The sequence below is a fragment of the Arachis hypogaea genome, chromosome 15, assembly GCF_003086295.3.
Source record: "Arachis hypogaea cultivar Tifrunner chromosome 15, arahy.Tifrunner.gnm2.J5K5, whole genome shotgun sequence".
NCBI classification, from domain to species: Eukaryota; Viridiplantae; Streptophyta; class Magnoliopsida; order Fabales; family Fabaceae; genus Arachis; species Arachis hypogaea.
Genome location: NC_092050.1, coordinates 10,001,033 through 10,073,121, shown reverse-complemented (window position 1 = coordinate 10,073,121; position 72,089 = coordinate 10,001,033). Strand labels below are relative to the sequence as shown.

At 36.0% G+C, this 72,089-nt stretch overlaps 4 protein-coding genes and 1 pseudogene across 11 annotated transcripts; 2 read left to right on the top strand and 3 right to left on the bottom strand.

Annotated features, from left to right (window-relative positions):
- Positions 1–13,360: 13,360 nt before the first annotated feature.
- On the top strand, positions 13,361–15,736 carry LOC112748957 (UPF0496 protein At2g18630). 3 transcript variants are annotated; one of them, XM_025797215.3, is made up of 3 exons: positions 13,361–13,585; positions 13,714–15,124; positions 15,336–15,736. In XM_025797215.3, exon 2 carries the CDS (start codon positions 13,974–13,976, stop codon positions 15,111–15,113), a length of 1,140 nt encoding a protein of 379 aa, XP_025653000.1. In that variant the 5' UTR covers positions 13,361–13,585; positions 13,714–13,973; the 3' UTR covers positions 15,114–15,124; positions 15,336–15,736. The 3 variants fall into 3 exon arrangements, with proteins under 3 accessions (XP_025653000.1, XP_025653001.1, XP_025652999.1); XM_025797216.3 differs by having other exon boundaries at positions 13,389–13,585; positions 13,687–15,124; XM_025797214.3 differs by having other exon boundaries at positions 13,390–13,585; positions 13,682–15,124.
- A 4,521-nt stretch (positions 15,737–20,257) lies between these two features.
- LOC112748956 (calcium uniporter protein 2, mitochondrial) lies at positions 20,258–22,826 on the top strand. Of its 3 annotated transcripts, XM_025797210.3 has the most exons (3): positions 20,310–21,087; positions 21,398–21,445; positions 21,932–22,826. In XM_025797210.3, exons 1-2 carry the CDS (start codon positions 20,515–20,517, stop codon positions 21,428–21,430), a joined length of 606 nt encoding a protein of 201 aa, XP_025652995.1. In that variant the 5' UTR covers positions 20,310–20,514; the 3' UTR covers positions 21,431–21,445; positions 21,932–22,826. The 3 variants fall into 3 exon arrangements, with proteins under 3 accessions (XP_072074663.1, XP_025652994.1, XP_025652995.1); XM_072218562.1 differs by having other exon boundaries at positions 20,258–21,087; positions 21,398–22,826; XM_025797209.3 differs by lacking the exon at positions 21,398–21,445 and having other exon boundaries at positions 20,260–21,087.
- A 20,182-nt stretch (positions 22,827–43,008) lies between these two features.
- On the bottom strand, positions 43,009–44,661 carry LOC112748952 (fatty acid elongase 3-like). Its single transcript, XM_025797204.3, has one exon. It carries the CDS (start codon positions 44,310–44,312, stop codon positions 43,197–43,199), a length of 1,116 nt encoding a protein of 371 aa, XP_025652989.1. The 5' UTR covers positions 44,313–44,661; the 3' UTR covers positions 43,009–43,196.
- An 11,333-nt stretch (positions 44,662–55,994) lies between these two features.
- LOC112748947 (uncharacterized) lies at positions 55,995–60,272 on the bottom strand. Of its 4 annotated transcripts, none has more exons than XM_072218560.1 (13): positions 59,610–60,272; positions 59,242–59,389; positions 59,057–59,132; positions 58,538–58,969; positions 58,258–58,434; positions 58,056–58,153; positions 57,821–57,905; positions 57,637–57,711; positions 57,126–57,218; positions 56,896–57,030; positions 56,680–56,801; positions 56,484–56,553; positions 55,995–56,378 (listed from the first exon to the last, which is right to left on the bottom strand). In XM_072218560.1, the coding sequence occupies exons 1-13, from the start codon at positions 59,845–59,847 to the stop codon at positions 56,259–56,261; spliced, it is 1,869 nt and encodes a 622-aa protein (XP_072074661.1). In that variant the 5' UTR covers positions 59,848–60,272; the 3' UTR covers positions 55,995–56,258. The 4 variants fall into 4 exon arrangements, 3 of the variants coding, with proteins under 3 accessions (XP_072074661.1, XP_025652984.1, XP_025652985.1); XM_025797199.3 differs by having other exon boundaries at positions 56,490–56,553; positions 59,610–60,271; XR_003813945.2 differs by having other exon boundaries at positions 56,360–56,378; positions 56,490–56,553; positions 56,655–56,801; positions 59,610–60,271.
- An 8,574-nt stretch (positions 60,273–68,846) lies between these two features.
- On the bottom strand, positions 68,847–69,614 carry LOC112747860 (B-type cell cycle switch protein ccs52B-like; annotated as a pseudogene).
- Between the last annotated feature and the right edge of the window lie 2,475 nt (positions 69,615–72,089).

The following is a 72,089-nucleotide window of genomic DNA, read 5'->3' as shown; positions in this document are numbered from 1 at the left end:
TTTTAACGAGGCATTATCCTAAATGGTCATCCAAGGGGGAGTGTTGTGATAAGGATACTTTATCATACCTTACGTGGATGCCCATTTTTCATGATATATAGTTTCTCAAGGATGACTTCATTTAATATGAAGTTGAAAAAGCTACCTCATGTATGTGTATAAATAGAGGCTTAAGCCTCTAACAATTACACACAAGCAATAAACAATTTTCTTTCTTTTTTATGTTGTAATACTTCTCTTTTTTTATATTTCTTTAAATTTGTTACCTCTTTTTTATTTATTTATTTATTTAGTTATTTTATAACATAATCGATAATTTTAATGTGTTTTAAAGACATGACTAAACTCATTTTCATTTCAGAAAAAGAAAAAATAAGTACGGATACAAATATAGCGTCCGAAAATATATAAATACTGATTTAATTTAATTTGTCTTTTATTCATATTAAATTAACCTATCTTTTCTTAACCAACTCTCACTAGACCTTCCAATTTTGAGTTTGGACACGATCAAGAATTACCAAAGTTAGTATAAGAAATAAATATATCCTTGAACTGAAGTCTTAGAAAGAATATACTCATATACATTTACATAAAAAAATGTGGAAGGAAGAGTTTAGCCGTCTAGTGATGATAATGATATACATGTTGGTTTATAGTAACAAAAAGAAAACAAATATGTATGATTTAAAACAATACATTAATTCTATATATAGGAATATTCGAAGCTCAGTTATACTTTGTAGACAAAATTTGACTTAATGTTGGATGGGGCATTCTGCATTGGTCCCAAATGGGGTTGGGATTACCTTTGGAGATTCCTTCAGCGATTATATCTGAGAAATTTGGCAGTTTCTGATCATCATTTGAAACATCTCTATTCCTGTCAACTTCTAATTTTTGTTAGCTTCTTTCTAGCAACTTGATCACTTGCTAACTAATAATAATAAACCAGCATCACTTAGAGAGACAAGATTGTACTTCATACTTTTGAATAATATTGTAATTATATATACGGTTAGCAAAATATTCTGTTGCATGACATGATTATGAAAAGAAGCTTAGTTTGTCCGTTCTAATAATATATATCAAATTGTAACTTGAACATTTATGTGTGATGCCGCTGACACCGAATTATAAATTAAATGTCCAGTTTAATTAATTAGTTGTTTTATATATTTGACAATAAAGCTAGGATGTTAAGTGTTTTTTTTGCGACGAAAATATTTGATAATAAAAAAAATTTAGCCAAAATTAGTCAGAACTTGATTATATTAAATAAGATAAATTATGACTATTTTTTTTGTCTCTTTAGCATTAACAATTTTTCAACAAATACAATCAAATTTTCTTGTTGTCTGCATACTTTTTTAATGATGTTGTCTACTTTTTCTTTGGAGTCGTCATCTTCTTCATCATTTTCTTTTATTCTTTTGTTTATTTTTTTCGTCATCATCTTTATTATTGTTATAGTCATAGTTGTAACCGGACCGGACCGGCCGGTTCGACCGAAAAACCGGCAAACCAGTCACTTAGTCGGTCTGGTTGAGTAAATTGATCGCATAAAGAATAAAACCGGATAGAACCGTTTGAACCGGTCGATTTTGGGTTAAAACCGACAAACCAGAGGTTTTGTGAAACTTGGCCGCATAAGAAAAAGCCCTAACCCTAAACGGCTACCCTAATTCCCAATACCCTTCCCCTGACCCTGGACCTAGGCTGGAGCTCTCCAAGCCTTTCTTCCTCACCTCATCACACCAACAATTTCGAGTCTCTTCTTCCCCTCATCACACCAACACTCTCTTCCTCGCAGTCCCTCTCAGTTTCGAAGACTCTCTTCCTCTGCTTCGTCTCCGTCGCGTCTCCTCCGTCGCTGCTGCGGTGCTGCCCTCCGTCGCTGCTGCGGTGCTGCCTCTCCGTCGCCAGATCTGCCTCATCCAAGTTGGTCTTCAAACTGTGAAATCTGTTCTCTGTTTTTTTGCATTATTTAGTTGGATTTTAATTTGATTACGGGAGTGAATAACTGATAGGTTAATGGCAGATTGTTGATTATGTATATATTGTTGAGTTATAACTTGTTATATTGTTGAACTAGTTAATGGCAGATTGTTTTTTTTTTTTTTCTAATTTGTAGTGGTTATGGTTGTTTTTGTTGATGTAACATTGCTGTGAATTTATATTGCTGGATATGGAAATATTGAATAGCTGAATAGATTTTCTGGTTATGTTGAATTTGTTGATTCTTGATTATGAATTTGTTGATTCTTGATTATGAAGTTACTGGATTTGTTGAATTTTTTTATTGTGCATCTGTTTAGTGTAGTGATTGCTGGATTTTTTATTAATTTTTGATTATGCCATTATGCCTGTTTGCTTTAGAAGAAGGATTGCTGGATTTTCTAGCACTTTTTATCGAAATTATTTGCTATTGAACTATTATGCCATTGTGCATTTGTTTAGTGTAGTGATTATGTGTCTTTTTGTCAAATTATTTGCTGTTGAACTACTATGGTGTTGCTTTTAAATGTGTGTTGAATTGAATAGTTATTTTCAAGTTGAATGCAACCATTTTACTTGAGTTAAGTGCTTGTTATCCATTCATCAATTTCTCATGGCTATTTGTCTTAGTTAGGTACCAATGTTGCTCATAGTTTAAATCATTCGGCAAATTGAGGCTTGAAAACATGTCGGCAAAACTGGTTTTATGTCCAAAACAAATTTTAGTGAATGCATATATGGTTGCTTTTGTCTTGCCTAACAGGAACCATTTGAATTGAACAGTTGGAAATAGGTTATGCTTCCAACATTGAACAATTGATGTGAATTTGTATTTTGTAATAGCTGTTGTTTTATATCTTTGCTATTACAGTTTTTATTTGCGTGAAACCAGTTTTATCGGTTCAATCAGTGATTTATCGATTGAACCAGTAAATCAATAAACCAGTAACCTGACCGGTTTGATCACCGGTTCAGTTCTTACAACTATGGTTATAGTTGTCGTGATTTTTTTCATCTTCTTCTTTTATATATATATATTCAAAAAACTAAAATATATAAATTTTGGTATATACAACATTAAAATTTTGATGCACAGCACAAAAAATTTGGAGGTCAACACAATTTTTTTAAGAATTATATATTTAAAACATTGATACCCAACTAATAAAATACACATTAGATTTAGTATATAATACATAGATTTTGGTGTACAATACAAAAATTTAAAATTTAAAATTTTAAAATAAATAAAATAATTTTAAAAAATAACAAAAAATAATAAAAAAAAGTGACTCTTAATATTTTTTTAAAATATTACATTTAGTTATTTTGTACTCTAAAAATATATTTTAAAAGGATAATAATAGAATTTTTTATGTTTTGATATATGCAATGTATTTAATAACTTTTAATAAAAAATTTTTTTGATATTTTTAAAATGTGTTTTTATTTCTTAGACGTTTGAACACATGGTATCAAAATCTTAAAATGTTTTATGTATAGCAATTAGCAAGTAATCCGTTTTCTCTTGGATATGCCAAAAGGGCGTTAGTTAAAGAGAGAATTAAATGTTTGTAGAAATTGTAGGGTAAGCAGTCAACAATCAACATTAATATCAGATGAAGCATTACCTCAAACTGAATGCATGGTCCTCTTCTCAGTTAAGAATATTAAGTCAGCATTGGAATTCAAAGTCTTTAACAACTATATGTGTGTACGTAGATATTTTATCCAGTGCATTTCTGCCATGTGTTTATTTGTTCTTTAATTTGTGTGCCTCTATTTACCCCAAGTTTTAGCCACAATTTGTATCACCGAGTCTAGTACAGGTAACTGAATCATGAAAGTATGAAACACGTTTGTTTACATGCATCACATGTAATCATGCATGTGTTCCACATATAATGTTCTGAAATTAATCAGGGGCTGCTTATATACTACTAGTATTTTGCAATGTGGAATATCTAGACTTAAATTCAATTCATGCAATAACTTGAATGCTTGCTGGATTAATATGAACAACAGGACGTCGATAACTTGATTGAGATGTTTTCATGTAGTTCTGATATAATGAACAGTTTGATTGTAGTTAATTAGTTATTCATGAAAGGTGAACTTTCATTCAAGAGGTGGCTGAATAAATAATGACAAAATGTTGCAAGACAAACTCAATGTCATGAAAAGGGTTTAGCTAGCAGCATATATATTTTTTTGATGACCCACTTCAACTCCAAAAGAAGCAAAAGACAAAGCCACGAATAGAAAAAAAAAAAAAAAAAAAGAAGTTCAGGATTCTTTTAATGGAAGGGATCCTTAAGAGAATCATTAGAATCGAATTAGATCAATTAGTATCAATTGTACTTATATAGCGTATTTGTATATTAATTGTAGGATTCTATATTTTTATTATTTTGATTCTACTAGCAGCTATATATACCTCTTGTACATTGTATTTTTCTGACCACCTGAATAATACACTATTTCAGATTACTCTCTTGTTTCAAACATGGTATCAAGAGCATAGGTTTTTTTTTCCAATGAAAATTCGGTCATAGCCCCTTGTTTTTTTCCTCTTCCGGCAGTGTTTTTTGGCCTCATTTTTCGATCCTTTCCCGACGCTTTGGTTTGTCACCGCCCCTACCACCGTCTTCTTCTCGTCGTTGCGAGTTCAACGAAACCAGCCTCGTCGTCGGAAACCACCGCACGCGCCGCCACGCGCCGTCTGAAGGTCGTCGTCCGTTTTGCTTCTTTTCCTTCTTCCAGACGCTTCCAGGACCGTCCGATCTCAACATCAACGCCCAGGATTGACCCACGTGTCGCGAAGCCACGCCCCCAGGATCAGCGCCCACCCAGCACCGTTCGATCTTTAGCCACGATCCACCGGTCTAGCGAGCGCCACGTGTCGCGAAGTCAGCGCCTCTAGCAACCCGCGCTCGCACCCGACCCGACCCGTCTCACGACCCGCGCACCACCCTCGCTGACTCAGCGCTGACGAGGCTTCTCTTCTCCACTCAGACGTCGCCACGTGTCACCTTCTTGCTGACGTGGCTGCTAACATGGAATCTGACGTGGCAGCTGACGTGTCATACAGTGGGGCCCTCCCTAAGGTTTTTTGGTGAGCTCTTTTCGATTTTGCCGTCTATTTTCTCGTTTTCTGCTCCAAAACTGTAATTTTCTCTCCTCTCTTTGATCTCTATGTCTACTATTATGGAAAAGTCAGATATCTTTGCTGCCACAGACAGAAAGGATAAATTCTGTTGAAATTGTAACCGCTATGGGCACCTCTTCTCTGATTGTCCTTCTGTTGAATGTCGCACATGCCACAAGAAAGGTCACATTAGTTACCATTGTTCACAGCTGTTTTGTCATTATTGCAAGCTCTCGGGACATTTGATTACTGTCTGTCCTACTCGCCCACCACGTCCTCATCATCTCACGCATGCTTGTCATCCCAACTTCTCCAAGAATGTGTCTGCTTCTACTATTGCTGCTACTACTGAATCTACCACCTCTGCTCCTCTCAACCCATCTCATGTCTCTCTCTGATATTACGTCTCTCCTTAAGCATATTCTCTCCCATTCTGGTAATACTCCTGTTGCTTTTTTGACACCTCTAGGTAATTCTACATGGTACTTTGATTCCGGTTGCTTTAATTACATGTCACCTTTGTGTCATCTCTTTTCGTCTTTGTCTACTACTGCCAATGCACCTTCTGTCAATACTGTTAACGGTTCCCTCTTGCACGCAACACACAAGGGTTCTATTTTCCAGTCAAGTCTTAATCTTCCTAATACTTATTATATTTCCAAGTTGAACTTTAACCTCATTTCTGTTGGTCAACTTGTTGATCTCGGTTTTGATGTCACTTTTTCTATTTCTGGTTATAATGTACAGGATCGTCAGACGGGATAAATCATCGGGACTGGACGTAAGGTTGGAAGGTTGTTTGAACTCGAGAATCTTCATATTCCTCCTGTGCAAAATCTCTGTGCTACTTCTTCTCCTTCTACTCTTCACTTATGGCATCAACGTCTTGCCCACACCTCCTTGGGAAAGATGCGTCCTCTTGTGTCTCAGGGTGTTTTGGGTCAGGTTAATCATGAGTTTTTTTATTGTATTTCTTGTCAAACTGCTAAACAACCCGCTTTACTTGATGATTATTCTCGTTTTACTTGGGTTTATTTGATGACCAATCGCCATGAGTTACCTCAAATTTATATTAACTTTGCCACTATGATTAAAACTCAATTTTCCAAGGTCATTAAGGTTTTTCGCCGCGATAATGCTATAGAATACTGTGATTCCAAACTCTTAACCTTTCTTGCAGAATAGGGTACCTTGTTTGAGTTTTCTTGCCCTGGTACGTCTCAACAAAATGGCCGAGCTTAACGCAAACACCATCAAATTCTTGACTCTGTTCGTGCAATGCTTCTTTCTTCTTCGTGTCCTGAGCGTACTTGGGGTGAAGCTGTTCTCATTGCTATCCATGTTATCAATAGACTCCCTTCTTCTGTTCTTGGTAATGTTACTCTGTTTGAGCGTCTTTATCATACCTCCCCAGATTATAGTTCTCTTCGAGTTTTTGGTTGTGTCTGTTTTGTTCTTCTTCAGCCTCATGAACATAGTAAACTTGAACCTCGGGATCGTATGTGTTGTTTCCTTGGTTATGGCACTGAACACAAGGGTTATCATTGTTGGGATCCTCTGTCTAACCGTATTCGTATATCTCGTTATGTTGTCTTCTGGGAGCATCACATGTTTTCTCGATTCTCCTCCTTTGAGTCCATTCCTCCTACTCAGTCACCTTTTTTCACTAACCTCAATGTTGATCTATTTTCTAGTGATGATTCTACATATTCTATCTCGAGTCACTCTCCACATCCTCATGTTCTTTTGCTTTCTCCATCTCCCGATGATTTCGGACCGGACAACGCTCCTGCTCCTACCGTCATGCCTCCTCCTCCCACTCGTTCTTCCAGGGTAAGAAATCCACCTCCTCATCTTCTTGATTATCATTGTTTTTCAACTATTCTTCATCAACATGAACCTAAGTCATTCAAAGAGACATCCACAAATCTAAATTGGCAACAAGCAATGCAGGAAAAAATACATGCGCTTGAAAAAGCACACACTTGGGATTTGGTTGATCCTCCTTTTAATCAGGAAGTTGTGGGAAGCATATGGGTATACAAGAGCACGACTCGCTCTGATGGTTCTATTGACCGTTATAAAGCACGATTGGTTGCTCAGGGTTGTACGCAAGAGTATGGTATTGACTATGAAGAGACTTTTACTCCTGTTGCTCGTCTCACATATGTTCGAGCTCTTCTTGCCATTGCTGCGGTCAAAAAATGGTCTCTCAGTCAGATGGATGTGAAGAATGCATTTCTTAATGGAGATTTGAAAAGATAGGTCTATATGAAACCCCTCCGGGTTATCCTTGTCCTTCTAGCAAAGTTTGTCTCCTTTGCAAGGCACTCTATGGACTTAAGCAAGCTCATCGTGAATGGTTTGACAAGTTCAGCACTACCATATGCAGTCTTGGTTTCACTTGCAGCCCTCATGAGAATTCTCTCTTTATTCGTAAAAGTGAACGTGGAGTTGTTCTTCTACTTCTGTATGTTGATGACATGATCATTACTGGAGATGATGTTGATGGTATCTCTGATCTCAAGGCATCCCTTCAGCGTACTTTTGAGATGAAAGATCTTGGTTCTCTCAGCTATTTTTTTGGTCTAGAAGTCATATCCACCGATGATGGCATCTATCTCTCTCAAGCTAAATATGCTTCAGATCTTCTTGCTCGAGTTAGAATTACAGATAGTCGCACTAAGTCTACCCCTTTTGAGCCTAATGTTCGATTTACTCCTATGGATGGCACTGTTTTGGATAATCCTACTCTTTATCGACAGCTAGTTGGAGGACTCGTCTACTTAATTGTCACCCGACCAGACATCGCCTATCCGGTTAATGTTCTTAGCCAGTTCTTGTCAGCTCCTCGTACTACGTACTATGCGGCAGTTCTTCGCATTCTTCGCTACATCAAAGGCACTCTATTCCATGGCCTTTACTTTTCTGCCCATTCCTCCTTGTCCCTTCAGGCATACTCCGATGCTGATTGGGCTAGTGATCCCACTGATCGTCGTTCTACTACTGGTTATTGTTTGTTTCTTGGCGACGCTCTCATTTCTTGGCGTGCTAAGAAGCAAACATTCACTGCTCATTCAAGCACAGAGGATGAGTACCGTGCTCTCGCTGACACCACTGCTGAGGTTGTCTCGATTCGTTGGCTTCTCGAAGATTTGGGTGCTCCTCAATCGTCCTCTACTGATGTTTTTTGTGACAACTGCAATGCTATTCAGATTGCCCATAATAATGTGTTCCATGAATGCACCAAACACATTGAGATTGATTGCCACTTTATTCGGCAACGTATCCTTATTGGTGTTGTTCGTCTCATCGCTGTTGAAATACTGGAACAGACTGCTGATATCTTCATGAAGGCTCATCATCCGACTCGTTTCCGGACTCTATTATCCAAACTCAGGATGGTATCCTTAGCTCCCGCTTGAGTTTGAGGGGGAATATTAAGAGAATCATTAGAATCGAATTAGATCATTAGTATCAATTCTACTTATATAGCGTATCTGTATATTAATTGTTGGATTCTATACTTTTATTAATTTGATTCTACTAGCAGCTATATATACCCCGTGTACATTGTACTTTTCTGACAACCTGAATAATACACTATTTCAGATTACTCTCTTGTTTCTAACACAATCAAAATCTAAAACTAAATTAATATTAAGAGGAGCAATATAAAAAATATGCATACCAAAAGATAGATCTTGTCTTCTTTTAACTAACACTAATGAACACTAATGTTTTCTACAAGGGGAGCACATGAGTAGTTAGCAAGGCACCCATTTTTCAAAAATTAGAGGGCACTGACAGAGTCAGATTCCCCAATAAGAGTTTATACTATTGAGCATTAGCAATTTATAAACTATGGACAATGCCTCACAATTCAGCATGAGTTATCAAGCAGCTTCCAAGATTGCAAGAGAAACTCAAGATAAACCTTCCCAAGTGATCTCTAAATAAACTACCACAAGAAATACTATTAAGATGGCCTAAAAAAGATCCATTCACATTAAGTTTCAACACATAATTCGGTGGCGGAAACCATCGAATGAGACACTGTGGTTTAACATTGACAGAACTCTTTCTTTGATATTTATCAATCTTTAGGATCTCGTTAGTTCGAACTCTAATTTGATGCACAACCATGGAAACAGGGATAACCTTTCCATCAAAAATAAATTTATTACAGCAAAACCAAAGAAAGGTAGTAGCAACACCAAAGAGGTAAGACCAGTGACTTAGGCACTCTAGGTTGCTCAACAACCAATGAACGACGTCCGTGTTGAAGAAGGAAGGTGCTTGGACAACAGAGATAAATGCATTTTATATATTCCTAGCAAAGTAACAGTCGCGTAAAACATGCTCCACCAATTCGTTCGACATTAGTTAGAATGACTTGAAGAGCAGCGAGCCAAAGAAAAAAACGAGTTCGTTCGGAACCCTTCCAGTTCCAAAACTAAATTAAAGAGCCAATTGGGGCTGTTAAGAGTATCTTGAATAGCTTGATAAGCTGACTTAAGGCTAAACGCTCCATCAGGTGAGGGTGGCCACGCAACATGATTAACTGGCTTTCAAGAAGAGGGGGGACATTGCCACAATTTTTTTTACCACATCCTCCAGCAGGATCTCAGCTCCTTGAGTCTCACAATGTCCCAGGATCCTGAAACGGTAAGAAAATCAGTCAGGTTCACAGAGTAACCAATATAATCACCTACTTGAGTTGTGTGATGTTCAAGCCTCCTTAATCGAGGGACCCAATTATGCTTTCAAAAATCTATTTTAGAACCATCTCGATGCGCCAGATATGGTTAGATTCCACTATATCCCAGTTAGTACAAATTCCTTTCCACGAGTTAGAGCTACTTTGTTTCTGCTCCACCTTCGAAATAATGTCATTTCCGCTTCCATACTTTGACCAAAGAACTCTAGCCCGCAAGGCATCTTTATTTTCAATAAGCCCCACCCCACTTTCATCATAAATGCATGGCGAATTCCAGGCCACCCGATTTTTTTTATTCGCAAACTTTTTTCCAGCTCACCAAATGAATTTTGCGAGTTTGATTGGTGTCTCCCTAAAAAAAATTTCTGCATTTTTTATTAACAGCGTTACAAGTAGTTTTAGGTAAAAAAGTAATTTGCATATTATAAGATGGAATAGAAGAAAGGACAAATTTTACTAGAGTATTTTTTCTATCAAAGACAACGAAAAGACTTTCTAAAAATTTAGTCTAACATTCAGCTTGTCAATAATATTATTGAAAGTGTTTTTTAAAACTCTAGAATGATGAAGAGGCGCACTCAAATATTTTTTTAAATCATCCGTTATAGAGAAATTAAAAAAAATAAACCGTTAATAGATCAATAAAAAATTTTATTATCAACTATTCCAAATGTACTTATTAAGATCTTTAATGTATGAAAGTTTTATTAAAAATGATATTTTTAGTTTTTAAGGTATTTATTGAAAAAAAAAGTTAAACTTTTTTACTATATAAATAACCATAATAAACGATTAATGCCACTTATTAACAAAATCCATACATAAAATAATAGTTTGGGATTATAGGTTATTTATTGCATTAGCAAAAATGATATTTGACTTAGAAAAATTATTAGAAGTCTTAACTCATCCTTTCAGTTATTCTCTTAATTTTTAAACAAATTTTTTTTTGAATATTTTACTCTTTTGATATTTAAAAAAAAAAATAAATTTTAGTCAACACTCATAAATAAAAAGGTTAGCTATATATTCTCTATAACTTATTTAATTATTACTAGTAAAGTTTAGTTTGTGTCATCACAGTTAATGTTAATCATGTCTCTAACCATAATTTTAAAAACTAAATTACTAAACTATGATAAAATCTATTTTACAAATTAGAATAATTTTAAAAAAAATCTAATTTTGCAATTTTACCGAATTTCTCATACCACAATTTTTTGAATATGTTACCACCACATAAAAAGAAACTCAAAAGCTGAAAAAAGATTTAAAAAAATTTAAAACAAAAACCAAAATAAAAAAAATAAGAAAACATAAATTAAAAAAAAAATTTGTATTTTTATTTTTTATTTTTATTTTTAATATTTTTTATATTTTGAATTTTGTAAAACAAAAAAAACAATAAAAATAATAAAATTGTGTTTCTTTTATAAAATTTTAAAAATAAAAATATTAAAAATAAAAACAACAAACAAAAATGCAAACTAAACTCAGCCTTAATTATTTTCTATGGGCTGCTTTGTTCAAACGGTGTATCTTTTGCGATCTCTCGATTTATAAAATTGTCCTCTCGCTAAATTCATTGATTCTGGATTTTTGTTTCGTTTTGTTTTGTTTTTTTAAGTAAAATTTTACCACAATTTCTAACAATTGTTCAAAATAACAACCCACCTCTTATTAATTGAAAAATGATATTATGGTCACAAACGATTGACTCCGTTAGACATTATACATTTCTATTAATGTCTCTGTCCAGGACTAACAGATTTTATTTACGTGTCACATTAGCTGATGGCATGTTAAAGAACCATTCCAAAAAATAAAACGGTCTTTGTCGTGTTAGCAATACACTGCAGTAAAATAGAACAATTAAACCATTGAAAAAATTTTAGGAGATACTTAAACTCCTAACTAATTTAAATACAAACACATAAATTCATAATAAACTATAAAGTAGAACAAATATTCTTAAATTTCAACAAACCATTTTATTTGTTGCACTGGTTACTGGTCTTGGTTGGTAGGCGGCCTCAATTTTTTGCTCTTCTTTCTCTTCCTTTTTCTCTGCAAAGTTCTGATATGAGCGTAGTAAAAGCTACCTCATCAAATTCAATCCCTTTCAACCATTCTCTTCTTCATTTTCAATACAAATTTCATGTCCCCATCTTTGCAATATCCATCTATTAGTTTTGTGAATGTGATCTTGTGAGATTTTAAACCTCTCTAACTCATCTCATTCACAAGTTTTCTAGATTCCTTCAAATCACAGATCTTACAAGGCCATTGATCAGCGCATTGTACGTGATCAAGTTTGGCCTAATGCCTTAATTGATCATTATCTAAAAATTCTTTCAGGCCAAATCAATTTTTCATATTTGCATTGTCCATCAAACAAAAGTAGTGAAAGTAACACCATTCGAGACCAATCCTTTCTTGCCCTGTCATCAAATAAAATCTCTACAACATAAGAAAAAGAATAAGAAGCAAGGAATTAAAGCTACTACCAACAATCAGTGCAATAGTAGGTACAATGACTTGAAATTTAGGAATATTTATCCTATTTCATGGTTCATTATATGTTTATATGTCTATGTTTAAATTAGTTAGGTGTTTAAGTGTTTTTTAAAAATTTTTCAAAGATTTAATTGTCCTATTTTATTGCAGCGTATTGCAAACACGGGAAGGAACGTTTTGTCCCTTGAAATAATTTCTTGACACGTTATCAGATAATGTGATATACAGGCAAAATTCATTAGTTTACATGGAATGTCTTATAGAATTAATCGTTAGAGTTTGAAAGAGTTTCACTTCCGTTTTTACGTACTGAAAGGCAGGCCCTTGTATCATGGTTAGTCTTTTTTCTATGATAAGGGGAAGGGGTAGAGGGGATCCGTATATGTTGTTCAGGTCGATCTGAAGGCGCAGAAATAGCTAGAACTGAATGCGGAAAGTATGGTCGCAGCTTCTTTGTCTTGCGATCGCATTAACATGGCGCTGTCTTCTGTTTGATCCTCTCGAGTCGAGCCCAAAAGATCTCATTCAGGATTGGACTGCTTTTTGAAAATGGAATTTCCTCTTCTGAGGTAGCAGAAAGGCGAGAAAGACTAATCTTCGAATTCCGCTTGAAAACTAGTTCCGTCCTTACTTTTCTAAGAAGTTACTATCCCCTCGGGCAAGCATAAGATAAGATTTGTATGAAAGAGATTTCGTTGCAATATTATTTTTTAATCGATGAGGAGGCGAAATGAAAGTTAGCACGGCCGAGTGTTTTTTTTTTTATTAATTGTCACTTACCAAGTTCCGTACACAAAGGGGAGGGAGCACAAAAAAGCTTCTAAAATCTAAACATAGAAACTGCTCAATCGATTTTTTTTTTTTTTTTGCCTTTTTATATACTCGGCACTGAATAAAAGGCCCATATTTATCTAAGAGAATCTATAGCAGAAAGAATGACTAATTTAATTGACCAAAATGGACCAATGTTTCCAAATCCGTTTACCTATTTAATACGAAAAAAAAAAAAAAAAGAACGAAGTATCTGCGAAGCTCGAAGGCGAGCTATCCCCTTCGCATGCTTTGACTTTCCGACATAATGCAGTTGGGGGTAGTTCCAATCCCTCACTCTTCTCTACTTAGTCACATTCGCATTCCGATGTGCTGTTTTTCCTTTTTGGGAAGAAATTCAACTTAATTTGGAGATTTCAGCTTCAACCCAGGTAAGCAAAACTCCTAGAATGGCCGAATTTTGCTTAAAATTCACAACTTTGATTTTGGGTGTTTAGTAATTTTGTAATTCATCCTGTATTATATAGTGTAGGGTTTGACTTCTTGTTTCTGGATCTAGACACAGTCACAGCATCTTTCTATAGTATTTATCAAAGCCAGCCACGGTTCTGAGTTGTGGTGGATCCAATTGAGCACAATTTGTGAAATTCTGAAGCTTTGCATTCGGTTAAGATTTAGGGTTCTCGATGATTAATTGATTTTGTGGAGGGAGAGGGACAAAACGCCAATCCAATCCAATTGCATTAAGCTTTCTAATTTTGGAGCTGGGTTTGACATTTTTGTGCTTGTGAGCTCTTTGTTGGGTCACGAAATTTGGTCATGATGGGAGCTCAGTCCAGCAGAATGGGTAGGGGTGATGTTCCAACACTGATTAAAATGGGTACTCATTCGGTATATGCTGATGATTTGAGCTCTTATGAAGCTGCATGTGTTGAAGATCCAAACTTGCAATCATTTGATGCCACCATTCAGGAGCGAACCAATAGGGTTATCAGCTCACTCGCTGAAGGGGTTGAGGTTCGTTCCATGTCAGTTGATTCGCTGAAAGAGATGACCGCAAGCCTGCTTGAGATGAACCAGGAAGTTGTCAAAGTCATTCTTGAGTGCAGGCAAGATATATGGAACAAGAAGGACCGGGAGTTGTTTTCCTTGGTCGGTGATTTCTTTGAGAACAGTCTCCACACATTGGACTTCTGTAATGCCCTTGATAAGTGCTTGAGACGGGCACGCGAAAGACAGATTATAATTAAGTCAGCTATTACCTATTTTGAGGAAGAGTCACAAAATGAGGTTGAAGGGTCAGTTTACCTGAAAACATTGCAAGAACTTAAAAATTTCAAGGAAGCAGGGGACCCCTTTACAGAGGAGTTTCATCAGTTGTTTCAATCAGTTTATTCTCAGCAAGCATCGATGTTGAAAAAATTGCTAAGTAGGAAGCACAAACTTGATAAGAAGTTGCAATCCCTCAAGACATTGAAGAGAGTCTCAAATGTCATTTTTGTGGCTGCCTTTGTTTCTGTTTTGATTTTCTCAGTGGTGGCAGCTGCGATCTCTGCACCACCTGTTGTAGCAGCGGTGGCTGGTGCATTGGCTGTTCCGATTGGCTCGGTAGGAAAATGGTGTAATTCACTTTTTAAGAAGTATGAGAATGCTATAAGGAGCCAACGAGAAGTAATAAGCTCAATGCAAGTTGGTACTCTTATTACATTGAAAGACTTGGACAACATTCGGTTATGTGTCGACAAACTGGAAGTGGAGATCGAATCCATGTTGCAGAATGCTGTTTTTGCTATTGGAAATGAGGATGCCGTAAAGCTTGCGATCGATGAGATTAAGAAGAGAATTGAACATTTTTCGGACATCATCGAGACTTTAAGTGAGCAAGCCGATAAATGTAGTAGGGAGATAAGGAGAGCAAGGACAGTGGTTATACAAAAGATAATTAAATATCCTGGTTGACAGCCCTTTTGGTATGTCTTATTGATTACTATTTCTAGTTGACAATGTCTTCTATTACTATTATAAGGTACTAATTATTAATTAAACACACAAGTTATATAACTGCAATAGGATACATCAATAAGAAATATATGAAGATTGAGCTTGTGTCTACGACTGCTAGACTTCCTTTATTTCTGCTTGATTTTATTTTATTTTATTTTATTTTCTCACTTTTGCTAGAGGCATTTGAACATCATCTGTGGATAAAATAATAATCATGAGAATCTCAAAGCTGGATGAAGCCTAGGACAATTGATGGTGAAAACATATATATTCACCCTGACTTCTCTTAAGTTGGCTCTCCACTTGTATGTAGTTTATTGCTTCTTGTTTGGTGCAGAGATGTAAAGTTATTTATGATACTCATTATTATGCATGCATTCTTGGCGACTTGATGTTTGAGGTATCTGTTGATGGCAATAGTTGCAGAGTCTAGGAACCTTCTGCCGCTGCATATGCATGATTCTGGAACTTGTAATTTTCTCTTTAGCAGTGATTTGTGGTTCCAGAATTCTAGTTATTTGCCCGGAATCAAGTAAGGAAATGAATATAAAACCTGGCAGGTACCTGTGTTCAATTCAGTAGTGTGTGTTTCTTATGGAATAAATATTAACCAATATCCGCAGTTTCATGGTATTCTATTTCCAAGTAGAAACCCCTTGCTCGCAAGAGAGAGCAGAATACTTTGCCATAGTATTTAGTAAATGCATAATTCATCTATAGGCCTGAACCTTAGCTGATATAAGTCCATTTTCATCTGAGATGCAATTTTCTTTAGGTTTAAATTAAAGTATTGTGCTGAGATATATTGCTTCTTCAATCTATCACTATATTAAAAGTAGACAGTTATTAACTTTGTCTCACTTTCCACCACCAGGAATAAGTGCAAGCTGCCTGTTAGTAATCTTCAAACTTCACAAGTCATATATACATAATTTTCTATTAGGTGTCGTTTTCAGACTTTTCACCCTATCTCTTGTATATGATATATTTTATTGTTAATGGCCCCTTTATCTTTTTTAATCAACGTTAATTGCTTTCATACTCTTTGTTTAATTCAAATGTGCAGTTGTCCTTTAAGCTTTTGATTTGAACATATTACCCGAAATTCATTGTTTATATTTTGCAATATTCGCCTTCATAGTCAGATGGTAGCAGGGTGAGGTGAGATAGTCACTAGGCATATTTGAATGGTTAATAGTCAAATTAGTTTATGAAAGATGAGATGTTTTTTAAATTTGTCTTTAAAAGATTTTATTAATCAAATTAGTCCTTCAAAGATGACGAATTAATTATATTTGTTCTTTAGTTACTCCAACAACTTCTGTCGACTGGTGATGTGAAATATTAATTGATAATATACATGACACCTAACATGTCTAATTGGATGTTGACTAAATATGTTTATGAAAATTTATGAATTTAATCGCTAGGTCATGTTGGGGATAGGGTTTATGTAATTAGAAAAAAAAATTAAATTAATAGATTTATGTATGTTTTTAATTAATGCTTCACAATATCAATTTTTATGGAGCGATTGAAGGACAAATATGATTAATTTTTAATCTTTGATTGACCAATTTAATTGAGAAAATTTTACAGAGATGAATTTGAAAAATACTTTATCTTTCACAGATTAATTTGACTATTGATTCCATATTTGAAGCAATGTCTCTTTTTTGTTTTTGTCATATTAATTACATCACAACAACACAACCAAAACTGAAGGGTTCTTCTCTACCCAGGTGTGCATCCTATAAGATTCCACAATTGGCTGGGTAGTGCTAAATAGATTTTGGACCCCGTTTTATTACATGATATTTAGGAGATGTGTGGTTCAAGTATTACTTTGTTACTCAGATTCTATTTCTATGAGAATCAAATATACTCAGGGGGAAGGTAGGAATTGAAATGATGGTATTTTGATTTCCTGGAATCAAACTTGTTTAGGAATAGCTTTTCAAACTTTGAACCAAACATAGGAATATGATATTTTTATCTTAAAATTCCTAGGAATTTTTTATAATTCCCCCAATCACACACACTCTAGACTGGTTTTCATAAAACTCATCCAAACCTAGATAAATGGTCCGGATAAAAAGAAATGACGATCCAGTTTTTTTTTTTTTTTTTGGACTGGGGATCCAGTTTAAAGTATCAGCATGTAGAAAAAGAAAGCGTGCCGGTTCTCCACGAAGTAGTGTTATGATTATGGGCATGGACTCTAACCTTGGATCCAAACTGGCATAATGGATTGGATTTGGGATTTTGTGGCACATTTATTGCCCTGTAAAATGGTTCCAGATCTTTCACCAAAAAAAAAAAAGATAATATAAAATGGTTCCTGATCAATCTCTGAGAAAATAATATTTTAGTTATTTTTAATTCAAAAGTGGGATTTATACAATTTATAAATTATAGATTTAAAATTTATTGCTGATTAAATTTTCATATTCTCATTTTAAAATGAGATTTTAAAATAAGTGTATTTTCTTTTGGATCGAGATTGGCATTAGCCACATCCACACGTTCATTTATAATTAATAAATTTATTTTTAAATTTGTAATAATTAGTTAACCGACACATTTATTCGGTGAGGGAATATTCATCTTTTAAGAAAATAAATATATTTGGTGATAATTTCTCTTTATTACTGTTAGCGATAATTTATTATTTTTGATATTAAATAGTGGAACAATTTCCGTATCTGGATGATAATTCGGGAGAAATTAACATAGTCATTAACTCCTTCTATAAGAAATTAGGAGCAAGGCATCAAGTGGGGGAGGGGCTAGTCGAAAGAAGGGTTGGAACTTGGGGTGGAGGTCTTATCTACGAGCCCGTTCCTTCCCTTTCCTTGCGGGATGCGGAAAAACGTGAATGCTTCCTCTTTCACATTTTGATTTCATTTGATTTTTCAAAGACACTGCATCTAGCCGAACCCCATTTTACTCACTATTATTTAGGGTGTGTTTGGTAAACTATTATTTAGACGGTGTTTGGTGAACGTATTAAAAATACAAAAATTATGTTCAATCTTTTTTAATGTTATAATTTTTTGTTTGTTTGTTTTTTTTTATATAGGAATATGATTCTGACTTTGATTTCCTGATTACTATAAATAACAAATTGTAGTTTTTGCATTCAATTGATAAATTGAAAAATTAATTGAATTTTTTTTACTAATTTTATCATTTAGTGTCATTTACAATAAAAAATACAAAAAAATAATCATCAAAATTCTTAAATTTTTTTATAACTATGATTTACAAATAAATATTTTTTAATATTATTGTTAGTATTTTTTTATTAAATTTTAATTTTTTATCAATTTTTTTAATAGTATGAATATTTTTGTTTAGAACTTTTTATGGTAACTGGTGTATATTATTATATTTTTTTAATAGACTTTTTAATATTCATTGTTCATATAAATTTTTTAATCATTTTTATTAATTCATATTTTTTTTATAGAATCTTATTTTTTAATTTGACTTTGTATATTTTTTACTATGTTTTCTTAAATTAGTATATATTTTATTTACTGTTGTTAATTTTACAATATAAATTTTATTAGAAAGATATAATTAAATATAAAAAGAGTAATAAAGAAGAATACTACAAAATTATAACTAAAAGATTATTAAATTTCAACACATAAATTTAAATTATTTTCAAAAAAATTATAGTCAAAGAATGTTAAAATAATATAATTTTAAATGATATAAATTTATATTTTTTTAATAAAATTTATCCAAACATAATTTTAAATAATATAATTTAAACAATATTTATTTCATTATAATTTATTTTAATACAAAATTATCAAATATAAATCACATTAAGTGCATGTTTGGGGGTCATTATTTTGTTAAAAAAGATCTTTTTTTAATAAAAGAAAATCTTTTTTTATTTTTTAACGTGTTTGGCAAATTTCTAGTAGTAAAAGTAAAAGCACTAGTAAAATAAAAAAAAAAGATCTTTTTTGAAAAACTGTAATTTAAGTGCATGTTTGGGCGCCATTATTTTGTTAAAAAAATATCTTTTTTCAATGAAAAAAGATCTTTTTTTATTTTTTAACGTGTTTGGCAAATTTCTAGTAGTAAAAGTAAAAGTACTAGTAAAATAAAAAAAAAAAAGATCTTTTTTGAGAAGCTGTAATTTACATCTTTTTTTAAAAGATCTTTTTTCTTTAAAAAAAGATGTTTTTCATGTAATAAATAAACAAAAAGTACTTTTATATTGTTATACCCAAACATAATTGATTGATAAAAAGACCTTTTTACATGAGATATCCAAACATAAAATTACTTTTACTTTTCTATAAGATATTTTAAAAAAAGATAACTCGAAAAAAGATCTTTTCTTAGAAGCTCACCCAAACAAGCCTTTATATCTTTTTTTAAAAGATCTTTTTTCCTTAAAAAAAAGATGTTTTTCATGTAATAAATAAACAAAAAAGTACTTTTATATTGTTATACCCAAACATAATTGATTGATAAAAAGACCTTTTTATACAAGATATCTAAACATAAAATTACTTTTACTTTTCTATAAGATCTTTTAAAAAAAGATAATTCGAAAAAAATCTTTTCTTAAAAACTCACCCAAACAAACCCTAATACCAACTCACTTTTTATCAAAATTAAATTTATAAAATCAATTTTATATACGTTCTCATTTACAAATTTTAATCCAAAACACACTTGATCATTACAACACATTTTTCTTAATTAACTAATTCGTTACTTGCTTACAGTTATCCTCTACTAGCAGTAAATAAATATCCTCATATTGCGCCCAATCCCATGAGTATAATATAATAAGTCATGTGTAGCGACACCTTCGCGTGGACGCAATCACTTCTAGGAGTACCTTGCCAACTCCCAAATTTTCGCTCTTTTTTTCGGTAGAAAATAAATCTTAATTAAATAATTAATTAATTCACTAATAGGAATATAGGATAACGATGCTTCTCAAAGGGTGCATAGGCAGCTCCAGCCTTTCAGGGCAGGCCAGGCTCGAATCTAGTCAGCATATCAAACCTAGCGATCAGACGGTTACCAATCCATATATCTTATAATCTCATCCCACCACGTGTCTGGCCACATTCCCCTCTCTAGGATATATTCCCGTCTCTCAATTTATCGCCTACGCTACAATCAAATTCTCGCGTCTTTACTTCTGAGCAAACGTTTATCTCCGTTGTTCCGTTTTTATGGGGGCACCTATATATTAAGGTCCCCGAGGCCCATCCTTTTCTCCAAGCTTATTGTTTCTTATCTCTCTAGACCTTTCTGAACGTTCTGTATCTCTCCAATTTTAACATTATTGTTGTTATTATTGTTATCATTATACATGGCGTTCAAAAAAACCCTAGCTCAGCGCCTATTCAATTTTACCAAACTCTCATCGCAAACCCTCACCAATTGCCGGATTTCATCTGCCTCCGTTCACGCGAGGGTCGCTTCCGCCGCCTGCTCTGGAGATCGTGACATCGCTCCGGACCCAGGAGATAATGGCGTCTTCCGGAGGTTCCTTCATAAGCGACCTGGGTTCGAGCCGGAGCTTCGATCGCCGTCTGCCCACGGAAACATTATGGAGAGGTTGAGGGCAATGGACATTGCTAGAAACCGCATTCGATTGGAGGGGCTGAGGCCGCCGGCGATGGAGGAGAAGGAGGACGAGGAGGTGGAGGAGTTGGGAGTGACGGCGGAGGATGCTCGGAAGTTGCTGAAGGCGGCGCAGGTGGAGATGGTGAAATCGAAGCTTAAAGAGATCCGAAAGAGCTGCATAACGTTACACGAGTTCATTCGGATCTGCTCCGAGAATTGCTCCGATCAGGATCAAGCGGTTACGATTGCAAGGCTGCTCGATGATTCTGCGGCTGTGATTATTTTAGGAGATGTCGTTTTCGTCAGGCCAGAACAGGTTAATTTATTTCCCATGCCTCTCTCTTTTTCATCTTTTTCTTGTTAGATTAAATTTTTTCCAGTCTTCCAATAATTGATTGTTTTATTTTTAATTAATTGATCAATTTGTTTTTGGTTTTGTTGTGTTGTGCTGGGTTAAGTTTTTAATTTCTGGGTTATGACAGAAGGGTGATGGTGGAGATTCCAAGATAGGTTTTTGATTTTTAAAAGCAATCATGTTATAGCTGCTCATTTACCAATTTATTTGGTTAGAGACTACCGAAAACTGATAATGTCTTTTGGATTATTTCTTTTGTTTTTTTCCACAGGAAATTGAAACTTTGTTGTTTCCCAAGATCTAAAAAGTCCCGTTTGAGGTGGTATATTAGGGCTTTAAAGGACTGCATAAAGCCCTGCCAGCTTTCCCACTCACTATTATATTCATCAATCTAATCTAATTCAACTATTTTGGGGATTTACTAATTGGCAAATTTGGGCTTTCTATTTCAATATCTTTATTTAGATTGAAAAAAGATTGGGTCTATTGGTAGATGGGTTCATGCTAACCCTAAATTAATTTTAGATTAGGATTACAATCCTTTTCATATAATACCAATACGGATGGAAAGTTGGGGTTTTCTATTCTAGGTACTAGCAAACTATTTGCTCCCTTTTGAAGTGTTAGAGGGTGAAAAATAGAATTCATAGGTTTTGCTAAATTGTGTTCTACGTTCTGTGTGGGTTTAATTACAAAAATTAATTCATTCACTATAAGCTTGTGTGATTCATAAAGGGAAAACCAAATGTGTAGCTAAGCTTGAGGCAGGCTTCACCCAAATTGTGTAAAATTTGTTGTGATACAGGTAGCAAAAGCCATTCAAGATCTACTCCCTCTGCGAGGAGGAGCCAAGGTGCATGACTCTGTTAGGAGAGAATTCGAAGAAATGGAGAAACAGAAGTCAGCCATCGACGGCAGAGCCCACACCCTTGTTCGGCGGGAGCTCTGGGGCGGGCTGAGTTTCCTAGTGGTTCAGACGCTGACATGCATGAGGCTCACCTTTTGGGAGCTAACATGGGATGTGATGGAGCCAATATGCTTCTATCTGACATCTTTGTACTTCATGGCTGGGTATACATTCTTCCTTAGGACCTCAATAGAACCTTCCTTTGAAGGCTTCTATCAATCCCGCTTCAGCACCAAGCAGAAGCGCCTCATGAAGCTTAACAATTTTAACATTGAAAGGTTTAATGAGCTCAAAGCTGCATGCTCTCCTCCCTCCAGTTCCATACCTCCAAAGATTGATTCCTCCATTGCTCACCCATTTGACAAGACTCTCTAACAGCATTGATTGGAAGGAAAGATAAAGGTAATTTGAGGCCTTGGAAAAAAACTAAAACATGAAAGGCCTTGAGTATTTTTATTCCTATTCACTGACTGAGACTGTAGCAAATAAGTAGAAAAAAACTTGTGGGTTCAACGCCCTCTCAGCTGATTCCAGGACATGAAATTATCATCCTCCGAAAAAGACATGGGAAAAAAGATAATCAACAATATTTGCGTTTTCCCGTGAGTTAGAATTAGTGTGCGGCCCTATGTACAACGGATGCAGAGTGTTGTTTCCAAACTTTTTCATTGCTAAATTAAATGGCAAGGATTTAGTTATAGTAAAAGACCAGCCTATGAGCTCTTATCCAATAGGTACACTGTAGAGGCATTTCAGAGTTGCCAATGTTAATAGAAATCACATTATAAACAAAGATATAAGTCACATATCAAGATCTTCTAGGAAGATGAAAAAGTAAGAAACTAAAGTCTTAATTATTTTTAAATTAAGATAGTGAAATATACATCTGATAGAAATTAAGCCTTTGACAAAAATTATGATGGAAATCAAATTTGTGTCTCAAATGAAGAGTCAGTCCTAATTCGATTTTTTATTTCGTTAAAGGTTTTAACTAAATCATTATTCGAAATAAAAATATAATTATTACAGCAAAGCGTGATAAATATGTATTCCGGATACCACATTAACGGAAAGAAGTTTCTTTTCGATTTGGTAAGGTGTTTATATTATTGAGAGACGACAGTTAAAGAACAAATTGAACCAAAGGAACAAACAAAAAAGAGGTTGCTTTTCAGAAACAAACAAACTTGCTATGTTGAGAACTGATTCCCTGCACGCAGAACCAAAGGAAAAAAGTCTATGATCACGATGTGAGAAAATGATTTAGTTTTGATACTGAGTTATTGCTGAATAAATACTGTTTTTAGTTGGGTATTAAAAATTTGAAACTTTAAAAGATAAATGCACAGATTATTGTTTTATTATACAAGAAAAAGGGAATTGATAAAAAATGATATTATTTATTCTCTATTTTTTCAATCAAGACTTAAAAGTAAAAAGCAATTAAATTTTCCTTTGGCTATCAAAAATAAGAAGGAAGAAGAATTGTATTTTACTCTATTTTTTGGGGGAGTTGGTGGCGGTTTTCTCCTTAACTATGTCTGTATGAATGTATGGCTTTAACTTTTTTAAAAAATATTTATATTAACACTTCTACATTTCAAGTTGTGTGCATTTGAACCCTTAAATGATTAAATTACTCCCCTCCTCTCCTTCCCTCTTTTCTCTTTCTTCTCTTCTCACTTACTTCTAGTAGCAAGAGGATAATTTTGTTATTCAAGAGTATATATGCACAATACTAAAATATTAAGGAGCTCATTTATACAATTTTAATTATAAAGAATAAAATGCAAAATCGTAAACTTAGAGGATAAAAAAAATACAATTTTCCCAATAGATACCAATTAGAGAAAAAGCTAAGGCGAAGAACATGTTAAATCGAACTTTAATTTCATTCTAACTTGATTTTATAACAAAAAATAATTGGCATACGTTCGCCCTTGTGTCAATTCATATATTATGTGAATCTTATTCATATCCAATTGAACGGTGGAATGTGAATGTGAATGTGAATGTAAATGCAACATGAGTGAATACATTGTCTAACAAAGTAAATACAGCTAGCATATGTTATATGAGTCATTCATTACTTAAGGCAATTTGTGTTGTCCTTGTTTATATCTTATATATAGATTGTTGGATAACAGGTGTTTTCATTATCTGAAGGTTTACGTCAACTGGAAAGTCATAACTGGCGAAGGTTGCATTATTATTTAATTGGAGCATCATTGGACAATGAACACGGAACTGTTATTGGTTACTCTTCTCAGCCGGCAACCCATCCACTTTAAAATCCACCGTCCATTATTGGTCCAACAATCATCTGCATCTGCATATACTGTATAAACAAGAGTTTTCTTTTTTTCAATACCAAAAAAAAAAAAAAAAAAACACTAAAGTTTTTATAACATCTTTATGTAGTTAAATACCTTAGATACTGTGTCAAAAACATAGTGTTTCAAGTATATTTCCTCCTACTTATTTAGTTAATTGGGTTAGGATCCGTTTGGTTTAATGTTTGAAATATATAAAACAGGTTTAATCTTCTCCAACGTCATAATTTTTTATATGATTCTGTATTTTAACTTTTGTTTACTAGAAATAATAAATTATAACTTTACGTTTAATTGTTAGATTGGAGTTTTTTTTTTTTTTTTTTTTTTTTTTGCTAATTTTTTCCTTCAATCTCATCATAATTTTTGTATTTGTTTTTATCCATGGCATAGACTTTACAAATAAATATTTTTTTTTATACTATTATTTTTAGTACTCTTTTCTAAATTTTATTTTTTTTTAATCAATTTTTCATTTATTTTTTCTTGTGTCAAAGTAATGCATGTTTTTTTTTAGAGTTTTCTTTGTGTTCTCTTATGGATATTGTTATATTTTTTAATGGAATTTTTAATATTCATATAAAATTTTTAATCATTTTTTTATAGAACTTTATTTTTTTGTTTGGCTTTGTGTAATTTTCACTATGTATTGTTGAATTAATATGTACTTTATTCATTATTGTTATTTTTTATAATATAAATTATTAATTATATTAGAAATATCAAATTAAATACAAAAAGAGTACTAAAAAATTATGATAAAAATATTAAATTTCAACAAATAAATTTAATTCTTTTAAAAAAAAATTATAGCCAAAGAGTGTTAAAAAATGGTTTTGAATTATATAAATTTATGTCTCTTTTAGTCATTTTTATCTAAACCTAATTTTGAATAATGTAATTCAAATAATATTTATTTTACTATAATTCATTTTGATACAAAATTATCAAATATAAATCATGTTAATACTAACTTGTTTTTTTTTATCAAAATCAAATTTATAAAATTAATTTAATACAAATTTTCGTTTACAAATTTTAATTCAAACATACACTTAATTATTTTCTCTACATTTCTCTTACTTTTTAATTTCTTTTATATGGGTATCTATTATCACTTTCAAGTAATATGAAAATCTTTTAACTCATATAAATATCTATTTTGGAATCTATTTATTTTATAAGAAGAAAAAATATTTTGAATGAAATATTTGAATGGAATATTAAATTGGTGATCCAAAAATGATAAATTTTGGAATTTATTTTTTTCTTTTAATTGAAAAAAAGAATATGCATCTCTTTGGATTCCAAAATGAAATAGAAATAAAAAAGATTTGATAATAAATGAAAAACTACGAATTTTTTGTTCCATTTTCGAATTGAAGTGCGAACTATCTAGGTCGAATAGTGCTTATTTTTTAAAAAGAGAATAAACTACGAAAAACCATTCCCATTGTTGTTAAATATTAAAATAAAACAAAAACTCGAAAAAACGAGATAATAATTATTATTATTGAAATGTTTATATCTTTTGTTAAGCTCTTTCTATATATACGAATTTTTCTTATTCATTTGAATATATGAATATAAATATATATTCAAGTGAATAAATAATTTAATTTCTAATAATTTTTATAAAAAAAAACAAAGAAAAAAAAAGAAATAATTAGAATACAATTCTTTTGTTTCTTTAATATTTTTTAGGACAATTTACGTTATTAAATTATTTGAGTATCCAAATTACATAATTACAACAATTGAATTTTTGTTATAACAGTGACGGATCCAAAAATATTTAATTGTAGGGGCAAAATATAATAAAATTTAGGTATAGATATATATATTTTTGGCTTTCCACAATTCTCAACAAGCTAAGGACTAATGTATCGTGAATTTGAGTTTCATTTAAGAGGGTCAATGAGTTGCTATACATACGAGACGACGAAATTCGAATTCCCAATACTTACTTAAGCGGACAACTAAGTTAATCACTCGACCAACCTAAATTTGTTTAGATATATTTAAAATTTTAAGTTAGAACTATCTATATACATATTGATAAGAACTAAAAATATACGCACAATCACTTATTATAATATTTAAAATAATAAAAAGATAATTTTACCCACAGTATAATATTTAAAATAATAAAAAATAATTTATAATAACTTTCTTTTTATTTTAACATGACTAAATATTATTTTTCTATATATATTCTTAAATAATTATTTGACTTTTATTGTTTTATATTAATTATAAAATCTATTTATTATAGTCTTTATGATATAAATAATTTTTTTAACCAAAATAATTACTATAATCAATACCATTTTAATAATAAATACTAATAGAGTATATTAACATATAAATAATATGTTTTATTATCTTAAATATTTTTTAAAAAATCACTAATAATTTAAGTTGTATTTAATTAAAAAATTAAATTTCAATTTAATTATTAACTAATTAACTAATATAACAAAATTAATTATCACTATTTTTGAGTTTATTTATTTATTTATTTTTTATTTTTATACTAAATCAAATTTAACAATATAATTATTATTAAATGTTAAATTTAATAAAATATTTTTTTCATTATATTTTATTTTAGAATAAATATAATATATATATATATATATATTATTTTTTATATATATGTAGGTCCGTCTCTCATTATATATATGTATAATTTATTTTTTATATAAACCGCTGCAACACAAAATTTTAGGTAATTAATCCGTTTTAATGCGTCGCGAGTTACACACAAACACATATATTGTACAAGGGAGTCATTTAGATAAAGACGTCTAAAACATCTTATTTTAAATATATTTTTAATAATTAAAATTTAATACATATAATTAATTAAATTATGTTATTTTTGTTAAAATTAAATCGGACAAATTAATTTGACTAAAAAATCGATAAATCAAATCTTGAATCAATCTAAATTAATATTTTTTTTTATAAAAAATAGTTATAATACTCCTATTATAAAAATAACTAAAATATTCTTATTTTATAGATATTGAGAACCCTAAATCCTAACACTTCTCTTTATGTCATTGTAGGATTAAGATTTAGAATTTTTAAAATTAATTATAAGAATATTTTAGTCATTTTTTATAATAAAAATATTGTAATTATTTTTTATAAAAAATATTAATTTAGACCAATTTAAAATTTGATTTATCAATTTTTTTATCAAATCGATTTATACGATCTAATTTTAATAAAAATAATATAATTTAATTAATTATATATATTAATTTTTAATTATTAAAAAATATATTTTAAAAAAATATTTTAAATGTCATGTAAGTGACTCTTATATAATATAAACGGCTATTACTTGTAGCAGTTTACCATGACACAGAAAGAAGCACAAATGGCGACTATCAACAGCAATTTACAGTTGAAATAGAATAATTGTAATGGTAATGCGTGATCAGTGTTGATGCTAACGGTGGTGATGAAATTGGCGTTGCGAGGTGGGATCAAAGTTGAAACCATAGTTATTGTAATAAAATTGGATAAAAAATTGATTAATTAGTTATTAATTAAAAAATTGACTAATTAATGTTAAAATTAAAAAAATTATTTTATTTAATATTTTAATAAATATATTTGTCTCTATTAGTTAAAAAGTGTTGACATATTATGGTATTGTTATCGTAAACGATGTAATTCAAGTATTTTAAAATTTGAATAAAATATCGTTTTTATTTTTAATGGATAAATTTTAAAATTATCTCTAACATTTAAATAATTCTATTTAAATCTTTAACGTTCTAAAATTGACTTAATGTTGTTTTGCTGTTAGGAATCTGTTAATAAAATTAATGACGAGACAAAATTGAGACGATTTTGAAATGTTAGGGACTTAAATACTCTTAAAATTTTTATTAGAAGTTATGAAATGAATTTAAGGTGATATAAATGTATAATATTATAATTTAAGAATAAATTCTTCCCAATTAAAAAAATCTATTATAATTTAATAATCGAATTAAAATTGTACTGTATTATTTGGCTTTTATATAAAAATTTATGTTTATTTTATATAAAACTTTATGTTTATCAAGCATGTGAAAGAATTAAAATTTATTGAAATGGTAGGTATTGAAATAAAATTAAAAGAGGAAAAAGGATAGAAGATAAATACCGACTAAATTAAAAATTAATTGTTGACTCTTGATAAAAATCCAAAAGTTTGTGCTTAATAATTCTAAAATATTAACAATAAATAAAAATTAAATTCATTTAACAAACATGGGATTTTGTTTTATAAGTAGTCATTTTCCAACAACTTTATTAAGCAATAACTAAGGGCAACTTAACGCGCAGCCAACGCAGCAGCACTTAGCAAGTTAGCGGCATCAATAGCTTAATATTTCAAATTGTCAAAATATACGGAGGTTCATAAAAAATAATTGATATTTATTCCAAAATTCTATTAAAACAACTAAATCAATTTTTAGTATTAAAATTGTATATCTTAATGGAATATGTCCACCTGATAACTTCGTATAATATTGCTAACCATATCTATATATATCATCATCCAAATACAGATATACTAGAAAACAACCTCATTTGGATATGTACGTCCATGGAAAAATAAAATAATTAAATAAAAAATGAAAAAGAACCTCATTTGAATATGTATTAAACTTGCACAATATATATGTAGTCACTAGATAATAAAACCCAGTATGATTGAAGATTTGAAATTTCAAATGCAAACTTCTCACAATTAAATACTTTTCATTGTTATCCTAATCTTCATCCATACTCATTACTCACTAATCACTATCATGATTCATGAATAATAATGCATATTATTGTATCTTGATTAATTTTTCTTATATCAAATAATACACTCAATTGATTAATTGCTAAACAAAAATGCTATAAATATATTATATTAGAAGTTTTTGGCACGGATAATGAGATAGATTGGAGACTTACGAATTGAGGCGGTTACCGGATCGTCTTCTTGAAGCGGTGGAGAGTGGTACCTGCAAAGATACTCCAACGTCTAAGTCAAAATAGATCTGAGAGGTATAAGGTGTGTAGAATGTGTGACGTACCTGAGGGGATCTCTGATTCCCCTTTATATACCAGGTGCTAGTTATTTTATCTTATCTTATTTGGCTAAGATAAGGGAGGTATTTGGATTCGAATGTTGGTTAGAGATTATAGGGCCGGTTTGGGCCGTCATCATCTTATCTTATCTTATCTGGCTAAGATAATGGAGGTATTTGAATTCGAATGTTGGGTCAAGATATTAGAAGTTATTGATCCATTTTTGGGCCGTGAGGATAACCCAATCTTGGGATTGCCGGGTTTGGTGACCTTTCGATGAAGGATCCGGAGATCGGGTCCGAAACAGTTGCCCCCAGAGCATGAGAGCATGCTTGCTTGGTCTCAATGTTGAGTTGTTGGGGAGCCCAGTTCTCTGTAGTTCAGGAGATTGTGAGGGGTTTGGAAAGGACGTGACGTCATCCTGCGCCAATTGGCGGGATGTTGGCGAGTTCTGCTTTTCACGAGTTGGAAAGTCATTAGCTTAGGCGTTAACGCCGCTTTTGTTGATGAGTTTGGTTTTCTATTATCGGGATGCCGTAAGGGGTCTGGAAACGGTGTGACGTCATCATGTGCCGATTGGCGGGATGTTGATGAGTTCAGCTTTCTACGAGTTGGAGGACCGTCAACTCATGCTTGTTTTGTGTGCTCTTTTTGGGCTGTTATTGTGAACTTATTTTAGGCCTCTTGGTGGGGCGATTTCAATACTTTGCTTATTTAGCTTATTTGAATATCTGTTTTGTTGACCTCGGAGGTGATCGGTTTCTGGGGGTAGCCGTTTAACTTATTTAGATATCTGCTTTGTTGGTTTCGCAGGTGATTGATTCCCTGGTCACTATTTTTTGTTATTTGGATATCCGTTTTGTTGTTTGGATATCCGTTCTATTGGCCTCAGGGTGATCGATCCTCAGGCCACTGTTTTTTGTTACTTAGATATCCGATTTGTTATTTGGATATCCGTTCGGTTGGCCTCGGGGTGATCGATTCCTGGGTAGTCATTTACTTATTTGGATATCCGTTTTGTTATTTGGATATTCGTTTTGTTGGTCTCGGGGTGATCGATCCCTGGGTAGCCGTTTACTTATTTGGATATCCATTTTGTTTACTTATTTGGATATCCATTTTGTTGGTCTTGGGGTGATCGATCCCCGGGTAGCTGTTTACTTATTTGGATATTCATTTTGTTGGCCTTGGGGTGATCGATCCCTGGATCGCCGTTTTTTGTTATTTGGATATCTATTTTCTTGGCGTCGGGGTGATCGATTCTCGGATAGCTATTTACTTATTTGGATATCTGTCTTGTTGGCTTTGGGGTGATCGATCCCCGGGGGCATCCGCGTTTAGTTTGTGCCGTCAGACAGGACAATGCTTTTGAAAAAATGAATTTTATTTGAGGTTTAGGTTTCGTTAAAACCTCCCGATGTTGGTAGGAAAGAGTGTCTGATAAGAAAATATACGATTAAACAATTTAAACAATAAATTAAAGTAAAAAAAAGCAAAAAATACAGGGTAAAGAGATAGTCCTAAACGGCCTTGATCTTGTTTCTTTGGAAGGATATTTCTACGTATAGTAGCGTTGTAAGTTAATGGCATTCCAGGATCTCGGGAGCTCGGTTCCGTATAGTCTTTTGAGCTTGTAGTCTCCTTTTCCATTTACCGTCTTGATTCGGTAGGGACCCTCCCAGTTGGGCGTGAGCTTCCCTTCTCCGGGAGTGGGGAGACCGATGTCATTTTGTTGTAAGATGAGGTCTCCTGGTCCGAAGCCTCGTCGTACCGTGCTGTGATTGTACCTTAGGCTTATTCTCTATTTTAGGGTTAGATCCCATAGGTGTGCTATGCTCTTGACCTCGTCTGCGAGGTCCCGCTCTGCTTCTTCGTCGTTTCCTCCCACGGTTTTGCACGGACTGGGGTCTTGGTGTGCATCAAGGTCAGTGAGAAAGATGCCTGCCGTGTCTCGTGATCACTTGCGGAGGGCCAAGCTGGTGTTATGGCACTCTACCGTGACTTTCTGGTCTCCGTGTATCATTTCGATGGTGCCATTATCAGCCTGAAACTTCATGATTAGGATAGGTCGTTGGTCATCTTTCTTCCGATGATGTTGTTGTAGGCAGTGGAGTCCTTAAGAACCACGAACTCGGAGAGGATGGTCTTCCTCTGGTACCAGTTCCGATGGTTAGTGGTAACACTATGAAACTGTCCGATTTGAGGAAGTTGTCTCCGAGTTGGGTCACCCAGTTGCGGTGGGTTTATAGATTTTCGTTTCGGAGACCCAGCTTGTCGAAGATTCCTCTGAAGAGGATGTTGGAATCAGCTCCAGTGTCGACCAGTATTCTTTTCACAAGTTCGGTTCCGACCTTTGTCGAGATAACAAATGGGGCGTCTTCTGCCAAGGTGCCGTGTTGGCAGTCGTCGAGGGAAAATATGGTCGCCGCTGAAACCGAGGAGATTGGTACTTGGTTTCTTACAGCTAGGACTTTAAAATCCTTTTTTAGTGCTGGTTTTGACTTTTCCAACGTGTCCTTTCCAGTGATGACGTTTACGATTTTGGTGAAGTCAGTTTTCGGACTTTCTTAGGGTGCCTGTCGTATCGTCCTCAGGTTACGTCCTTCGCGTTTTGGTGATCTTTCTCTTTCAGTTCTCCTAGGCTCTCGGATGATTTTGGCGAATTCGGGGAGTTTGCCGTCATAGATGGCTTGTTCGAGGGCGTCTTTTAGCTCGAAGCAATCTTGGGTTTTATGTTCGTATCCTCGGTGGTAATCATAGTATAGACTCTTGTTGCCGCCTGTACGTTCCTTCAGTTGTCGCACCTTCAGAAGGATACCTCGTTTTGCTATTTGGTGGTAGATTTCTATGATGGGAGTGGGTAGGGAGGTGTTGTTCGTGACTTTCCTACCCTGGGTGGTCAGTTGGGGGCAACGGGTCTGGGGTGTTCCTTTAGGGTATCTTTCGGTGGTGGGTTACTACGAGGTGCTGTGTTATCGTGCTGTTATTTATTGGCGGCCATGACTTGACTTACCTCTTCGTTGTTTATGTATTCCCTTACGTTTTGGATTTCGTGCATGGTCCAGACTGGCTTGGTGGTAAGGTATTTTCGGAAGTCTTCATTCATGAGGCCATTGGTCAAACAAAGATTGGCGACCGAGTCCATGAGTCCGTCGACCGTTAGGCACTCATTGTTGAGGTATTTTCTCGGTGATTCGTCTTGTCTTTGGGTGATTTCGAGTAAGCTGATCGGGTGCTTTGCTTTGGTGATCCTGGTGGTGAACTGGGCCATAAACTTCTTGGAGACGTTGTTGAAACTGACTATGAAGCCGTTTGGAAGGGCGTTGAACCATTTGATCGTGGGGCCGGCCAAGGTTACCGGAGCATCGGACCGCATCGGCGGCTCCTTCCAAGTTCATCCTGGCCTCGAAGGCCGTTAGGTGTTCCTGGGGATCCTTGGTGCTATCATACTTTATGTCGGTGGGTTTGTCAAAACCTTTCAGGAGGTTGGCTTTCAGGATTTTCTCGGTGAATGGGGTAGCTCCCATTATCATCTGCTCACTTTGTGCTCGCTTGGCCTCCTGGCGGTGCCTTCGGTCGTCCTTGTAGTGTCGGCGCTCCGGATTGCTAGAAACATTGCGATCACGTCGTTTGTCGCGTCGTTGTTTAGGTGACTTGTTGTTCCTGGTTTTGCAATGCGATCGGGTCCTGGAGGTTGCTTGGCTCAAGTGTTCTGGGTGATATCGCTCTTTGGACGTTACTTGGCCTTCGAGGTTTTGCACTCTGAGGCACAGTTCTTAGATTATCTGGATTGCTTTTTCTCCTAGGCCATCGGATGCTCAGATTTTGTCGGGTTTACGATCGTTCTCTTTTGGTTTCCACCGATCCGGGGTTGGCATGCGGTGCATGGTGCTGGTTGTCCTCTCGTGGGTGGGAAAAAGGCTATCCGGAAAGTCGGGTGTTGGGCTTCGCGAGTTTGAGTTGTGGTGGTGGCTTGAGGATTTCTCCTCGAGGTTCGCTGTCATGCCGCCACGACTTGGCAGTATCCACAGACAGCGCTAATGTGCTAGAAGTCTCTGGTACGAGTAACGAGATGGATCGGGGACTTGTGAGTCGAGGCGATTGCCGGATCGTCTTCTTGGAACGGCGGGGTGATACCTGCAAAGACACTCCAATGCCCAAATCAGAATGAATCTGAGAGGTATAAGATGTGTGGAATGAGTGACGTACCTAAGAGCTCTCCTTTATTTAACTGGTGGTAGTTATCTCATCTTGTCTTATCTGACTAATATATGGGAGGTATTTGAATTCAAATGTTAGTTAGAGACTGTAGGGCCGGTTTAGGTCGTCATCATCTTATCTTATCTCATTAAGATAAGGGAGGTATTTGAATTCAAAAAGTTATTGATCTGTCTTTCGATCTTGTGGATGACCCAATTTTAAAATTGCCGAATTTGGTAACCGTTATGAGAAAGGACCAGAAAATCGGGTCCGAAACATGTACCAACATATATTAAATGTTTATCTATATATTTACACGTATTGTTTTAAACATGTTAAATATTTATTTTATATTATACTCTATATAAATAATTGACTAATGATTTTTTTTTATGTATATACATTATAGTTGATCTCTAAATATCGACTGCTCTGCTATGTGCAAGAATATTTGTACATTTTAATTATTTATAAATTTTGACACGAATACATAAAAATAGTAAGTTTAATCTTCGTTTGTGTGCAGGTTAAGTCCAAAGTTCATGCGTTATATATCGAGCAGTATTTTTGGTGACTGAAATAAACTAAAAAAAGAAAAACTAAATAAATGATCTTCTTAAATAGAGGGACAATCCTTTTTAAGACTACTCTGAAACTCCTCCCAAGGTGAAGGAAGCTCCACATGAGAAAGTTGTAACTTCATCGCCATCTTTGTCATAGTATCTGCCACTGTGTTTGCATCTCTCATAATCAAACGAAAGTAAACACGTCAATTCCAATGCATGATATCTCTTATTTTGAGTACCAATGGATTAATAAACCCAAAACCATCTTGGTGATTAGTAACAAGATTAAATGCTTCCACACAATCCGTCTCACAAATAACATCTCGTTGACCCACATCCCAAGCTAAGAGATATCCTCTCCAAATAGAAAATAATTTCCCTTGAAGAATACTATTATTCTCAATCATTCCCAAACACCCCATTTGTCAACTCCCATTACAATCTCTAATAACACAAGCAAAACCAACACTATCACCCGAACCAAGATAACTAGCATCACAATTAATCTTGAAAGTGCCAATGGATGGAGGATTCCAAAAACCATTTAGAGTAGAGGAAATGGACATACGTTATAATTCAAAAATATTCCTAAGCTCCTTTTCTGAAGTTAATACCAGACAAATCACTTTTTTCGGAGGCCAAGTTTCATGAGGATTAAAGATGTCATTATTCCTTGCTCGCCATATCCACCAAAGTCCCAAAAAGAACTTGAACAGATGCTCTCTGCTATGATACAAGAACCAGTTCTTCAAATCCAAACGATGACAGAAAATATCCAACCTGTGCCATACAAGCTGAGCTTTTGGGCAATCCCGAATACAATGTAAAACTGATTCCTGGTTAGAAAGACATCTTGGGCACCTATCCGATGACGACATCCCTCTTCTAAAGCGAAAACTTATAGTAGGAAGAGCCTCCTTAAGACACAACCAAGCCAAAAACTTATGCTTTTCCGGAACAAGCTGACGCCAAAGCCAAAGCTAATTCTCCCGCTCCTCCCAACCAAAAAGCTTCTTACACAACCACAAGTAACCACTGTGTGAGTCATAGACTTTTGCAGCAGACCCAAACCAATACCAACCCACTTCCGAACCTGCTTGCACATTTGGATTGTAAGAGAGAATATTACCTTTCAGATTTTGAGATAAAGGAGAATAAAGAGTATCCAAATGCCACCAACCAACCGACCAAATATCCTGTATCCAGATATTCGAATTAGAAATGTGAACATAATCCATGTCGTTAGATAACCGTTCTTCTCTCCTCTAGCTAGAAAACCAAAAATTCTGGTTCAAATCCCCAATACACCAAGCAAACCCATCCTTCAACACTTTCCAAGCCTTGAAGAGACTCCTTCAAATGGGAGAGCCCTTATTTTTAGGACAACTAAAACAATTATATAGAGATGATCGGTATTTGACATCCAACAATTGGACCTATAACTTGTTTGGCTGCTAGAAAAAAGTCTAAATTAGCTTCCCAAGAAAAGCAGTATTCACACAATAAGGATCTCTAATCCCCAACCCTCCATATTTTTTTGGAGTAACCAGTACCTTCCAACTAACAAGATTCAATCCTCTTCTATCAACTTGTCCTTTCCAAAGAAAATTCCTCATCATAGACTCTAATTTACTAATGATTCCTTTGGAAAAAATAGAGACCTGCATCTGGTACATGGGAATAGCGACTGCAACAGAATTAACCAAGCAGAGTCTACCAGCCCGATTGAGTAAACTCCTTTTCCAGCTTGCTAGTCTACTTCGAATCTTATCCAGGACACCATTGAAAGCTGAACGGGTCACCCTAGAATGGCTAAGGGTAACCCCAAGATACTTGCCCAAGTCCTAGACAAATTTGATAGAGACATTCTTGGAGCAAAGCGCTTTAGACTTCTCCACATTAATCTTCATCCCAGATGCTTTGCAAAAATTCTCTAAAACCAACATCACATTTTGCACTTGTCTCTTTGTATCTTTACAGAATAGAAGCAAGTCATCCACAAACATTAAGTAGGATATCCTTGGTCCCCCTCTAGAAACAGCAACCGGCTCCTACAAGCCCAAATCAACCTGATGACTAATAAAGCATGCCAATCGCTCCATACACAACACAAAAAGATAGGGAGACATAGGGTCTCCTTGTCTAAGAACCCGGCTAGAAGTAAAGCCATTCAGACGATTCCCATTCCAAAGAATAGATAAGGAGGAAGCAGTGACACAAATCATAATCAAATTAATTGTAGGAATAGGAAAACCAAAGCTCTTAAGGGTATGAGCTAAAAACCTCCAGTCAACTCTGTCATAAGCTTTCTCTAGATCAATCTTAAACGCCAGTGTGCCTTTCTATGATTTAGTCTTATTCATAAAGTTGAGGACTTCTTGAGCAATAATGATGTTGTCAGGAGTTCCTCGTCCCGGAATAAATCCTCCTTGAAGCGGGCCAACAATCTCTGCAAGATGAGGACGGAGCCTATTAACAAGGACCTTCGTGATGATCTTGTAAACTACATTACAAAGACTAATTGGCCTAAAATCTTTCATAGATACCGGTGATTCAATCTTTGGAATAAGAACCAATAAAGTCTCCATCATTCTCGGATCAAGAGTAACACCAGAGAATGCCTGCTTCACCATCTTCCAAACATCAAGACCAATGATCTCCCGATAATCTTTGAAGAAGAAAGCTTGAAACCCATCAGGACCCGGAGCTTTAAAGGAGTTCATGTGAAAAACAGCTGTTCTGACTTCCTCTATAGTAACTGGTGCCGTAAGATTATTGCAAGCTTCCTCATTCAGAGAAGGAAGAGGCACATCACCAAGGCAACCCAAATCAACATCATCTAAATGACAGAATAAGCTTTTATAGAAAGACTCTGCTTCTTGACTCAGAACCTCTGAATCAGTTTCCTACACTCCATCCTTGAGAAAAAGGCCATGAATTTTATTATGCTTCCTTCGCACAAGAGTTTGAATATGAAAGAATTTTGTATTCCTATCCCCGAACCTTACCCACTGCTCTCTGGACTTTTGGAACCATAGGAGCTCTTCTTGCACTAGAGTATTATTATAATCATCAAGCAATTGTTGCTCTTTTTGACGCAAATAAATGCTATCCACCACTTCCAAATGCTTTTGTAAATAATTAATCTGCTGCTCTAATTCACATTTCTTAACAAAAATGTTACCAAATACCTTCGAGTTAAATTCTAGTGAATTCTTCTGTACTTTCGAAAGCTTGCCATGAATCCCTCTATTACCAGACCACCATGACTGATTCACAATATCCCTATACCCTGGATGAGTAGCCCAAGCAGCAACAAAACGGAAAGGTCGATTCCCTTTAGGCTGAGGACGACCTTTACAACGCACCAGAATAGGGCAATGATCAGACTGAAGCCTATTTAAAACTTCTGCATTAAGCCTCTGGAAAGATAGATAACCAACTACTATCTATACAGACTCGGTCAAGCTTTTTTGCCACGTCAACATAATTTTTCACCCTCCTGTACCAAGAAAACTGTCTCCCAATAGTCTTCAGATCAAACAAACCACTATCTCCTAATGAAGTAGCAAACATGTCTGCTCTTTGATGAGAAAATTGACAGCCCTTAGATTCATGAGAAAATTTGACTTCATTAAAATCACCAAGAACAATCCAAGGTCCTTGAAATACCATGGATTGTGTAACAAGATAATCCCAAAGGAGAATCCTTTTATTAAATTGAGGACTACCATAAATACCACTACACCTCCAAACTAAATTATCAGATTGAACCTCAACAGTAACACCTTGATCAAAAGCATCAATGAACTTACAACAAATACCCTTCATAGAGGATAGAAACAAAATACCCCCCTTATGCCCCTCTGCTTCCACTATACCAACAGAGTGATACCCCAACCTTTCCCAAAACAATTTTAAATGCTGAAAATGGGAGTGAGTCCCAACCACAATAAAAAAACAGGTCTAAATTTTCTAAGAAGTTCTTTACAATGCACTCGAGCTAACTTATTAGAAGCTCCCCTAATATTCTAAACAATCATATTTAAACTATCCATAAATAATAGGGATAGAATAAATAAGAACATAAACTCTAAATAGAATCACCAACCTCAATAGGTGGTTTGTCCTGCGGTACTGACACACTCTGATCCTCAATAATTGCAACCTTCGAACCCCCTAATGCTGCACCTGCCATGCTTCCATCTACTAAGGTTTCCTCTGTTACGCCACCATTTTTATCAACTGGCGAGTTCTGCAGGGAGGAAGGCCGCAGACGCTTCTCTAGAGAAATTTCACGACGTGCAGGAGTTATACACGATGGAGATGGCGCAATTTCATGTTTTTCTCGCTTCCCCATCCTAATGCCAATTGATTTGCCTCCATCACCATGCAAATTGGGCCTTGGAACCCTTCTCGAACCATACTTGTGCTGCTTTTCATCTTGGTCCTTCAAACCTGATGGCCATTGTGAATTTTTCCTTACGCAGCACATGTTGCCAGCCGTCTCCATCATTTATGCATGCCTCATTAACATGACCATTAGGTACGTAAGGACCCAATAATTCCGTAACCGCATCCTTCTCTTTAACAACTCCTAATTTCTCACCTGAATTACGAGAATTCTCACCCAAATCGCCAGCTTCCAATTCAGCCTCTTTTTGAATCTCAAGATTGTTGTGTGGCACTAGTGTCGGGACTTCATTATTTTTTTCATCATCACCAAAAGAATCACCGTTTCCTTCAAGGGACTCCTTCTCCCTGCACAATGATTTATCATACCCATACCGTGCACAAGTAGAACAAATCAGCTGTAAACTCTCGTACTCCACTTCATGAGTCATACCCTCCACTATAATATGTTTGATTACAGGCAATCCAAGATTAATTTAAACACAATCTCGGGCATATTTTTCTCTTTCTGCAAGCTTAGTGGCCAAGTCTACTTTCACCAGAACCCCTATTGCAGAAGCAATTCGCAACATTGCTTGTTCCTGGTAACACCAAATTGGAAGTTCCGAGACTCGAATTCATACTAGCGTTGATCCGAAGGATTTTTTGCATGGCCTAAAATCCATGTCCCATGGCTTTACTGTAACATAGTGACCGTCTATCAACCACGGACCACCAAGAATGACTTTCTCACGGTCCGCAGCCATATCAAATTTAACCAAAAAATACCCAAACCCCACATCCAACAAATCAAACCCTTCTTTGATGCGCCATACTATCCGAAACTTATGCATAAGAGCCGTGTAACCATAATGCTTATCCAGCACCTTGATCACGATGACTTTCTTATAAGGTTCAGCTAGACAACTCTTTGCCTCCTTGGTAAAACTGACACTTAGTGGACGAGAATCACCCTGCTTACCTGTCACCGTCGCGATACCATCGCTAGATAAAGACCCTACTAATGCAAAAGTCTTAGACTTTTCTGCACCAATGACCTTATCTCTAAAAGAGACATTTGATGACTTTTCTAAACCCTCTCGAAAAAAATCCTCCTTTACATCGGATACACACCCTCCCACGCTCTCCCCCTTATCTCTTCCGATGGCATGGCCATCTTTCTCACCGTGTTTCACCCTCAATCCGCTCGCCCCCGCTCTCTCCTTCTCTCATTCTCTCTGAGTACATGAGATTGGGACTTTTATATGGAGCAGTATATTACATAAGGATCCATTCATATATAGAGAAATTCAAAAGACGAAATCATCTCTAAATTCCTTTAAATTTCTGTTTTAGGCAGAATGCAACAAGAAATAATCTCTAATAAAAAAATATTTATCTATCTTATATTATAAAAAAACATATTAAGTTTATAAATTAAAAAAAAATCATTTAAAATATAAAAAAATTAAATTTTTAATATATTTATTTTATATTTATTAAATAAAAATATTTAAAATTTTTTAATAATAATAAATTTATTATATATTTTTAAAACACATATTAACATCTTAAAAAAAAAAAATTTCTCTTTGACCATTAAAAGTGAAACTGTTTTCTTTTTGGAGATTGAAGCGCAGCAACAATGCCCCCCTCCCCCTCCCCCTTACATCAATCCACCCTTCCAAACCAAACTCCCGAATCAATGAACTTTTCCAAACCAAACTCCCGATCCAATGAATTTCAGCTCAAATTTCCGAATCAGAAATCTCCAGTTATGCTCAAATCGCTAAGGTGTTTTATTATTATTTTTTTGGTTAACTGATACGAATCCTATGGGACAAACTGAGAACTGTCATATGTCAATTGGTCCAATTACAAGAGCAACAATTAAGAGAATAAAAAAAAGTTTTGCAAACATGGCTAAATCATGTGTTCAGGAGATGCATCAAGAATTGAGCAAGACAATGATTAACGATTATCAAAAGCCACACGTCTTACTATTTTACAAGATGCATTGAAAACTCTCATTAGTCAAGATGAATTAAAAGAGACATCACTTTCTTAGAATTTATTCTATGTTTATTTTATTTTTGTTATTTATTTGTTTTAGGCCCAATTATGATTTGGCCCATATTTTATTCTAGTGAACTTATGAGTTAGGGATTTAAATTAAGAGGTATAGAAACCCTCTAAAACCTGGTAGCCATTTTTTTTCTTAATTGATGAATGAAATTTTCTTTGAGTTTCTTTGAGAAACTTGAGTGTGAACAGGTGAGGTAGAATGATTCCCTTAACTGTTGCATCAGGAAATCAAATTGAGATAAAGGAGTCCCTTTCTTTGATCTTCCATCTTATCCTGGGTTACGTTCCGTATCATTAACTATAGTATTTTTCTGTCCAACAAATAAGTACTAATTTATCGTAAATTAAAAATTTGTTGTCAATAAAAATTCAGTTAAAAACTTTCAAGCCCGGCGGATTGGGCTATTTTTTTTTGGTTTCAAATCCATTGATTTTAATTTTTTTTTAAATTTAAAATGCATAATTTGTGTGATAAATATAAAAAAAAAATAAAATAACAATTAAATCTCAAAAATTTTGATTTCGGACTAATACAAATATATATATATATATATATATATATAGAGGTGAATGTTATCCTACTTTCTCTAAAGTAACATGTAAATTATTCTTTTTGATGTGTCACATTCTAATTCGATATTTATTTTAATACATTTGTTATATATTTATTAAAATATTAATTTAACATTTTTTTATATTAATTAAATTCTAAACTAAAATATTGATGTGACAAATTAAAACTAGAAATACAAATTAGTGTCACTGTAAAAATTTTCAATTTAAAAAGTTTATCGTGTTAAGTAGATCTTTAAATTTGGAAATTTATTCTATGTAATTTGGTTTCGAATTATATGAAAAAAAAATGGAAACACTTTATATCTTGTTTTTTTAAAATTAACATAGCTAGTTTGCAATTATTTTTTATGAAGGTCTGAATTTTTATTTAATTTTTGTTAGAAATCAGAGATTTTGTGTGAAAAATAAAAGAATAATATATAACATTATTTTTTAAATATTTTGTTAAATTTTCAACAAATTTTAATGACCCAAAATCAATTTTTTATTTTTTATTTTATTAGATAAATTAGTCATTCAACAAATTTTATTAAAAATTTAAAATAAATAAACACCCATTAAAATATGACACATAAAAAAGTAGGGGTGTTTGCGGTGTGGTTTGGATCGGTTTTGAGTAAAAAACTTATCCGATCCGAACACTAATTTTACTTGCGGTGTGGTTTGGATTGGATGCTATTTTAAAAAAAAAATCCAATCTGATTGGATCCAATTTCAAGCGGTTTGGATTGGATTGGATTTGCAGTTTTATAAATTAAAAAAATTAAATATATATAACAAGTCTCAACATCAAATTTTAAATAATCAACAATGATATAACAAGCCTCAACAATATCTTAAAAGCCAACAATATCATAACAATACAAATAAAATTATAGATTAGTTAAAATAAATAAATAAATAATATTTGAATATAAAATATTTATTAAATAATAATAATACATGAATAATATAAAAATGTATAAAAAATTAAACATGTTATAAGTATAATTGTAAATATAATAATAAAATAATAATATTATAGTATATTGTGCGGTTTGGATTGGATTAGATTGGTTATGAAAATTATATCCGAATTCCGATCCGATTCAGCGGTTAGCAAAAAATAGAATCCAATCAAATCCGAATTAGTGCGGTTTTAATCGGTTTTCGGTTTGGATTGGATTGGATGAGCGGTTTAATTTAAATCAGTTTAGATTTGAACACCCCTATCAAAAAGAATAACTTACATGTTATTTTAGGGAGGATAGAGTAGCATTTACTGTATATATATATTACTATCAGAAGTTTTCAGAACATGTGGAGAAGAAGATAAGAGGGAAACAAATAACAATGATTGCACATTTTGCACGTATTACCTACGCTTTAGCTACACGTTTGTAACCTGCATTAAATAGAGGTACTATTTTATTATATAAAAATAAAAGTCGACTGGGAGACACAAGATGATATCGTGTCATAGGTGAGGAAATGAACTTTAATTTATTGCCTATCGCTGGGACTGTGATTTCCAGCAAATAAACTTACTTTATCAAATGAAAGAAGATTATTGCTACATGGATGGCCATACATTTAGATGCCGTGTGTTTCTTTTATACCAAAGAGAAAAATTAAAATACACGATGATATGATTTTTGTTTACTTGAAAAGTTTCCATACCAATAAGTACCTAGAGTGAAAACACCATTACAGTACACCAACCTATCTAACATGACCAGAATGCAAATTGTGGTTTGTTAATTAATTACAATAGCTTGCTCATTCATCATATAAATGAATCAGAATCATATAGTCTACAAAATCAAATGAACAAAAAAATAATTTAGCTATAGTTTTATTTTGTTTCCATATACATGCATGGTTTTTACATAGACAGGTGAAAAAAAAGGAACAAAAATGATGACTACATCTCTTAGTTTCTCAATTGAGCTTCAACTTGGATGTGTCTGATAATTCGTTGTTATTATTATTAGCGGCGGCACAAGATTTCTTCTTTTTCCCCTGAATGTACATCCTAATATAGAAGTTGAGGAATAAGAGCAAAACGACACCGTTCAGAAAAGAGTTGAAAACCCAGGCTCCCATCCCATTGCAGCCACCGTTGAAGAAATGCAGGAGGAGCACCCCAACGTGGCACACCAGATTGCACCCCAACAGCACCATCTTGCAATTCACCACGAATGGAAAACACGCGCTTCGCAACCCTATCGCCGTCCACACTCTGTAACCGTAAACCAGAGAGTCAACGAGAGTGGTGAACAGGATCGCCAGAACCTGAAACGATTGCGAGAATTCCAGCCACAGGAACGACATGAATGCGGAGATTGAGTGGTTGAACACCTGGAAGAACGCCAACTTGCGCCTTCGTAGCACCGACAAGGTTGTACGGAACATGTGGAGGAAGCGTGAGAGGTAGAACACGTAGGACCAGAAGAACACGCGGCCTGAGGGGCGCGTGCCGAGTGGGAAGCAGAGGAGCCATTGGAATGGGGTCTTGGAGCGCCGCCAGAACCAGCTGGTTTCTCGGATTTCGGCGACGGAGGAGAGGAGGAGGCCGGCGAAGATGGTGGCGGAGATGAGGGACATGAGGAGGCTGTGGAGGGCGGGGAGGGGGCCCAGGGGGACGGTGGTGCCGCGGGGGAGGAGGAGGGAGAGGAGGAGGTGGAGGAAGAGAGAGAGGAGGATGTAGATGGCGATGGAGTTGAAGAGGAACAGCCACGTGGAGCCCCAGCATTGGGTGTTGCTCCACCGAAACCCCACGATAGCGGGATGCTCCGAGAGGTAGAACTTGATTGTGTGGATCACCGCCATGAAGGACGAGGCGGCGGCGCCCGCCGCTGTGGTTGACATGGCCGATGATTCTGCTGCTGCTATGGATACCCTCTCTCTCTCTATTCCCTTTAATAAATCATATTCCCTCCGTTCATTGTAATTTAATTTCTTTCTTTTTTTTTCCTTTGCGTTGAGTCTGTTTATGATGCTTTTAGATTTTTCGTCGGCTGTTGTACAAAACGAGAGAGGACAACCAGCAACCATCCACGCTAAATTTGTTCCCAACAACCCGCTCTCCACCTGAGTCTACGTGGCCAACTTCAATCACACATATTGACTATTATTTGACTTTCTCTTCTTTTTTTTTTTTAAATTAGTACATTTAATTTGAGTCATTTTACATCACTACCTATTTGCCTTTTTCTTTTTTTTACTATTTAACTACTGTAAAAAACTAGCAAAATCAAAGTTCATCCAGAATAGTAAATTCTTATTTAAAAATTCTATCCAATTTTGAGTAACGTGTTTTCTAATGATCAGATTAAGAAAAAGGTTAATAAAGATATTTTGTTGGAAGTGATATTCCGTGATGACACCATTATGATTTATGATGAGAGTGACCAGCTGATAAAAGGTATTGTCGTTTAGAAATGAGAAGAACCCTTGCTCAATTGGAGCCTACCGAACCTTCAAAGTTGAAACCAATCAAACAATCTCTTTGTGCAAGTGTACGTGAAACATGCAAATTAGCTAATAGTACTAATATGGTTAGACACTTGTGGCTTCCTTCATATGAAAAGATCATTATAAAGCCATAATCGGTGAGATGGCTCAAATAAAGCCAAATACTACTTGAGCCCACACGTCCCTTTCTGTACCCTTTTCTTTCATATTTGCAATCACGGCATTGTGCTCCACTCTTTATCTTAGGGACTAAGAAAATGAAATGAGAATAACTTTGAAGCAAGTTGCATCCGAGAGAAAATTGATGAATTGCTTATTATTCCACTAAATAACTCATGGTTGGAAAGTAGTTTACTTGATTATGATAGTGAGTTACTAAGTTTAATTTATTGCAAAACTCAAATGGTCTTAAGAAGAGTAGTTTAAGTAAAAACCTTCTATTATTATTGATGTAGGCTACGATCATATATATTGGCAGTATGTAGTGAGGGTTTCATTTAACAATATGAGTAAGCACAAACACATAGTTAATCTATGAAAGACATTTTCAATATTAATTACAATTATTACAAAGTTCAATATCCCAACTTATATAATGGGTCTAAAATTGTATTTACTCCCAAATAAATGTTTTGGTTATAATCACATATTATTATTTTCTTCTATTTGCTCTTTTTCTCTTTTATTTTTTCTTTCCGGTCATGAACACTTATTTTAAACCAAATTAAATTTACAAAAAAGACACATTTAAAATTGAAAGTAGTAATACTCTTTTGAAAAATGCTCTATATAGTCCACAAACACTAAAAGTTAACCTTATTAAATAATTAGTAACCAGAATAATTAAATATACAATAGATAAATAATTCATCAAACTTGTTCAAAGTATTATAATAAAATTTTTTATAAAAGATCAAATACTTATTTCTATATGGCTATGCAGTCATTAATTAGTAAATAAGTTTTTGTGTAGATAACATGATTTTTCTTTTTTTTTTTTTTGAACAAATAGCATGATTGTTTATCAATTATCATAACTTTGTGGTAATTGGTATACAAGTCTTTCTTAAGCTTTTTTTGTCAGGGTTAGGGCTAGGACAATTCAGCCCAAACACAACAGAGAAGAAAGGAGGGGGAAATTTAAAAACTACAGACTCAACACTCACGAATAACTATAATACACAAAGATCTTACTAAATTTATTGGGCCTGGGATGTTCCGCAGGACTCTTACATGCCCAAAAGTGTTCAGAAATGAAAGACGGATTACTTTCCTTATTGCTGCGAAAAATGATTATCTTTGACAAGTAGCGTTGGTCTATCGTTCCGAGGATTTTGGGCTTTGAAATCTAATAGGAAATAGGAAACTGGATTGTTCCACGATTTTTCTCAAAAGTGAAGAACTTGTGACGACAGAATGGATCCTCTCCATTGTTAAAAAAAATTGAGAGTGTAAAATGTGATTTTTAACCTTTCATTGTTCTCTCTTTTATATTTATTTATCTTTTTCTCTTCTCTAATATTCTTTTAATATAATTTGTACCCTTAATTGCCACTTCATTAATTATTTAAAATATGTTGCGTTGGAATCTTCATTCGTCTTCACATGTTATCGTAGAGAGGGATCTAATGACAGAATGACGAGTGGTTTCGGAGAACCGAGTACAACTATTCGAACCATGAAGGTGGTTTCGAGTGCAACATATGCTTAGATATGGCAAACGAGACAGTCGTCACCTCTACTGTTGGCCATGTCTTTACCGACAGGGGCAAGACTCAAACCGATCCAAGGAATAAATGTTACCCTGGACTGGAGATCCTTCACCGTCCCCACCGTGCGCCACCGCATCCTTCGGAGGCCAATTATGGGTTTGGGAACTACTTCACGGTGTCCACTGCTTTTGGTCGGTTTGTACCGTCTCTGCTGAATATGCAGTTCCATGGTTTTCATGATGCAACTGTATATGGGACCACATTTTTCGCCACGGCGACAATGTTCTTTATCGATGTGCTTTTCCTTCTTACGATCATTTTTCTATGGTGATAATCAGTCATTCTTTTTTATCTTAGTTACTTATGTGTAAATATCTTGTGTCTGAATTCAAGACTCGAGAGGGAATTGTGCAGTGAACTTAAATGTTTGTTTCGTTATCATTAATATTTGCTGTTACAAGACATCGGTTCGGTAATGTTAGGGAGACAAAAAAACACAGCCAGAATTTACCTTATTTAGTATTTATTAATTGTCGTAACAATTAATAAATGTTAAATAAGACAAGTTATGACTATTTTTGACTAATTTTTTTTAGTTACCAAACATTTCCGGTTATAGTACAGTAGTACATAATTTTACTATTTTGCAGCATAAGAATTTTCTTTTTGCCAAATTATCTTTTGTTATTCAAGTATTATTGTGCAATTGATAGCTGCAAATTGCCAAATTTAGAAGGATGGTGTGGATTAGAAAAAGTGAAAAAAACATATGAAGAAACGTGAACATGCTTCTACGTGGATGTATATTAAGTAGGTGCGTTCTGTGGTACCTATTGTGTTACCATGACTATGGTGACTACAAGAAGTTGGCCAATAGAATGTAGACACCTTACTTGAGTAAATAAATTTTGACTTTGAGTTACTATGTATTAAAGATGCACTACAACATTTTTAGGTTAAGGCAACATTTAAAAAGTGTTGCCTAAAGGCTAACAAAAGGTTGCTTTTGATCTATGACAACACTTTTGGACCTAAGGCAACGTTTTTGGACGGCGTTGCATATGCAGCCATTGCCTTAGATCAAGGCAAAACTTTTTTGTTTCAAAAGCAACGCTTTTGAGAACAACACTTGGTAAGTGTTGCCTTTGGTTGAAAAACAACAACACTTCAAAGGTGTGTTTGAGACAACACTTTTGCAGTGTTGTCTCTTCTCTCATATTTTGGTCACTACTAAAAAGTGTCGCCTATTAGTTTTGAATATGCAATCCTTTAAAGTATTGCCTTTTCTTTTGGATATGCAACCTATACAAGTGTTGCCTTTTCTTTTGGATATGCAACCATACAAGTATTGTCTAATATTCAAAATATGCAACTAATAGAAGGGTTGCCTTTTTGGCAAAAATAAAAGTTACTTTTGTAATAAAAATACAAAAAATAATAAAATTTACAATAAATTTTTTTGTTCATACATGTGTAATTATTTTAATTAATAAATTAAATTTGTGCACAATAGAAAAAAAATTATAAAAGAGACAAAATAACTAATAATAAAATTCTAATTAAAATAGATATTAAAAGGTTAAATTAGTATTTCAAATACATATTTATCAATAATTCTCAACAAAATAATACACAACAAAAAATAAGCAACATTTTTCTTAATACACAACAAAATAATTCAAAAGCTTCCTTAATCTCCTGCTTTTTCTGCTGGGTCAAATGATGGTGTCCTTTCGATTTGCTGTGCTTCCTAGATTCCCTCTATATGATTCCCTTCTATATATAGATGACTGGAAAAACAAAAGAAGAGTTATTGTCTAGGAAGCAGCATGCTACTCCTTTACCAATAAACAATGAACAATGATCGAAAGCATAGGTAAATTCTGTGTTGAACAATCTATGTTGTACTCGCTGTGTCTCTCGCTCAAAAGATTAAGCTAATAGCTACACTGAAAATATTTATGAAAAGAGTTCTTATATAAACTGAGACATGTTCTTCAACCCACTAATTAACTCTATAATTTAGACCACTTCTAAATATGCATAGGAAAATAAGTGAAAAAATTAGATGAAGAAAAAGCATGAAAGTAAAACCTGCTTTTCATAAAACCCCTAAAAGAAATACTGATCTGAATCATTGTATAGGAAGGAGAAGAACTAGTATATATAACCACCATGTAAGAATAATTCTCCTGGCTCTTCAGCTATTCAACAAAGCAATAATTTGAGATGTCAAAACAAATAGTTACATAAATAAGCAAGATTTCAGCTATATACTTATTCATATTTTAAAAGCGGCACAATTGCATTCACAACTGCACTTTCTTAATCATTACCAAGTTCAAGTTAACTTAAATATCAAATAGCATCTTTAATGGTTACAAGCAAATAATTTTTTATGCCAATATATTGAATAATGAAAACAAATTTGTTAACAATTAAACGAGGAGACAAGCTTCCAAATGCAAGCCATGGTGAGAACTTAGTGGAGTAATCAAGTCCTAACATTCCATTTCTGGTCTCTTTATATACCTTTAGCAAATCCTACAAATGTGAAATCTCACAATTGAGTTAGGGGTCGCACTAGTGTACAGATCAAAGTACGTACAGATATACAGATTTTTCCCTTTCATATTTCACCTATTGACACGTGTTGGGTCCCACGCTGCAGTGTGCAATTGGCTCAGAGGAGGTCCCAGGAGCTCAGGAGAGGTGCGAAGGAGCCGGCTTGGTGGGGTAATGTTGAACGGTGTTCTGAAGCCTATGCGTTCCGTTGGTTGGAGGCTGTTGCCATGGAACTTGTTTGGGCCAAAAAAAAATAAGGCCCTAACCCATGAGTTGGTTCTTCACTTCGATAGGGTGCTAACAGGGAAGGAAATCCCTAGGTTAAGTGCGGAGGATCGCCGTCGCTGGTGTTATTCCTGCTGCTCCTGGCCGTGGCGCGCGAGATAAGGCTGGGTTCGAAGTCGTAGGAGGCGGTGTAGGTGCTGGCCGAGTGCACCAAGCCCCAGTTTCGCGTTGCAGTTGTGGTGTGGGGAAGCAGCGATTAATCAGCTGGTAAGTAAGGAGCAGCATTGCCCCCTTCCTCATTCATCCTCCGTAGATGTCATTTAATAATGCGTACATGTGTAAGAATATGTGGAACATAAATGATGTATTGATCTTTGTTCTGTGGTTGCATATGTGTGAACATATAGTGGATATGATTGAATGTTGAATCCAATTGTAAGATTAAAAAAAATACGTTCGAGCAGGCAAAGAAATGAAGGAACAAGTACTGCAATTATGAGATAAACAAGTATAGAGAGTTAAGTTTGGTTTTATGCTTGATGAATTTTGCTTATGAAATTGGTTGTTATTTTGGGAACTAACCGGATGGTAGGTAGGATGATGAAACTTGGATTTTTTTATTCATATGAGACATGCCATGTATGCAAATGAGAATGAAGCGTGTATAGGAGGTATAGTGATACATTGAAGTACATGCTAGTGGTTGAAGTTTTTTGATTGATGTGATTATTTGGTGGAGAGGGTGTTTCACCCATTTGTGTATAGTTGGGGTGAGGACCCTATTATGCCTAAGATGGGCTTTGGGTTGCTAGTATTTCTGTTGAAGTTAGTTAAGAAAAGTTAAAGTTGCTGCGCTTTGGATAGTGGGTAAAAATTTGATGAACCTTGTCTTGCAAGGAACGCATCGTCATTCGAATTAAGTTTACTTAGTTAAGTAAGAGAGGTGACCGTAGCTAGTTTGTTGATGGTTCAGGTATGCCACTAACTTTTTGGTTGTTCTTGTGAATGTGTCGATGAATTAAGTAGTTATGGACGTTGTTATTAGTTACAATGAGTTGGTGTTTGTGAAAGCGAGATAAATGGTTGCTGAATTTTCTCTTAATGTAGATTCAATGAACTGGTATTGTGCCTTATTTATGGAAGTGAATATTCCCTCCGGCCTGGTATTTGTGGTACATGCTTTTAGTTTATATCTTCTGCGATTATGAGTTGCATGTCTCTGGATTGTATGGATTCAGGGTAGGAAGTCACACAGCATTGGGCGATGGATATCAACCGCATGTTCGACATTGAGGGTCATGAGTCCGATGCGGGCAGTTCCGATGAATATTCGGGACATTACTGTGGTACCGACGATGAATACGATGACGTGGACGACATTGGTCCCGGAGGCAGTCCCGAAGCAAGGGAGCAAGGTGCTGCGGATGCTGCATATTGCAAGGAATCTGGTGGGATAAATGACGTGGCAAGCGGTACGACAAGCAGGCAAGTCGTCGCGAATGACTTCTTGGGTAGACAGTTTGCGACGGAGGAAGATGCTTATGCTGCATACAAGGAGTTTGCGAAATTGAGGGGCTTTGGAGTTCGGAAGGGAGATGTAGCTTGGGTTAATGGGGTTTTAGTCAGAAGAGACTTTTTTTGCCATCGACAAGGGACAAGACATTCTAAGCACTATGACCGTCCTGAGCGAGTAAGGGAGGAGAGGCTTGACAGCCAGACGGATTGTAAGGCTAAGTTGAAGATTTATTACGATGTGCAACACAACGTGTGGAAAGTGAGAACCATCATGGACGAACACAACCATGAGCTTGCCCCGGCGATGTTCACACATCTCCTCCCAAGTCACCGGAAGATGAGTGCGGGCGACAAGGCACAGGTGGATAGTTTCAAGCAGTTTGGGATCGCAACCTCGAAAATAATGGCTTACATGGCTGGGCAGTCTGGTGGGTATGGCATGCTTCGATTACGAAGCGGGATTTGTATAATTATGTGCATGGGCAAAGGGTTGAGCGAATATGTGATGGTGATGCATCAGCAACTATTAGTTACTTAGAGGGCAAGGCAAATGCGGACATGATAACGGTCGCACGTTACACACGTACCACGGAGAATCGTTTGGGTAGCTTATTTTGGGCGGATGGTGAGATGATTTCGGATTATCAGGTCTTTGGTGATGTCCTGGCATTCGACTCCACATATCGTTCTAACAAGTACAAGAAGCCATTGGTGGTTTTCTCTGGTTCAAATCACCACAAACAAACATCCATATTCGGGTTTGTGCTATTAGAGGATGAAGAGGTCCGAACTTATCGGTGGGTGTTGTTGAACCTGCTGGATGTTATGGGACAGAAGAGGCCATGCGTAGTTGTGACGGATGGGGACAAGGCAATGCGTGCTGCCATTGCGGAGGTGATGCCGGCCGCAACACATAGACTATGCGCTTGGCACCTAGAAAAGAATTGCGTCCAGAGGGTGAAGGATCTTGAATTTCGCAAGGTTTTTAAGAAAGCTCTGTATGCAAATTTTGAAGTCGACGACTTTGAGTTGTATTGGAAGTCTTCGGTTGAGTCGCTCGGCATAGTTGATAATACTTGGGTTCAAAACATGTACGAAACCAGAGAAAGCTGGGAATGGCCTACCTACGGGGCACATTCTGTGCGGGTTACAAGACAACTTCAAGATGTGAAGGGATAAATGCTTTTATAAAGGGTTTTCTCAAGTCAACTGATAGCATTTTGGAACTCGTACACAGTTTGGACCGGGTTGTAAAGGACTACCAGAATAATGAAGTAACTGCCCAATTCTATTCCACGTACTATACTCCGGTGCTAACGACCGGCCTTGATTCGATCGAGCTTTTTGCATCAAAGGTGTATACACGAGCAATTTTTAGGGAAGTAAAGAAACAGATTAAGGGTGTCGCGAGTTTATTGTTTCGGAGCAGGGACAGCATTAGCACTACTAGTGTATACCAATTTTCGAAGATGGGAAAACCTAACAAGATACACAAGGTGTTGTATGATCCGAACGAGGAAAAGATTGAGTGTGAGTGTTCAATGTGGAACAGTGAGGGAATTCCATGTAGTCATATATTATGTGTCATGAAGTATGAAGGGTTGGAAGAAATCCCGAAGGGTCTTATTCTGAGCAGGTGTTGCAAGGATGCAAAGGACTGGAGTTCGAAACCCCCCCCCCAAGTGACAGATGGCCCTCAGGGACGCTTGCTCCGATATGGTGCCCTCAGTGGTTTGATGAATTTGGTTGCCAGACTTGGTTCTGAAGATCCCGCGGAGTTTGTTGTCGCTAGGGAAGGCATTGCCAGCCTTGTGGAGGACCTTCAACGAAGAGCATACCGCCGGGTCGGAAGCCAACTTGGTTTATCAATGCCGCCGGCACTGAAGGATCCACCGGTTTCAAAAACAAAGGGGGCTCCGAGGAAGGGAAAGGAGGTAGAGCCAGAACCGGGCAGCAAGTGTGAGATACCAACGAAGCGACGACGTTGTACAAGCTGTGGGGTTCATGGTCATACGAAGAAGACATGCACGTGGCATCGGGCCCATCGTGGACCTGACACTGAAGGGGGAGCGGTCCCAGGTTGCGCGGAGTGTTCCTCTGGGATGGGGAGTGCCCCGTCTGCAACTTTGAGAGATAAATCTGCTGGAAGATTCCAGGTTAGGGGTCGAGTTAAAAGTGATTCTAAACCTACTATCCTTTGATACTATTAATGCTAACAGCATACCACAATAAAAACATAACAGGATTATTAGGTTCGTGAGAAATTTGGATTGGGTTGGTTAAAAGTTTGTTCGGAACTTACAGTTTGGTTATCTCTTTGTAGTAGATGTTTCATTAAATTTTCACTTCCAATGCTGCATTCCATGCTTAAGAAAATGGATTAGGGTTGGTTAGGGTCAACTGATGTGAGTGATGTATGCAGAATTCGGAGCGCAATATTGATGAGACGGGTGACCTAGGCCACACCGCTTCACTCCATCGTGAGGGTGCAACACCGGGGTACAATCATGGGTCTAGTGAAACAGAGTGGAACCCCCTAATGGGTGTCGGGGGCGCTAGTGCCAACATCTTCCTCAGAGGGCAACACATTGGATAGTTCTTTGCTTCGCAGTGTTGCTCCGGCCACAGAGGGGAGTCTCATGGAAACGATGTCAGCCGAATGTCTAATCCGACAAGGCACACCAACGAAGAACTATTAGAGCATTGGCTATCACAGGTAGTAGTGGAAAAACCAGTTGGATGTGTTAAGTGATTTCCCACTTATTTTTTTTGTATTGAGTTGCATGTTTTGTTGAAGGACCGTGCTTTTGTTGTTGATGTGAACAGAATGCCGTGGGCAGGCCATCGTGCAGCAGAAGGAATGGTTGCGCATAGAAGCAAACACAAGTTGCTGGTGAGAAGAAACAGGGATGTAGTTGGGCCATTCTTGCGGATTCCTTAGTCGGTCTTGTTGTGGAAAAAATGTGTTAACAAGGGCATGATGCACAGGTGGATGGCAATTATGACATATGGTAAGGATTCTTCTGGTTAGGTTCAATGGGCTATAACGGGAATAGCTAGTTCTGTGTTCGCTAGTAATGTTTCGGTGTAGCTTTACCCAGCATATGTTCAATGGCAATGTATATGGTGATAAGTTGCAATTGTGAACCTATCCTGCCTGTCAGGACTATAATACCTTTATGTTTGACTTGTTAACCTTTAATTGCACATGATGAATGAGTTGACAATTTGGAGAAACCTGTACATGTGGTTAGTAAAAATCATTGATGAATTTGCATTTCATTTCATTGTTATTTATATCTCCCTGCAGTACCGTGCTCATGAATGAATTAGAACCTGCTGAGAAAACCAGAATGGCCTAATAACCATGTAATAATATTAATCTATTAGCCTTGTTACTTGTTATTAGGCCATCATGCTAACCCAACCATATCACAGCCCAAGAGGAGCAATTAGAAAACCCATATTCTTGTATCTGAATTCAATTGACGATTGTGATTGAGTTATGCTGATTTTTCTTTAGTGATCAATTGAATTTTTAGGTAAGTTTATCTATTGCTAGTGACATTAGAGTTCAAGGTAGGTAATGTATTCTAGTATGAACTATCTGTGTTGGTTTGCAGTTGACTTTTTTTTCTGCACTATTATCTTTCAGGAATATTTAGTAATAGCTTTTGCATTGTCATTGAATAGTTGTTCAGAATACACAGACATTAGTTCATAGATGAAATTTTTCTCTGTGCAGTGCTTTCTCCAATTTAGGCCATGAAATTAACATACGAGCATAGTTGGTCGAATTTTGTGCAAACTAAATTTAAACTTCATTTCATTCTACATTTTGTTTTTGTACGTGGTTAGCTGCTTATGCGTATTCCATGTTGGATTTGATTTCATTTTATCCTTTGAGTGCCAGTTTGCAGGTGAAAAGAATTAGGGAGATACTGCAAATTTAGTAATTTGGTGTTTTAGAAGAAGTTAACAAATACTATTAAGCAAGGATATATATGGAGATATCTATGCGATTTCTGTGTCTCTTTGATTGAAACTCCTACACCAATGTTTCTTTAATTGATTTGATTACAGTTGATCAAAAAAACAGATAGTGCAGTAGCCAAAATACCTTAGGGTGAGTAACAGGTAGGCTGGTTGTGCTGTGAGGAAAAAAAAATGTGGTCATCTAATGCCCTGGGAGGTTTTGTAAAATATAAAATTTGTGGGGTTCATTTATAAATGGAAAGGAGTGGAGAAAAATTTGGGTTGCTTAACTCTGAAAGATGAAAACAAAATTTTCCGTTTTCGAATGGCGAAAACAGTGACTTCCTGTTTTCCCGTTCCTTCTTTTCGCTATTTATCCCATGCTCTAATATTATGTTCACCTTAAATGGATTTTTTTTAAAATATATAATTTAGTTATTTCAATTGTCGAAATACACAATTACTATTGTATTTACCAATTTAAATGGATGACTAATTTTTTATTATTTAAAATAGACTGATTAAGTTTTTTATTATGTAAAATCGTTCATCTTTCGTAGTATTTGAAATGATCTATTTATAAGATTTTGGTCGAACTTTAAATTATTTTTGAGTTCACTCTGACCTGATGACATAGAGACACTAAGAACGGGGTTAATTCTGTTTTTATTTTTTTGGGTTATTCTTGTTAATTTATTATAAGTATTTTCTTATTATTATATTTTTCTTTTTAAATTAATTAATTAAAAAATTGATATTAGTTTAAATTTTTATTAACTGTGCTAGTCTATCACCAAGTAAAATATAACAACACTAATGATCTGTAATGTTTTCAAATACTTGTCTTATGCTATTTGCAAAGACTAAATACAGCTAAGTCATTAGACCAATTTAATTAGACTTAATTACTGAAATATATTTGTTATATAATATCACGGTTAGATAAACGTAATTAAATTAGAGAATTGAACTACGCATATATTAATCACAATTTGATATTAGTCAATTCGAAATTTAAAAAAAATAACATATTAGCCTTTTTTAAAATTATTTTTAAGGAATTGTTATATGTTTTGGCCGAAATCAATGCTTTCATGAAGCAATGTATATAATCAACGATTCATTAACAACCGCTTACTAAGAATCAAATTAAAGTGTCCTTTAAGGAGCACATGATCTTTTTACCACCATAGCCAAATCCCAAATATCTTACGACTACCACATAATAATTTTACAAGGTTGTTACTTAGCAGTATGAGATAGTATCACAGATAGGAAATATAACGGTTTGCATATACATCCAAAACAAAACTGCTTCAGGTAGAGGTTTTTAGCATAACTTTCAAAGATTACATCATCAAAACAATGCAGATACTAAATTTTCACCCAACTCCAATGCAACACATTGCGTTGGTGTGCATGTTTATGACGGTCTGATCTAGTAGACTACCCTGCCAACTGGCCAAATCCACGGAACGTACCCAAACAAAACATGATACCAGTAAACCCATTTCCAACCCAAAATGGCTTCAGTCTAGGCTGCTTTCTGTTGCCAATGCCGGACTGCTTTGGAAACAGCATCTTCTCCTAGGTCGTTGTGAGACTTCATCACCAAATCCACTGCCAACCGCATCCTAGTCGCATTGTTGACATTCTGAAAGAGAAGTCAAGCGAATACCGTCGTCATGTCATAACTGGATGCGTCGATTAGTTCAACGTAATCTTAACGAGCTAAATGTGAACATAGGATTAGCTGTACTTGTACCCCGTGATCTTGCCACAGGTGCTCTCGAATCATCCACTGTGCTACCCACACGCCACAGTCCATGCTATTTTGGGAACAATTACCTCGGATAGTTAGGGTTGTTGTTGTTATCACAAGAAGGACCAGACAGTTAAAAAAAAAAACAAGAAAACCACTTAAGTTTACATAATTTGAAAATGTAGGGGCTTACGAGTCCCCCGCTTGTTGAGGCACCTCCGGCTCCTCGAACTCGAAGGCTGAGAACCTAGGACGCAGCGCCTCAGGCCCCGATAGCCATGACTTTCCCAGCGTCAAACCCTCAAGGTAAAGTGCCTACAAAATACAAGCATAGGTATTAGGTACCACTGATATGAGTCGCCCGTTCGATCTGTGGCCATGTGGTTGTCCCAACAATGCCGAGACTTACCACCCGAACCATCGCAGTTTTCCTTGCATCTGCTTCACGCGGATCTCGGAGTGAGTCTAGATACACTAAATTCATTTGTGGGATGTCGATAATCATAAGGTACCAGTGTTGATCACACCACATGGGCTGGTAAACCTTCAAATAAATCCATAACAATGCTGGGTATGAAATTGCGCTACGAATTCGAAAACAAGCATAGGAGAACAAATTTTCGGCGTCGGTGTACTTACCTTCGTCGTCTGGTCCACCTTGCTGCGCATGTAGTTGTTGCGTATCGACGTCATGTTCGCCGACGTTAGCGAGCGACCACCAAGTGCCACTTGCTGCGAAAAAATTGAACCCGTTAAGTTGGCATTTCATCTCACTATAGGGCAGATGCTGAGCAGGGTGAGACTTTAAATAAACAGGCAATCAAAGTAAAATGTGATATGTTAATGATTTCTGTGAATGAGGGTCTTCCTTTTGTTGCATGGCCTTACGTAACTGGGTTCACACTACACATGGGTTTCATTTCGGTAGGCAACAGAATATATTCGCAGCAATGGTAGCTTAGATTACAGGTGAGTGATAAGTTATGGATGCAAGGAAATTGGCATAGGAATGGTGGTTTCCATAAATTAGACCGTACCTGGGTCTCAATGATTTTCTTTATGCCACAACATCGTCATCATATGTGTGCATGGAATGAAAGGAAACAGTAATACCAAGTGAAGTTTGTTTGTACTCAGTCAATGAATTTACCATGACCACTGTGGGAAGGAACCAACAACTGCGCTGCGATCCATTTGTCAGCATACGAATAACTACATTCAGTACCTACACATGGTAAGGAAAACACCAGTCATGCCAACTTAAGAAGGCATGTGCCTTGAATCAGGTGTAAAGACCCAAGGGATTGATACATGAAGATGTGACAGGGACTCACATCGTCAACAACCTCCTCTTTCGGGGCGAGAGTCATCAGCGCTCCCCTACTTGCAAAGCAGTCCCCAATGTCAATAAGAACTTCACTGCAGGTAACGTACAAAGAAAACAAAGCATACATTAGGGCGATATGTTAGATTGAGTTAAAACAGGTGTGGCGAACTCGAAGCCGTGTGATTGCAATACTGAAAAATTGAAGGAGACCAGCATAAATTTGGTGTAACTGGAATGCTTACCTCTCTGGAAGATCTCTGTTGAAAATGTAAGCAGCAACTGCCAACTCCACCCCGGACAGGTTCATATCTACCGTGGGACGAAATACCAGGTTCATGGACTATAATAACCCCAACCAATTACACATGCCCAACAGATAGGAGATGGTGACAGGACACACGAAACTGCGAATAACCTTATCGTGACACATACGTATATACTGACCTTTGGAATGTTGTCCACTTGCATACTTAGTAACCCGCTTAAGTTCACGACCGCGGCAGAATCCGCGGCATGGCCATGAAACTTATCCTGGCCGGACCGCCCGGTTGCATTGATTACAGTTTTTATAGTTGTGTGCCCTTTGGTCTTTGCCACGCCGTCGTCGGAACTAAGATCCACCTGAAACACAGTAAACGAAGGGGTGTGCAGAGAACCAGCAATTGAAAATAACTACGTATAACTTGTAATCGATGGAACAAAAGTTTTCAGGTTGGAGTCGTACCACTTCCGGAACACGCTTTGACCGTGGCTCTTTCCAACTTTTGATTGGTTTCCTCGTTTGTTTCTTGGATCTGTTGGTGGTAAAGGGGAAGTGATCCATGCTGAATGTGGTGTCGATGACCGGACCTACTTCCGGCACCGGACGCCGGGTATGCTCAGCCCGCCGGCAGGTCTTGCTAGCTTTTTTCTTTGAACGATTCTCTTTGGGTAAGTTGAAATATGTGTTCTTCTGGTTGCAATTGCAAAACCTGCAAAGGCCGGCAAGCAGCTCCCCGTTAAGACCAGGCGACCTCTCCCCGGTTAGCAACCTGATTGCGTCCCTTAGCTCCAAAACCACCGCATCATGTCGAGCTAAGGCGTCCGACAACCTCCTTATGTCGGTCTGCATTCCCGACACACTGCTCACCACGCTCCTTGCAATGGGAGTGCATTCCTGCGTGGCATTATAATTAGATATATTGTTAGGATTTGTGGCAATGCAATTCCCGGGTAAATGGAACTTTAGTAGTGTTATCCTCACATGAGGCGGTGCTGTGTACGTCGAGCCACAGCTTGCCGCAGAGACTAGAGGGTCATCGTTCCCCTTTGGAGGTGCCCTGTGGGTACAATCACAATTTCAAGTACTTATGAGCCTCTAGTGGCAGCAGTTATTTGCAGAACCAAATCACGAAGCAGTTAACAACTAACAACCAAATGTCTTCTTACTCATCAGTCAGGGATCCGTTCCAACGTTTTCCTGGCACAGGAGGCCGAGCATCTGGAGCCAGAAGGATGCACCTTAGGAGAGGATCCATTCTGTGGCTTGCCTGCTGATTCGGCTGGCCTTGCTCCAAACGATAAACGACGGGGACGCCTACAATCCAAACAATACTCGCGGTTTAGAAAAATCACTGAAAATCATCAGTAAGGAATCCATGCCATGGTAACAAAAAGACAGTATTCAAGCAACACAACATGAAGAAAAGCTACGTACTTAACATCTTAGGACTCCAAAGACCATCGGACGATAGACTTCCAATTTTTACCGAGTCATACAAATATAAACATACACAACATGGAAAGAGGAAACTCACTTAAGAAAACATCATAATTGTCCTCGAACGATTTACGGATTTTACGAAACGGCTTGCTATTACCGCAGCAGGGAGGACACTCGTTTATCTGCTTCCTCGAGATCGGAGTATCAATGCAGCGAAGTAAAAGGCGTGGTATCAATGCAACCTTCGGTTGACGGCGGCGGTGGCTATTGATACCAGGTTGGGCAGGTTCCAAGAGCAAGTAGCTGATTCTGTCCAGGAGGAAATTGGGCATGTAGCTGTCGCTGATTTAGGTAGGAGGAAGGGAGAGTCAAGCACCCATGGAGACTGGTCTTACAAATTGGCAGCAGCGAGGGAGAAGAGCGCGGCTTGATTCAGTTTCGTTGGGGTAGCATGTTGAGTCTATAGGATTTGTGAAAAAGAAGAGAAATAAATCGAAGAGAATGCAACAAAAGCACACGTAGGAAAGCATGGTGGGTCAAGAGAAGAGGAAGACAGCCGAGGAGGAGCAGAGACGCCGACAACAAGAGGAGGAGCTGGCGTTGGAACGATGGGGAGCGGAGAGGGATAGCACTCAAGGCAGCGACCGAAAGATGAAGAATTTAGAGTAACAAATCGAAGAACAAAGCGGCGCAGCAGCGGTAGCCATGGAGCGCAGCAGTAGAGGTATCGAGAAAACAATGAAATGGGTTAGGTTCAAGGACAATGAATCGGGTCTGCTGGGGATGGAATTTTGTTCCGGGTCGGGTTTTGTTTGGGTAGTTTGGCCTTATTCGGTTGGGCTTCGGTCTAACAACACGTGGCTGCCTTAAATCACTATATACGCGGGCATCCTATTTCTTGGACCATGACCCACCAATAAATATGTACCCTACCCATCACATTTCTTCCCATTCTTGGGCCACTTATGTAGTAGGCCCACAAAAATGTACAAAGGCTCCACCACCATTATGGATATGTGAGCCCGAGAAATAAAAAAATTCAAAGACGTTCAACTCGCTCATTTTGAAAAAAAGTTCTATTGTGGAAGAAAAAAAATGAAAAATAAAGCCCATATATCACCGTTCCCGTATCAGACGGCTTTCCTCTGCTGCGAGATATCACCAGCCACCGTGATATTTAACTTCACGAGGTCTATGCACTGCAATGAATAGGAAACGTAACTTCTAACCCGAGTGCATCGCTATTTACCTAACCCAACTGGACAAGTAATGTAATGGCCTACGTGAACAGTGCATCCCTCTTGTGAGGTTTCTTTGTGGTCAATGTCACGAGAATAGTCCACCATGAGTATTTCCTGACAGACGCACATGCGAAGCAAGTGCTGGTGACCATGTGCGACATGACGGGGCGAGGGATAAAGTCGAAGTACATGAAGCATCAAGAGGAAAAAGCAGCATCTAAGGGGGCGAGCAATGGCGTGGAGAATACACTCACATGAGATCGTACGATGCGTTTGCTGTGTGGGATGAGTTTGTCACTAAGTACGTTGCACGTGTCCAGCCTCAGTCACCCGTGTTGGGAACGGCCCACTCCACTGCGTGGCCTGTTCTGTCTCCTTCCTGTAGTAGATTCCTGCGTGGGAATAAACAGTCGCTTTCAGGAAGGACCTCCCATGGGGATTCAGGCTTTCCTCCACGTCAATGCTTATAACAAGTGGGGTGGAAGCCAAGCATGCCTAAGAAGTTTTTGTGACCCTCATCATACGCGTGGCTAAATTTGTTGAATGGAAGTAGAACAAATTCCCCAATTTACCCTAACTACTTTGCTCTAATGGCAAGACGGATACATGTATGGCAAAACCTAAACATGTTAGTATAACCACCGAAGGGTTTGTGTGTACTTTGCGGTCTTTTTACCATTGCGCTTTACCCAAGAAATTACTGAGACTAAAGCCAGCGATGTCAATCCGAACGTCGCATCATGGTGAGATGAGGGCCATAGGTAATGAGTTGGCGCGAACAGAAAATTTCAAGTGAGGGTACCATAAACGACGTCGTAATTTACGGGGGTTGGGCATGTGAATATACTTGGTCATGTTTTTGGCGAATCAATGATGCTGCTATAAGCCAAGGGTTGTTTAAACCACCAAAGACCAATAGCGCATAACGACTAAACATACTGCACGCTAGGGTTTACAAAAATTCACTGTGTCAAATATAATACAAACTCGGTGTGTTACTATTTGAAGAGTAACCGGACCATTTAGAAGAAGTTGGATATGCTGCTTTGAGTTTCGTAACAATGAGGAACCGGTTCGTAGTTGGGTCTCATGTTAACTGTTTACAACTAAATCCACTAGCCCGGTCGGGTTGGACCGAGAGTAGCATAACTGCCTAACCACAGCATTCACGTGTTTAGGAACGGTGGGTCAACGTTGGCCAAATCACAAACACATGGACACCATTCTGAATATGATTTGCTATGCTGAAGTAACTATAACGAACCAGGTTAGAGTCCGGTTCATGTGGTTATTGGGAAAACATCAGTTAGTCCGGTCCGGTCCAATCCAAATTGTAATTACACACACCATACGGACCGCAAACATTTTGCTATAAATACTACTCTCCCACCACAAACTCCCTCGCAAAGGATATCAGAGTTACCTCCACAACAATTCACATTTCAAACATGCTACTTCATACATGCTACTAGGATGCAAACGGCGCATCCAACAACCATTATGTCAACAGCTGTATCCCCCTCGCGTTGCGAAAAGAAGATCCCCCTCCTACATCTTCACAATCGACTCCATGCATGGGATTGGGTGAAATTGGCAAGAAAGTCACCAACCACGTAAGAATCTGACTACCAGCGTCCTCCCCGTTGTTGGATGCCGCGGCAAATTTCACATTTAGGGAGGCCGCGGCGACTAACAAGCTAGCTACTCTACCAAAGTATCTAGCGACAACCTACACAAGGCAAGGAACCAGTTTCTTCAACTTAACCAAATTTCCATTTTTTTTCCAGTTTTTTCAGCCACACCAACGTAACATGTTCTCAATGTGTAATCACCATTGACTGTTTTTAATGACAATCACACTTGTAGTTGAATAAGTCCTGTGCACATACTTTCTAACGACGAACATTGGTCTTAGCCCTATTAACTTTCTTAATAATTATCACTTTCAAGTGGGTTCACATTAAAAATAACAAACATCTTTGAACCAAGTTTTTAGGCGTGGGCGCGTGGCCCATATCTGTTGCGCAAAAATTAACAAATGTATGCATGGAATCAAGTCCCATGCACGTGTTTAATGGGAACAGCAAAATTACATGTTCAGTTAGGCTGTAATAAGTGTTAAGTGTTACGATCAAGCATACCGTCCCATGCATGCAGATGCATTTAATGGCGGGAAGGGGAGTTCCCCTTTGGTGTAAGAATGGAATTAAGGTTCCTTTCTTATTGCAGACTTCCCCGTGAAGGTATAAATAAATATTGTTAAATATTATCATTTATCTATTTTTGATTTGAGAGAGAGAAAAAAAATATTCATAACATGGAACTGATTTTATCTATATATATAAATGTATATAAAAGAACTAATAATGAATATGAATCAGAATTCGTTTAAAAATTTAATGTTTTTTAGCTAATTTCAACCAACGTTACTCAATTTATTTACAAGTATGTTATTTTTATTAACTTCGAAACCGTCCCAGGTAAAAAATTGGAAAATTTTATAATTACAATATAATTAATGTTGCCTAACTTAGACTCACATTTTTAACATTTTGCTATTTAAAATGTAAATAAACTTTTCCACTCTCAACTAATATTTGAAGTAAAAAAAAGTTAACTATATTTTACAAAACTAAACATGGATAATTCATTCATTATATTAAAAAGAACACTATGATTATTAACTATTTCCTTGCTAATTTTTAGTATTGCAACTAAGTTACATTTAATGTGTTATATATTATTCGTTACACTCAACCAATTTTTTGTAATGAGAAGTGGTCCTTTCTTTAAACTGTGACGGTGATCTATACTCCATATTCCCCGTTCAATCTGCTACTGTGTTACAACTTTGTTACGTTAAAAGAAAAAACTCATGAATACGTCGTTGGTGTACCTCGTAATAGGAAATACGTGTTACACCCAACCCAAACAATCTGATCATGAGAGGGGTTAGCATAAACAATTGCCACCGACATGCTCCTTGTTGCACTCCGATCCCCATCCGACTTGGCCCGGTGATACATTAACTCGAAGGAGGAGACACGTTAAGTCTTGCTGAAGGGTGTTAGAAACCCCGAGGACGCCATTGTTATAACACTGAACTAACAGAGGGTTTCTCGATCGCAACCGCTTCCGCGGGCTGTTGTAGGCTCCACCTGTTTCTCCAATGTATGCGTCAATCATCTGCACATGCCCCGCAAATGCAATTGCAGACATTCCGTTTCTTCCTGAACGGCTTCCCCGGCAACGAGCGTCCAACCGTGGAGGTCTATCATGCCGCACTCGAGACGTCCGCGCGGGAGCACTACCAGGGTCGCACCCTACGTTGGATATGACCTGGTCAACCATGCAACAGTATGATGCATAGCCACGTACTAAGATCATCTTATTTGACCGTTGAAAGAATTATTATGAAAAAATCTAAACTTATTACAAGAGAGACGAGCGAGTTCATGCTGGTATTAGGTTATCCAAATTGTAAAAGGCAAAAACTATACTATGAAAAAAAAAAAAAACTAAGGTTGTGAGAATCAAACCGGTTATCGAACCGGTCAAGTGATTGGTTCAATAATTTAACTGAGGTCAAACCGTGGTTGAACCGTTTTAATTCAATACATATTAAATTTATTAAATTTTAATATACATATAGATATTCTCCAAATACTAAAGCAGTAACTAGGTATTATTATTTGTACATTTCAGTGTAAAAGAGTCATGCATATCATAATTAAATAATTTTTCTCTTATATTTTCAAATTCTCTTTCACTCTATGACTTCTTGGCTCTTGCACAACAATAACCTGGTGTTGTTGCTGCATAATTCTCCTATTCAAGTTCATTATCAAAGAACAATTCCTTTACCTCTAATGATATTCTTGGCACGGGTATGTTCGCTATTCGCAGAGCGTGTTGCTCGACACAGAGAGATGTGGCTCGAAGACAAAGGCATTTTGACGACGACAAAGAGGCGGGCTTCACAGCGAGCACCGAGACAGTTAGGAGAAAAGTGGCGGCAGCTGAGACTGAGAGTGAGAGAGACACTGAAACAATGAGAAGAAGCCATGCACATCAACCTCAGACACAGCCCCACGGCTTCCTTCCTCCGCCACTTCGAGGGCTCCGCTCATTCTTCCGCTCCTCTCCAAAGCTGCCAACTTTGAAATTAGGGATTTTTCTAGTAAGAGTGAGATTGAGAGTGAGCGAGAAGGGAGAAGGGGCATTTCGGGGGTCTTAACGCGTTTCATTTTTTTTGTTTTTTTTTAAAAAAAAAAAAGTAAATCCAAAACCGCACCGTTTTGATGTGAATGAAACAACCGGACCTTCAAATAAACTGACCGGTTCAACCGGTTAACCACCGAGTTGACCGGTTTTTCAGCAGTTTTTTACAAACTGGTTTTTGGCGTTAACCGGACCGGCCATTTGGCCGGTTCCCGGTTAACCCGGTCAAGCCAGCCGGTCAAGTCCAACACAATAAAAAATCGACCGGTTTACACCCTACATCTAACATCCTTCCTCTTGAGTGAGCAAACCCCAGATGCAGTTATAGTCAGCGATAAACCCCAAATTCATGAACCTTGAAGTTTTTTCGCAAACAGTCTGGTTGAACCGTTCTCTGCCGATTCTACGAAGTTTTCGCATGCTTCGACTGACTTTGACCGGTTCTAACCGACTTTGACCGAAATCGTTCCTTACACATCTTTGGGTTTTGTTTCATGATTCTATGTAGATTCCCTTGCAAGTTTTGTTAGCACTCGGGTGTTGAAAGCTGCGATGAGTCCTGCTCAAATTCAAATTTGGCCAGAGTATGGATTAGTCCCAGCTAGGATTTGGTAGATCCTATTCAAAACATTGGTGTATGTAACTCGGCGAAAAAGTTAGTCAAATTTGATCAGCATTGTGACAGAGAGTAGATGTACGCTACATTGCAATTACTACCTAAACCAAGATACATCTATGTTATACTTATACTGCTCTATTCTCTATCTATTTCTGTTGCTCAAAAGACAAAAATAAACTGTCCATAAACCCAACAGGAGACAACATTAACAAAAATCACCTAACTTCCTTTGAAAAGGGAACAAGTCAGATTAAGAAGAAAGGGAGGCTAACTGCTTACATATAGCCGCCTCTTCTCTTAAGCACTGATAGCCATCAAAGTTTAATTTTAATACACTGACTCACTCAAACATTTTGTATAGTGGTTCAATTGCATTCTTCCATTTACATGACTATTCATACTATTAACGTCAAATATAATTATTTCTCCTGACATGTCGTCACACACTTAAATGCACATGAAATACTATTAATCGTAAAATACTTTTATATTCTCTTAGAACTAAATAAAAGGTTATTTCAGTATTGTTAATATTAAATTTGAATTCATAATTGCTGATAAAATCTTTAACCTTCAGTAATAATTTAGTATTTTTTTATATTAATTCTAAACGGACTATGTTACTGCCTTAGGAATAAACTAAAACCCATATCAATTTTTAAAATTCCAATCTTCGAATATTGTTTTCTTATTTTGAAAAATAATTCGCAACTTTGACTATTTTATCTTCGTTATCTAAGAAAAATGGATTCTGTCGGTTCAACAAGTAACTTATCGGTTAAAACAAAAAAATTATGAACCAATAGCTTTGTCGATTCAACCCTTTCATCTACGATTCAACCCACTCTACTAACCGGTTTATCGAATCCCGATTTAAGATTAACGGACTTCGGAATACGAATTTCGGTTTACAAATTCAGGTTCCAAATACACATCTCATTCTACACGGTTCAGGGTTCACGGTCCAACATATAGGGTCATGGTGTTCTTTCAACAAACGGGATAAACAAATCAACTGCGATTTCAGATTTCAGGTAGGGTGTTCACGGAATTTGGTTCTCTGGGTCACACAACATGGTTCGCCGTTTTCATGGTTAGGATTTTCTAGGTTTGACATTCGGGGTTCAGCTTCCGAAATTTCTCTCGTTGTGTACTGTCCCAGAAAAGAATAAGCAAATCAACTGAATTTTTACAGTTTAGGATTCCTCTCCTACGAATTTGTATATAGCATTTCGTCTCTCACGAATATACGAATTCCTATTCGTGGATTAGGGATACGGGTTCTGTTTCTTAATTCTAAAAGAAAAAATTTAATTTTTATTATTATAAAAATATCCGATGACACAGTTTGATCTTTCGAATTACTAATATAAAATATAAATTACAAATTATATATAGAGTGGGAAGAGTAGAGAGAAATAGAAAAAGGGAGAGAGATACATGAGAGAATTTAAGAAGTGAGTTTATTAATTTTCGATGTATATGTTTTTTGTCAATTTGAATAACAGAACGTCATCTGACACATTTAGTTGTTAATTTGAATTCAATTACGATGAAAAATGACAGGTGGCACATTTTAGTTGTAAAATTATATATATACAATAGACAAGAATGTATCAAGATAATGTAATGTTAATGGCCCAGTTTTCACCCGATATTTACCTGGTATAATCGTGGCTCGAAAGAGTCTAGGTTTCATCGGGTCTCGGGCCGGGTTCGGGTATCACAAACAGGCCCCGTACATATTTCGGGTCGGGTCTGGGTCACATTAAATCCGGTCTCACCCGGCTCATTAACACCCCTAATGTATGGCACAAAAGATTTATAAAATCAAAGTACTTTCACAAAAAAAGGCTTAGGTTAACAAAAGTCTCTGATTAAGAAGACCAACGTATCTATAGATAAAAAAAAATCAAATAATAAGATATTTAGTTATTATTTTTATATCAAAATATCTAACTTATCATTAACAATTAATTTTAATATTCGTTATCTAAAATTTGATACAACTTAACGTCTATATTTTTATATTTAATTAGGTGTTAAGTCTATTGCACAGATACAAATATCTAATTTCTATACTTGTTATTTAAAGATAATATTTTTTCTCTCTATGTATATAAAAATATAATTACATATAGGATAAAAAAATTATATTTATAGTTATAAAATTAATTCAAAATTATTTTTTTAAAAACAATTGAATTTTTATTCTAACTTTTAATTATAACATTAGTATTCTCTCCAAATTATATGTAATAAATATTTGAAAATATTTGAGAGAACTCCTTAATTTTAGAGGAAAAGAATTTATTTCAATTACAATGAGGGAGTGACATGTGGCACCTTTTTGTTGTAAAATTAGTATGGAGGAGGGGAGAACTCTTTAATTTTTGAGGGAACGATTTAAGTTCAATTGCAACGATGGAGACATGGAGTGACATGTGACACATTTTGGTTGTAAAATTAGCATGAAGGAAGAAAGAATTCTTTAATGGAAAAGTCTAGGGGGCCAGCAACTTTGTTAAATTTTGGCCAGTATGTAACCAGCAAAGAAAAGTGAGTTATTGGATGAAATATCACACCAATCTCACACCATTAAAACCATCATTGATGGCTATTTGATGGCTACAAATCACCAAAAATTCCTGGCCCTCTGGCATTCCTCTTCTTTAATTTTGGAGAAAAATATTTAATTTCAATTACAACGACGAACTGACATGCAGAGCATATTTGGGTTGTAAAATTAGAAATCTATAATAGATAACAGATTTTTTTTTGTTACATTTGATTCATAAGGCCTTCAACTATATATTCTTCATACAATAACATCTCATCACTTTTTTGTTGTCCGGCCCAGTCATTGCAAGGTCATCCATTCATCAAATTAAAACCAAACGGAGCTTTGACCAAAAAAAAAAAAAAACCAAACGGAGCCATCCCATGACTCAGCGTAGGAGGCTCGGCTCCGTGGTGGACACCCCTTGCTCCACTCAATTCCACGCTGCACCACACTCATGGCTCACGGACACGTGGTGCTGCTGTGTTCTTTCAATAAAAAATCTGTACATCTGTACACATTCAGAATCTGTACATTATAACTGCCCTTGAGTTAGATAACCCAATGTAACAAGACACAGATTTTCCAAATCGACTATAGTCTTCATGAGGCTTATGGCATTGTTTGGATTCCAATCTCCTTTCCAGTTTAATTGGTCTTCCTTGAAATTTTTCTTGCCAATAAGTGCGTTTAAGCCAAATATAAATTTGACACTGCATAAGTGCTTACAGGTGTTTTCATGGATGTCCAGAAGCACAATGTCTCATCATCCCCTGCACCAGTGACTATTGTTTGACCATCAGGAGACATTGCAAGGTAAAGCACTCTCATGTTGTGGCCCGTTAGAGTTGCAACCTAATAATCAAATTCAATATTTTTATTACTTGAAATTCTCCACTGCCATAATAAATCGAGTAAAATATTACCCTTGCTAGTGATGGATATTTCCACACCATGATCCGATTCCATGAGTGCTTACTATCTCATTCACATTTTTACTCCAAGCAAGGTTGCAAACCTAGTCAAACATTGTTATTGTTATTATTATAGAACCATTGTACATTATTCATTCATGTCTCAATAGACAGCTTAGGAAAGAAACCTGGCTTCCAGTGTCAACAAAGTTCAACTGATGGCCATTTGTAGTGTTCCAGAAACGGATACACCTATCAGCGGTTCCACCGCCGGGCACAAGGAGACCGCTCTGGTGAGGCAACCATGCTATAGCCTTCACGGCAGCTGTGTGCTCCATGAGTCTCAATGTCGGTTGCTGAGAGTGATGATTCCATACCAATAGCTGCTCGTATAATAATAAACCATTACATTCAATCATGTTTTGTTTTTTAATCTACACTAGTGTTAATAGAAGCATACCTGATTATCATTACCTCCAGAAGCAAGTTCCCTGTCATCACAGGACCATTTCAAGCCACATAATTGGAAATTGGTGACATGCATAAGTCTCGAACCAATTATGAGGTATTACTACTTTTTTCAAGGCTTCAAATTAAGAAGTGGAGAAAATGGCTTGATTCCGTGGGATTGAAGTGTGGACCATGGAGCACTGAAGAAGTCGAAGAAGAAGAAGAAGTAGAAAACAAGTATCTGAATAGTTTTGTTATTTCAACAATTCAACCAAATTAATTATGTAAAATCTGGAAGAAATTTTTGTCATGCCTGAGAGATCTATGCAAGCCTTCAAGGACGACGGCGCCTTCAAGGAAGAGATGCCTGAGGACCAAGGCGAGAGGCAAGAGGCTTGAGAGGAAGAGGTGAATGGCAGAGAGTTGTCGACTTGCCTGAGATGGACAGACCACGGCACCACGGCGGAGCAAAGCAGAGGTTTCAGAACGGTGGAGTGGAGAAGAGATTTCAAAATGGCGGAGAAGAGCAAAAGTCTCAGAACGGTGAGGGTAGAAGAACACATCAGATTAGACTATAGCAGAACGCGATGCGAGCAAAAAAATACGGCGCGAGCAGAGTAGAACACGGCGCGAGCTTAAGCAGTGATGAACACAACGACGACGAGCAGAGAGGAATGCAGAACGCGCGTCAATTTTGTTAAAGGGGAAAATTGAGTTAGGGTTAGGATTTTGATTCTGAAATGGTATGGTTCGAGACTTGAGTTTTGTTTCTAAGTAATGGTAGCCAGGAATGTGGTGAATCAATTATTGCTTGATGTGTTTTGTGCTTCTTTTCTTAATTTTGGTTGAGTTTAGGAGGAGAAGAGTAATTTTAAAAAATAAATAAAATAAAAATTTAGTGAAATAACTTTAGACAAAACTTACAATGGGAAGTTCATTAAACATTTAAAGGCAACTCTTAGAAGTATAATAGATAAATACTATAAATGTTGCCTATTTAACTTATAAAGCAACGCTTTTTTGCATGTATCTTAAATTGATCAAAGAGAACGTTTGTAGTATGTTGGTTAACAAAGAGTTGCAATAATTTTATTTCTTTGCAACAAATCTTAAATGTTGCTTTTGACTATTTTAGATAACACTTTTTAAAGGTTATTTATAGTATATGTTGCAATAGCTCAAAAATATTATAGTGATGGTAAAAAGACTAATAGTTAAGGTAAATATTCTAAACGAGAATTAGGGAAAAATAAATTTAACATACTAAAAAATTAGGGGAAAAATAGATGTTAGCACGCACATCATCCATGGATGCAGAGATATTACATGAGTTAAGGTTTCATGGGTTTGGGAAGACCGATCATTATAGCAATTATTGGGTTTTCACATCGCGTTGCCTGTGATCCACCCGGAGAAGAGAAAAAGTGGAAAATCGGCGTTGAGAATGCAGGAAGATGGTGGTGAGCTAAGCGTCGGTGGTACTCGTTGTAGGAGAAGATAGATGTCGGAGCTAGGCTAGCAGAGATTGGCGAAGACAGAAGAACTTGTGACCAGGTAAGAGAATTTTATCATAATGTGTGTTTTATTTATGTGAATGTTATGGCAGTAGAGAAAGTTTTGAGCTGATGTGTTTAGATGCATTTGTTTCGTGTCAGTTAGATTACTCTTCTGCCTGGTATAGTTTTCAATAGATACTGTTTTGAGAGATTTGTGCCTAAAAACAATGCAAAGAAGACTCCTTTTATTGTATGTCCTAACTTGACCCAATATTGTGTTTAATTTATTTAATCACTGTAACTATAAACTTACTAATTTCTTGAAGTTCAAAATTTGTTGGCAGAGTAAGTAGTGTACCAAAGTGTGGTAATTTGGAACTGGATTATTTGTATGAATTTTTTTCATAGTAATCGAGTCTAAGGTCTCCAAGCATGTCATGTATTTGGTTCTCAAATGCATAGTTATTACCATTACTTGGACTCTTGTGGACATTTTGTCATTGTAAAAACTATGTAGGAGATATAAGAGATATTAAAGAATTGAAATAATTAATGCATAGTTAATGCAAATACTTGAATTTTTATGGACATTTTATCGTCGTGAAATTTATGTAGGAGATATTAAAGAACTGAAATAACGAAGTAGTCTTGTTGGCATAAATAAATTAATAGTAGAGTATCGAATTTTACTACATAGTATGAGTACACTTTAGGTACAATGGCATTTAGGAATTAAGTCTATCCTGAGTTAATTATTTTTGTCATTCTTATTCATAGTTAGTGCCTATGAAAAGTTGGATTTTGTCTCTGTTTTCACCCTAACATAAACCTTTTGCATCACTCATACTTTTCTTTATACATATATGATTCTTGTTGAGTGTGGATGGAGAGTATTAAATTGAGAAAAGAATTCTATTTTTGTCAAGTAGTGAATAAATATGTTTTGGAACATTTAATTGCATGAATAAATATGAAATTTTTTATTTTTACTGTTTTCATCTTTGTGGTTATGTATATATCTTTTCTTTATTTGTTCGTTCAGAATAATTTTGACATTTCAATATTTAGTAATA

Bases quoted from the DNA above. Each gene is read 5' to 3' on its own strand.
- LOC112748952 (XM_025797204.3), bottom strand. From the start codon at position 44,312: ATGGTTGCTGGTTGTCCTCTCTCGTTTTGTACAACAGCCGACGAAAAA.
- LOC112748957 (XM_025797215.3), top strand. From the start codon at position 13,974: ATGATGGGAGCTCAGTCCAGCAGAATGGGTAGGGGTGATGTTCCAACA.
- LOC112748956 (XM_025797209.3), top strand. From the start codon at position 20,515: ATGGCGTTCAAAAAAACCCTAGCTCAGCGCCTATTCAATTTTACCAAA. The intron at 21,088-21,931 runs GTTAATTTATTT...GTTGTGATACAG, and splicing joins TTTTCGTCAGGCCAGAACAG to GTAGCAAAAGCCATTCAAGA.
- LOC112748947 (XM_072218560.1), bottom strand. From the start codon at position 59,847: ATGCCCAATTTCCTCCTGGACAGAATCAGCTACTTGCTCTTGGAACCT. The intron at 57,712-57,820 runs GTGAGTCCCTGT...TACCATGTGTAG, and splicing joins AAGAGGAGGTTGTTGACGAT to GTACTGAATGTAGTTATTCG. The intron at 57,031-57,125 runs GTAAGTACACCG...ATTTATTTGAAG, and splicing joins AGGTGGACCAGACGACGAAG to GTTTACCAGCCCATGTGGTG.